Consider the following 72,089-nt stretch of genomic DNA (forward strand, 5'->3'; position numbering starts at 1 on the left):
ATGTCTAATGTATTTCATTTATTAGGCCTTTTAACACTTTTTCTGGATTCTACAACGTATACCATGCAATTTTAATCCAAAATCCCTGTGTTGGTTCACTTTACTTTAAAGATAAAAAGTAGATTTTTAGGGATGCATTGTTTTAGAGATGACAAATTCTATTTTGGTATATATCACTTTTCAAAATGTCCCAGGTCATTTAAAATTTCTGCTCAATATTTGGAGAGTAATCAGACCAGCCAACTATCAAAGGCAGGATTACCTGGCCAAATCCAGACTGCTGTGAACTATGTGAAACACATTAAACGTCCTGAAAATGGTCATTTACAAACTTATCATTTAGTAAGCAAAAGTTTTGAGAGAAGCTAAAGCCCCATGGAATAGTACAATTATGTCATAAATATTGGCACCTTAATAAAAATACTCCTGAAAGAGTCCCATAACTTTTAACCATGATCAGCATTCATTACTCGGCGAAAGATCCCTTTTAGAACAATAAAAGGTGACTTTTGAACTGCTGACTAAAATCTCCTAGTCAACTATAGCCCAAGAGACAACTAATTGCCATTATCAGAGCAAAGGGCGATGTAGCAATCACTCCATTCAGCTCCAGGGGGTTAGAAGACATTTCTGCACAAGCAGAATTTGGGAGGGGTGAGATGATTCAGGAGGGGCAGGGAATGGGTGGGGGGAGTGACCTGGAGAAAATAGGAAGTCATCGCTTCAATAGGAAACTTTGTTGTTCCTGCTCTGTCAGGCTGTAGAGTGGATCGGAGGAGCCACAGATGACAAGGTTGGCACCTGGGAGCCTACGGAGCGACAGCTTGGCTGAGCCATGGAGGACTTTAAGACATTGGCTTACACCATCTTCACAATATGGCTCACTGCGATCGTCGTGCTAATATTGTTGCCTTCGATGTTCGGATTTTCCTTGGGGATCTCAGAACTGTACATGAAGGTTCTAGTTAAAGTTCTAGAGGTAAGAGCGGCATGTTCTAATGGTGGGGGTTCCTGCTTATTAGTGGAGGTGACAATGATCCACACCCTACAACGATCAGCCAAAGTATTGAAGCATTGTGATTGAAATATGCACTAATCGATTGTGTCTCTACGCTCTTCACTTCATTTTACCTGTTATGTTGTTCTATAGACAATATATATATATATTATTCCATTATAATATATTCCATCTGTTTTAACATGGGCACTATCGCTGTTTTAATGGTGTTAATCATTAATAAAACGTAAGTTGCTGAGAGCGTCAGTGGTTGTCCTAATCTTAAAGTGGTTACACAGGCTTCTTAATTACTAACTAGTGGATGGGCTATAATCAATGTGATTTTTGATCAAGTGGTTGCTATATTGATTGCACAGCTTTGCACTGCAAATTCCTTTTATAGTTTCATAGTGTTTTTCAACTAAATGCAATTCGCCTCAAGTCACTGAGACTTGAAAGAGTTAAAGGAGGACCAGGGACTTTTTACATTGTCATTTGATTCACAAAACGTTGTGTTTGTTGAAATGAATCCATTAATATGTCTGTGTTTCTGTGTGTGTCTAATTGTGCGGACTTAAGGGCAGTAAATGTATTATATGTTCTATCTTATAGAATAAATCTACCACAATTATGTAGATGCTTTGTATTGTTATATTGTCCAGCATCAGTATATTATTATTTTTTAACTCTGTATCATACATGAAAGCAACTTTGCATTATTTGATATATTCAGGGGTGTTTCTAGGTTCATATGAGACCTGGGGTTGAACCTATGACCAGTAAGTTCAATGGTTTTATCACATAGTCCTTACGTACTTTTTCACAGCCCTGTATTTGCCCCCCTTTCCAATTTCTTGTATTTTTGTCAAGATTTAAATTAAGATCATCATTTAAGTTCATCCAACTAATTTTAATATAAGACAATGAGTAAACACAAAATGTAACTTTTAAATAATATTTTCATTTATTGAAAGTAAACAGTTAATCAAAAACCTATATCACCCGTGTGAACAAGTAATTGCCCCCTCAAACTAATAACTGGTTGTGCCACCCTTGGTGGCTATAACTGCAATCAAACTTTAGTGATTACTGGCAATGGGGTTTTTTTTGCATCGCTGTGGAGTAATTTTGGCCCACTCTTCTTGAATTTTAATTCAGCCACTTTGGAGGGTTTTCAAGCATTAATGGTCATGCCATATCATCTTAATCATATTCATGTCAGGACTTTGGCTAGGCTATACCGAAACCTTATTTTTTTTTTTCTCCATTTGAGCCATTTATAGGTGGAGTTGCTTGTGTGCTTCAGCGTAACCCAACTGCGCTTCAGCTTTGGTCACAATTTGGTGGTCGGACATTCTTCTTCAGGATTTTCTGGTACAGAGCAGAATTCACGGTTCCATCAACCTTAAATAAAGCAACCGAGACCTGTAGTTCTTTACGTGTTAATCACTTTTTAATTCTCTTGTTGCCTCCGGGATGAGTTGTCTATGCGCTCTTGGAGGAATTCTGGTAGGCCGGCCACTCTTGAGAAGGTTCACCTCTGTTCCCAGTTTTCTTCATTCATAGATAAACTTTAACGTTAATTCTTTGGAGTCCCTGAGCCTTAAAAGAGTAAGCCTTTCCAGACTGATAGATGCCAGTGACTTTGTCACCTTTAGATTACATCATCATGTGCTGCTTTTTGAGACCCTTTAGCCTACTTGATATTTAGGTTCAACAGTTGAGTTCAAGAGTTGGTAGCAATCATGCAATTTTGTGTTTACTCGGGTTATCGTTTGTCTAATATTAACATTAGTTGGCTCTGAAACACTTTGATTGTGATAAATATCCAAAAATAGAAGAAATCGGGAAGGGGGCAATTACTTTTTCACAGTACTGTACTGTACATTCACAATTATTACACATATAAACACACAAATTCCTCTCTTTACCTAATGGAATTGGTTTTCAAACTGGGCTTGTGATACATATTAGCTAGCGATCGGGTTCTGGTTGGAAAACAATCACATGCTACTGATCCTGGGACAAATTATTATTTGCAGATGACATCAAATCAACTAATCCTGTGGATTAGATCTAAATGTTTAGATCTAATTTTGGTCCCACTCCAGGTACCACTCTAGTATTATTAGTATTGTTAATTGTTTATATAGCACCAGAAAAGGACACAGAGGCTCATCTCACATTTGCCCAAAAACATCTTAATAACCCCCAAGACCTTTGGTATAATATTCTGTGGACTGATGAGTCAAAAATGTAACTTTTTGGAAAACATGGGTCCTGCTAAATCTGCTTAAAGCTAACACATCATACCAACAGTCAAACACAGTTCAGAACCTGTGTGACTTTCCATAATTGATGGAATCATGCGGTATACCAGAAAATTCTGAAGGAGAATGTCCGACCATCAATTTGTGACCGGAGCTGAAGCGCACCAGCAACTCCACCTGTAAATGGCTCAAAAGAGAAAAAATTGACATTTTGAAGTGGTATAGTCAAAGTCTTCCACAGCGATGTTAAAAACTCATTGCTGGTTTCTTCAGGTGTATTCAGTGATCCTAATCCTCACTGGTGTGCCTTTTATGCAAGAACATTTATTGTTGGAGTCCATACAAGAATATTTTTTTTTATTATAATAAACAGCTGCAGCATAAGTCTTTATTAGCACACATTTCAATACTTGTATGTAATAAATCTAAGAAATGTCATAAATACAAAAAGGCAGTAGTCTCAAAATCTGTGTTCAAACCTTCTGGTAGAGTCTTAATGTCAAAAATCGATTTTTCAAATGTACATAATTTTCTACGCCCATCACCTCTCTTACACCCTGGTAAGATTTTTATCAATACCCATAAAAGTAGAAAATCTAGCTTTGGGGCAAATTTGGAAGTGTCAGAATGCTTATCTGATTTATGTTCAATGAGATTTAAATGCTCTAAAATTCTTTCTCATAGAGGTCTATATATTAACTATAGCACCAACCAATATTTGATGAAATGTTTTATAATATAAGTTATGCCTCTAACTATACAGATGAATTCAGTTTGTTTTCTAATTTGGTTTTGACAGGCCTTACACCAACTGCATTTATGGAAACCCAGTGATTTCTGACTTAACCATGAGATAATGTTTTTTCGGAGTGGAATCCTTTAATGTGCTAGGAGCTAAAATACTTTAAATATCACCTTTGGTTTTTTGAGTAGTATCGTTCCTAGAATGAGGTCTTGTTCAAGTACTCTGCAATGTTTTTTTTAGTATGCTTTTGATGATACATGCATCTGAATTCAAATCTGTTACAAAAGAACATTTCACATTTTCATTCTCACATTTTATCACTTTTTAAAATCCTTGCTTGTATTTCTTGCTTATCCAGTTTTTCTTCTATTATGCTGTTTTTCTATAAATCTGTTTCTAAGCACCACCTTCTGTCATAGTCAGCTACAGTCTATACATTCCAAAAGGTATGTCATTAAGCCATTGATTGTGATGGCAACTATACCGGCTGATGTCATTTCTAGCATTAACAAAAACCTGTTTTTTATTTTTTTGGTCCAATTAAACTCTATTTTTCTACAAACCTGGAGATTACCATTGTTATTAGTCGAGATATTTTAGGGGACTTTCTCTGCACAATCTCCACAATATAGTAATTCTTTATGGCAAAGCCGTTGTATTGTTTACCCCAGACTGTATAAGGAGTCTACAGTAGTAAATAACAGAGATAGAACACATACAAATGACAAATATGTAGCTACTTGAAAACATTATGAAAAGGAATTTTTAAAAATCTATAAAAATGGTGGAAGTTCCCCTTTTAATATAGTGTATTCCAACTCCAACTCTATTTTGATGAAAAATGCATATGGGAGTCCTTTTTGCATGGACTCCAATATATTTTACTGCATGCAAATCGGTGTATACATTACTTACTTTCTAGGTCTTCTGTCTCGTTTAACCCCTGACTGCTTCTACTCCAAAGTAGCAACCATACAGAAGTCCATTTTCTCAACACCATGAAAGTCAATGAAAGTAGCAGTATCTAATTCTGTTTGTTAGGTGAACATGTTAGGATCTCATCACATCAAGTATAGTCAGTCTATGGGCGTGGTCTAACTGATGCGATGACAGTTCAGGATGTAGTGGAATAACTTGGTTTAATGGCATTTGGGTGTTCTATTGCAAACCTGCCAGTGATATCAGCTTCAATTTTCAGCATTAATATGCTGAGCGAGGAATGCAGGGCCGGTCCTACCATGGAGCAGAGTGGGGCAAAAGCCCCAGGCGGCACTTTTGAAGAGGTAGCACTTTGCCGCCCCAAGCGTTTTTGGGTTTTTTTTGCGGAGGAGAGAGAGGGGCGCCGAGTGGTTTTCGCTTATCAAGTTGTCTGTACCCGCTCGGCGCCCCTCTCCCCTCTCTCTCCTCTGCGAGCCCTCTAGCTCGGTCTCAGTGCCGGCTTGTAATGCTGAGCGCCGGAATATGACGTTGAGAGTGGCAGAGCAGGGAGACTCACCGCAGGACTGCTGAAAGGAAAGTGAAGTACAAAGGGTGGGGATAGGGTAGATAATAGGGAGGGAGAGGAAGGGCAGATAATGACCCCTGGTGTCGGCAGGGGGGGGTGGCATTTTAAACTTCGCCCCAGGCGGCATTATGTCTTGGGCCGGCCCTGTATGAATGCCACTAGAATTCTTCCTAGTGGGACATGTAGCATCTGGAGGTGTTATGATTTTATTTCATATAGCTAGAACTGGATAGCTCTATTTACAGTGTTTCAGTGGAAGTGCTTTTGTCAATCTAGTTAAAAGGAGACTATTTTGTGATTTGGAATATGAGTATCAATCTGTCATTTCAATGCTTAGAAAGAGAGAGAAAGCATTGCACTTATGTCTTGCTTACCCATTGTACAGCAATGTGGAATGTGATGACTATATAAATCAACAAATAATAATTACTAAAAAAGAATTTCATTGTGGCCACTGAATGTTGCCTTTTGGGGCAAATAACTATTTTCTAGCTGAATGGGTTAGGACACTTACTTACCAAGTATCTATTTTTAATCTGTTAATCACATTGTCTAGCCAAGTATCCATTTTTTGATCAGTAATAACTTTACAAAATGTCCCTCTAGTTCTTGCAAATGAAAATCTTCAGGCAGCTTTTTTTATCAAGCGTTGGATGCCATAAAACTCTTATGCAGCACTCTCTGTTATTATGTAGAGTGATGTTTAATCATTCAGGGTTTTCATATAGCTAAGTAAAATGAATTGCACCTATTAACAAATATATATCACTGGCCACTTTATTAGGTACACCTATTCAATTGCTTGTTAACGCAAATAGATAGGGTTTACAGAGAATGGTCCGAAAAAGAGAAAATATCCAGTGAGCAGCAGCTTTGTGGACGAAAATGCCTTGTTGATGTTAGAAGAAAATGGGCAGACTGATTTGAGATGACAACCAAGGTATGCAGAATACCATCTCTGAATGCACAACACGTCGAACCTTGAATCAGATGGGCTACAGCAGCAGAAGACCACACCGGGTACAACTCCTGTCCACTAAGAACCGGAAACTGAGGCTACAATTCACACAGGCTTGCCAAAACTGGACAATGGAAGACTGAAAGAACATTGCCTGGTCTGATGAGTCTCGATTCCAGCTGCGACATTCAAATGGCAGGGTCAGACTTTGGCGTAAACAACACGAAAGCATGGATCCATCCTGCCTTGTATCAACGTTTCAGGCTTGTGGTGGTATAATGGTGTGGGGGACATTTTCTTTGCACACCTTGGGCCCCTTAATACCAACTGAGCATCTGATAGCTACTTCCAGCAGGATAATGCACCATGTCACAAGGCTCACATTATCTCAAACTGGTTTCTTGAACATGACAATGAGTTCACTGTACTGCAATGGTCTCCACAGTTACCAGATCTCAATCCAATAGAGCACCTTTGGGATGTGGTGGAACGGGAGATTCACATCATGGATGTGCAGCCGACAAATTTGGAACAGCAACTGTGTGATGCCATCATGTCCATATGGACCAAAATCTCTAAGGAATGTTTCGAGCACATTGTAGAAAGTATGCCACAAAGAATGAAGGCAGTTCTGAAGGCAAAAGGGGGTCCAACCCGGTACTAGATAGTGAGTGTGTGTGTATATGTATATAAATATATATAACGGAGCTACTTGGATGAAATATGCAGTGTCCGTAATTCCTGCAACTGTAAAATAAAACAGCATTTCAAGTCATCCTATAGCTTTTGTTAAGATCCACTCGGTGTAATCAAAGAGAACTGTATTTTATATAATGCATTTTACTTTGGGTTCTGCTGGGATCTGAACTCAACTGCCAAGGGGAGGTTTTTTTGTCTGAGGTTGAAATGTTGGATTTATTTCAGCAAAAATTGGGTTAATTCTAGCTTCCCTGTATCCTTTTAGCATGTTTTTGTAGTCACATTGAGCTAATTCATTTTGTTGATGCTACTGAAATCCATCCGTAGACTTTTATTAATCAGGGTGTCCAAGTAGTTAATTAAGACCAAGCCATTCTACTGCTTACCACAACTAGTTGTAGTAATTGAGTTCAAATGAGCTGAAGCATTTAAATTTGCGTGCTAAAGGAGACTACACCCAAGAGTTTCTTCAAATAAGAAATATTGAGGAAGACCCGCACAATGAATACTTAGCGCTTTCTTTCCATTCACCCCCACATCATCCCTAAAAGCTACATGCCTTATGGCAAATCTTCCCCTTTTAAATTAAGTCAGCACAAAAGATAACATAAAAATTATACTCTTCTGATCCAGAAGAACAATAGATGTCTTTCAAATTACACTGCACAATGCATCCTGTCAAACTCTTTAAACATACCTTGTATGTCAAGCCCAAACCTAATATGACCTTTTAGTTTTCCACCAAACAACATTGTCTTTATTGTTTAGAATAGAAAGCAATGCTTGCAATGAAATACCAAATTGTCTTGCAGCGCATCGGTTAGACAACATTCACAATGCATTTCAGAATTTGGCAGGAATGATTGCACGGTACAGTGTACTAATGTGACTATATAGCTTCTTTTTACCATGGCAACACTGATCAGAAATAGCCATTAGAAATTAACTATATATTGAACAACTTCGAAATCTTTTTTTTTTTTAATTTAGAATTTAAATATTTGAGTGCTCCACGCTTTTATTTTTAGTCATATATTCAAAAATGTTTTGATACCTGTATGAAAAAATGTATTTTCTCCTTTTTAGTGCACTAAAAATACTTTTTCTGTACTTTTTTTTTTAATTTAACTTGTATGATAAAATTACATTTTTTTTTCAATTTTTGGCTTAAAATATGATGAAAATATTGCTACCTTCATCAGTTTTGAAAAATGTATATTCCAAACACATTCAACGGTCGACAAAAAAATTAAATTGCAGCCAACTTCATTGTTTACAAATTCCATATATAAAAATCAAATGTAATTTTATTAATATTTTCACATTTTTTAATGCTGCAAATAATTGAAACTTGCATTGGCATTGTGATTAAGTAACTATACAAAATTTCAAAACTCTTGGTGGCTAGGAAGTGAGTGAAAAATCGATTACAAAATGTTGACCAGACAAATGAAGTTAAACAAAAGTGTGTAATAATAATAAAAAAAAAACAAACCTCCAAATTTTATCTGAACTGCAATTTCGTCATTAAACTAAATTTGATGTCCAAAAACAAATGTGCCAAAAATGAAATTTTGATTTTAAACACCATGCACAAGTCTAGTGGCCATACATATAACAACTGAAAGGGGGGAGCGCATGCTAGAATCAATACAGCTTAGGCACCTTCCGGCCTTCCATGTTCAGGTGCCCTCTATATCTGAAGACCTCTAGTTTGCCCTCGATATGTCTTGCCCACCTCTAATATATAGTAATATTTAGTAAAAAAAAAAAAAAAGCTGGGAATCAACAGCAAATATGATCAAAATAATACGAAATAAGTTATTTACTTAGCTAGATCATATATTATGAGGGAAAAAAAACTTTGAAAAAAATCTCTCTCTGCAATCTAATCATTGCTTAATATAACATGTAATAATACATTTATATTGTTTTTCCACCTGAGTGAGTGTTTCAATAAAGTGAGTGAGACAAGGCTCAGTGTCATTTAGAATGGGGTGAAACAAAGAGTGAGTGGGAGGTTAGGGCTGTGGGAAAGGAGCTGATGGAAGATGATAATGGAATTGTGGAAATATATGTGTGTGTATCCATCTTTCTTTAATCTTTTTTTCTTCTTCTAGTGGGCAACTTTACGAATTCAGAAAGGGTTTGAAGATCTGAAAAAGCGTCGTGTTACTGCTTCCAATGGTAAGATGTAAACAAAATGAAAATAATAAATAGAAAATCCATTGAATAGCTACTGTTTTCTATTTCACACAACGGTCCCACATCAAAGTATTGTTTTCCTTTTTGCCTGAATAAATAAATAAATAATTGAGATAATTACAAATGGCAAGATGGCTGGTAAGAGTAAGCTGAAAACGTCTAGTCAGCCCGGAGATTTTTTTTTTACTGTGCATCTGTTCTTCTGCATATCGGGCCATATTCGAAGCTCTACATGTGGAGAAGACACTGTGGAAACAATCTGATTACTCCGACTGACTGTTCCACATTTATAACTTTTCATTAGAATTGCTGCTTGTTCATTTTACTGGCTGGGGGTTTTCTATACAAAGAGACAAAAAGGGTCAATGTTTTTTTCTTTCCTGGGAAGGAAGTAGCACCATATGTGAGATATTCTGATGTTTCCTAAGTAGCTTTAATTTGAAAAAAGTTGTTTCTTTACTGTTTGGTACCACAGAAGCCTTACGGTTCTTTCTTAGAGATATGGAAAGTCAGGTTTCCTTTACATCTCTAAGTGTCTTTCCACTTCATGGCCAGAATGCAATTAGTGGCACCTTAAAATGCATCTGCTGGCATATTTGTAGTTATCAAGGCTAAAGTCCTTCAAGTAGACAGGAGGAGACTGACAAGGGGGCAATGTCTATTTTAGACCACTTCCTGAAGTATGTTTGTTTTGTATGTTTCACTTGAAATGTCAAGATACAGCCACTGGAATTTCTAAAATGAGAATGACTTTAGGAATAATTTGATCTTTATTAGCAGCTTTGTTGATCTTCTGTGGTCTTTCAATTATATTTTTATTGGGGATTGTGTGTTGAACTGGTCCACATAATCTACCGAGTGCATTTTCACTTAAATACATTGATCTACTCAGGGCAGGCCTTAGGGGTGTGCGACCTGTGCGGCCGCACAGGGCACCATGGTAGCAGGGGCGCCTGCCCGGCACTTAAATTAAAACATCAGGTTTTTTTTTTAAACTTTATTTAACATCATTCATTTAAATAAAGTTTAAACCCCCCCCCCGATGCTTTAATCCAAGTCCTGGGCAGGGGCGCCGAGCGGTTGCTCGTGAAGTTCTCAGCAACCGCTCAATGCCCCTTACTCTCCGTGACTCCGTCGCGGTGCCGGCATCTCATGTTGAGCGCCGGACTATTCCGGCGCTCAACATGAAATGCCGGCGCTGCGGCAGAGCGAGAAGACGGATGCCCCCCGCTTCCACTACAGGACTCCTCGAGGTAAGTTAAGATAAGGAGAAGTAGGGAGAAGGGGGGGTAGTTTGAAGGGGCAGGGGGGGTAGTTTGAAGGGGCAGGGGGGGGCCCCAGAGGAGTAGTCTGCACAGGGCGCCAGAACACCTAAGGCCGGCTCTGGGTCTACTTAGTGGGCCTACAAGATTTGTGCCTGTTGAATGATTATTTGGGCAGGACCAAATGTTTTGCTTATTGCCCCCAAAAACCTAGAGCCACCCCGGATGATAATATATATTTGCCTTGTTAAGTGTGTGGGTCAAAGTTCAGAAATCCCATCAGGGCCCATGGGTTGAGACATTCCATGCAATATTTACATTGTAGGCAATGCTGATTAGATAATGTTTAGTCTGCATATACCATGAAGTGACTCAATAATTATAACCTTTAGGAGTAGGTTTCACCTGGAATGCCGAACGATTGTATAAATGTAAACTGAATTAAAGTTTTTTCAGTTTTTTTTTTGACACAGTAAAGCAATCAATGTTTTTAAGACTGAACATTGTCTGATATGCCAATAAAAAGTATTTTAAGGGACTAACCATGCCAGCTCCATCCAGACCATTTTCCTTCCGATAGTGTAAAATCCATTATCTGCTGCAAAGTATGGTCACAGTAATTATTGTGTGTTGGAACGTGTGACAGGGAGATAAAGATATTATAGAGGGAACAAAGGACAGGTTATGTAATGTTACCAGTCAAAGTGGGTAAACATTTACCTCTCTGCAAGACTTGCAAGAACTCGAGTGTCCAGCATTCACTTGCAGAATAAGGCTAAACTTGTATATTCAGAATATTCGTAACCTAAATGGTTGAGAGTACGCAATCCTGCACCTTTTTTCCATATATGTATTTTTTTATGCCTTACCTTAGAAAATTGTTAATCTTTTTAAGTCTTATGTCTTAAATCAGAAATACAAAAGTGAAAGATGTTACATATGAGATTATGTGTAAAAGTGCTATAGCTATATGGTGTATGTTAGATGTAGCTATCTGTCTTACTTGGCCCTTCTATAAACCTATACATATTTCTTGCCCATTTGTCAAAAGATATGATGAATTACACAAGCAGCTTCAACATTTTTAACCAATGTGTGTTTTATTTTATTTTTTTACTGTCCCACTGCCCTAAAGAGCTGCCTCAGTAACCTGCGTTTGCAAACAGCAGAAAGTGGTTGCCACCCTCTAGCCACATTACCTAACACAAATGTCCCAATATGGACACCTGAAATGTTGGGGTATGACTGTATTCTATGTGGATCGTTCATTTTCAATAGCCTCGTCGCAGACACCGTTGTATATGGCTTCCTGAAAATTTTGCCCTCCTCTGAAAGCCGGACCTTTTATGAACACTCACTTATTTAGGCAAAGAGATAATCATGTTATATTGCCAAAAATTGCACTTAATTACATAATGGTTACTTGTACTGCATAAGAAATGGAGAAAACCCTACTGCAAAGTCCTATTTATTTCCCCTCTTTCCATACACAGTTCTTTGTTTTGCTCCCACTGAGCCTGAAATGTTAATTTCTACCACTCGTAGTTATGTTGCAAGTGTATTACTTGGCACCCAGCATCCCATATTTATAGAAGATGATTTTATCTTTAGTGTATTGCACACACCATGTGGATATTGTTACAGGGGGATAGCATTAAAACAGCTAGTGGAGTTTGCTGTTATGTTGGAGTAAATGGACTTATCCAGGTCCAGCAGGGCGCAGCCCCTGTAACTGCTCTGTTCTGTACTGAAGCCTACACATACATTTGTGTGCATAATAGATGGGATGGTGGGTTAGCAATGAATGTAAGAACTCTGAGAGTAATAAAAAAAAAATGAATAGTACATGTACAGGCTCAAAATGCATTGTTTTCAATGGGTTTAGGGACCGCCCACTGTCCTTAAGGGGTTAAAATTTTGGCAGTGACCCAGGGCATTGGTTTAGACTTAAACTGATTGGCGTGCTGTGCAGCCTTTGGTACTTAAAGCAAAGTGCCAGAGCTTCTGGACTGGGAATCAAGTATGTTGGCGTCTGCCATCGTTTGCTATTCTTGAACCTTGTCCTTTAATTTGCATGCACTAAGGTTACCTTCCTCCCCTGTTACAAATTAGGGAGCATGACATAAGATGTTCGTTAGTTAAGTTGGCACTGCATAGTAAGCTAGTGTTCGCAAGCGAAAAGTAGGTGCCAGTACATAAAACAAAGTGTAAGAAATCACCATCATTATATAAAATCCACTGTATGCTCTTAAAGGGAAGGTCATACAGAGTTGTGGTTTTTTGCACATAAGTGAACAGAACATAAAAAGTAATGTATCACCAAGTTTTAAATTTACAGTGACAAAAGATGAGGAGGGCACAGCTCAAACCCAGTTCAAATGAGGTGAGGAGACACTGAAAGTGCGATCAGTGAACGTAGCATGATAACCTAGCAAAGAAAAGTGTTATGGAGACCAAGATTGTAAAGAGTTTGAAGAAAAAAACCAAAAAGTCTAGAAGATTTAACAAAGACTAACAACCCTTGGATTTACCGAGAGCAAATGGCTGGTCACTTTAGTAAGAGCTTTCTCAGTCAAGAATAGAATCTAGATTGAATAGAATCAAGTAGAGAGTTGGAATCAAAGAAGTTAGCTTGCTATATTCAAGCTGTTCAAGAAGCTTGGAGCCATGATAGAAGTTGGGAGATACCGAGCATTATGATGGCTTTAATGAAACACATTAGTAAAATGGTATAATCCTTCACAGCTCTCCTCTCTTTATCCAATCAGGATTTGAGAATAACTGCTGGGAAGCTTCCATACAACAAAAGCCAGAAATCATTCAGATCTGTAATCTTTTGGGCCTTCGTATTATATGGGGAAGTTGAAGAGTTAAAAATGACATCTGTCCCTTTAAATAGACCTCAGTGATAATTCTGAAAGTTCCATCTAGGCAGGTTTTTTTTTTCTTTTTAAACACCATCAATAACATGTAAAACAAGGGGATTTCTATAACCTTTCTCTGAAGGTATGATTGTTCTTTCAGTGAAAGCATTAGCTGAAAATCTTACCAGCACTTCACCGCTTTCAGTTTCCCAAAATAACACCCTTATATTCTTGCAGTAGGAGTTGTTTTGTTGTTTTGTTAAATTACATCAGTGGATGTTGAGCTAATAAGCTTAAATTACATTTACTGTAGTGGTTCCACCAAAGATCTTCTCTGACATATACTTGTTATTTGAAACTTTTGAAAGGGACACTCCAGCCAATGCCCATCATATGCAATTTAACACATATAATAGTTGACTAAACATTTATTAGTGTGGTGCCATCCTTGCAAATGCATGGACGGATCCTGCCATGTGTCATACTCACCGCCAGTCAGCTCCAGCAATCATATGTTGAAAGCTCTTCCACTGATTTTTAATGGGAGTGCTTTCCTGCCACTGATTAGCTACATCAAGCAGCCAATCAATGTTGTAAAACATCTGACATTGGAGGAGAATGGAGATCTTTAGCTCTGAAGCTGCAGCTTCTCCTTAAAGTAAGTGGTTTATTTTTTTTTATTAATGCACAATGTACTTTAATATGCATTGTTTTCTGTGGAGGCTGTCAGGGACATTATGTCATCTCTTTAAAGAAACTAAAGTGATTACATTTGTTTCCATTCTGTCAAGGTATAATCCAACGAGATGAATCACCAATGGAGACAGAGATTGTAGGCCTTAGGCAGAGTCGAAGCCAGTGCTTGCAACAAGGAGATTTTGAGATGTCCGACGTGTTCTATTTCTCCAAGAAAGGGTTTGAAGCTATTGTTGAAGATGAGGTCACTCAACGCTTTTCATCTGAAGAGTTGATATCATGGAATCTACTCACTAGGACTAACTACAACTTCCAGTACGTCAGCTGGAGGGTCACACTGATCTGGGCAGTGGGAATATTTGTGCGATACTGCATTCTTCTTCCCCTCCGGTAAGACTACTGAAGACTACTAAATTGCCATGGTTATACCAGCTGTGCCATTTATTCATACATTTGTTTTTTACATTTCTGTCTCACTTTCCACTGTCATACCTGCTTGTACTGAAGCGGTGAGCTGACCAAATTTCTTTGATTAACTCTTTTTCTGTAAATGAGAAGTTATGTGACCTGTTAAAACGTCTGTTTGTTTGTTTTTTTTGTTTTCGTTTAGTTTTTTACAAACAATACAGATTTTTGATTTTCTGTAATGTAAATATCAGTAAGTCTGCATTCGTAATAAGAAGATTTGAAGGTGCCGTATCAATCTACCCTTTTCTTTTTAGTAGCATTCCTCTTCAATTTAAACCTGTGTTCCGAGGAATAATAGCAAAACTGAAGTAACATCTGTTTGTGTGCAGTAAATTTATGTGTTAACAGGTTAACAAGTCATACACCTGCTTGATTATGTGTTGCAGTGTTACCTTGGCTACTATTGGCATCAGCTGGCTGGTGATAGGAGCTACTCTGGTTGGACAGCTGCCAAACAGCAGGTAAATTGATTCAGAAGAGACACCATGGAGTCACATGGCTATGGTAAACTTTGAAGCCAGGTGGACATATTTTAGGAGTCTGTATGATAGCCCCCATCCTCGCACATCATTTTTTGATTGGATTGTCAAGCACACTTATTTACCAATATTATTGATATACTGTTCATTCAGACTCATTCAGGTCAGACTGTTTATTCTGGCACTGTAAGGGTTAAGAGTAGTAATCTAATATGTCACTTTTGGAACAGATGGCAACACAACCCTGCTCGGTGGATATGTGTCTTGGCATTATGGCCCAGTTCTCTTTTTTTATTCTTTATTTTATAATTTAATAAAAATATTTTACAAATTATGAAATGGACAGTTTCCATACAATCGATGTTTACAAGTAAATCTTAATATCACATTATCATTAATCCTGTCCTATGGAAACTGTTTCCCCAGGATAGTCTTAAGAAACAATACGCATATAATTACCATATACATTCATACTACACTCAATTATGTTTTTGCTACTGTTTAATGAAGAATAGGTGGAGTCATAATTAGATGTATATATATTTTCCTATATATTTTGTCCAAGGGGTGGCCAAGTTCCTTTATCATCAAACCTGAGAAATTTCCAGGGTGGGCTTCAGGAAGGTGCTGTGCTCACTGCACGCAAGCACAGGACAAGCCCCAGACAGTGTTTAGCGGGTGAGGAGGGGGAAGAATCTAGGAGTGACCAAACACCTCTCCTCTATTCCGAAGAAGAAGAAGAAACTGATCATGTTCCTAGGAATGCTGATTGCCAGCTAGCACATAGACCAGTGGGCATACAGAAAAGTATCTACACCAGTTTTTCTAAGTCTGCCACTGATGACAGATGATGACTTCACTGTGTCCTAGTAGACACCTAAAATGATCAGAGGGAAATCTTCTTATTTCTGTGGGGTCAAGGTTTTCTGCCGTTTTGTACCAATTGCACATAGTTTGGTAGAGTGATGACTTACCTATGTCCTAGTAGAAGAGGGTTCTTCAAACTTGGCTACAATTAATCCACTATGTCCTAGTAGACAAGGGCTAAAATTTGGGGTCCGTACTGGATTGCAAGATATTTGACTCTGCCCTCACTGTACTGAGCAGTGCACTTTACAGGAGCGTTTGACACTGTAATTGTGTAACGTGTTTTAGACTCGTATTGCTGGACCACTTAAAGTTTAAAGTGGCTTAAAGTTACCCTGTATGCACACAAATAGAGAAAACTGTTTGAAGAACACTGCACTAGACTAGCCCGTACTCTAATGTAATAGTGGTGGTTGCCACCCTCCAACTCGATTCTTCAGTGTTTTCAAATGTATTGATTTTCTTTTAGGGCTTTTTTTTTTAACAATCTGTTTCTCTCACAGTGTGAAAAGCTGGCTTAGTGAAAAGGTTCACCTGGTTTGTTGCCGGATTTGTGCACGCGCTCTCTCCAGTGCTATCCGGTACCATAACAAGTGAGTGAGCACAGCCTCTTCCAGTTATTTATCACTTGGCTCCATTACTGAACACTTCAATTCTCTAAGCTGCCATACTAAATTTAGATTTAAATCCTTAATAAGCGGTGCTGGTTATAGTGGACTTGAGTGAAATGTACTTAGACCAAAGTCTGCTTACATACTGCAAGTATACTCCTAAAAGACCAGAATATTTAAGTCTCTGTCTAAGCCACCTAGCCACTTTCGCATGGTTCACATAAAGTATGCAAACAACTGTAATTTTGTTATTTGCATAAATTATACAAAATCTCTTTGCGCTCGATTATTGGGGAATCTTATACCACACCTCACACCACACCTGAAACCTAAACAAACATTGGCATGCAGAGGACTATAAATCTAGGGCAAGTACAGTTGCAGGATTCCTTTTGTTTGTACCATTTAACTATGGTTTTGTTTTAAAATAAATAAATAAATAAAAAAAATTACTTCTCAGGTGGCCCGAGGTTACCTTTTATTTACTTAAATGTCTTATTTAATGCTAACTGTTCTGAGAGCCAATAACATTATGTAAACTTACATAAGACATAACGCCATTGTCGTTTTGTGGAAGGGTTTTTTGTGTTTTTTTTTTACCATCTACTCCTTTCTTTTGCTTAGTTTATTTTATTATAATATTCTATTAGGTAACATACTTTTGAAGTTCCCTCAGGACAAATCAAAAGAGAAATGATGAAGAGATGCTGTTCTATAGAATCTATTTAACTAACAATGTCACTTTTACTACTGGGATGAGCCAGTGTGGGTTTGAGTCCTATGTGTATTTAGACCCAGCTTCTCAGCAGGGGAGAGGTGTGAGCAGGTTCCTGAAGTACATGTTCCTGAGGTAGGCCACCTCAGCTCATGCTCTTCAAAAGCTGACTTGCCCACCTTGCCCACATAGCTCTTTTGTGTAATATTTCTCTCCTTCCCCCCCCCCCCCACAGAGAAAACAGACCAAAAAAAGGAGGGATCTGTGTTGCGAACCATACCTCTCCTATAGATATCATCATTCTGGCCAATGATGGTTGCTATGCTATGGTAAGTAGAGCCCTCATGCTGTGTTGTTTGTATTGCCATATGTGATCTCTGCAGTTCATGTGGATTCATCCCACCTAAAATGATTAGAGGGAAGTCTTTGACTTCCGTTGGGTGAAGGTTCTCTGCAGTTTGCACGAACTGCTCATAGTGTGGTAGAGATTAACTTCCTGCAAATGGCCTGTACATACAATATATTGTTCTAACGGGAGAACTGTGCCTACATTTTGCTCTTCAGAATACAGAAATACGTGTGCTGAAAACATGCCGTTATTTTGTTTTCATTTCATAATTTGAGGTCTTTGAATGGCCTCTTAGGGTTGAGCTAACTGGGCACTGGAAGTGGCATGTGGGGAAACCGTTTATTATTGCTGATATCAGGGTGAGGTCTCCAATAAGAGTTGAGGAAAGATTTAATTTTGTTATTGCTAATGCATATATAGACCATATGACTCGTTATTATCTTGAATCATTATGAGGCACTTTTGTTATTCAAAGTTCAGTACATTTGTGTCACATTTACACTGAAATAAGAATATTGTTTCATTGAGAAACACTGCTCATTCACTCAGCTGGTGGCAGCCTACTGACTTGGCAGCGCTGGTTCATAATACCCGTGCATGCTGTCAGACGTTGGCACTGCACATTCCCACGCAGTCAATGCACGTGGGATTAGAAACTGGAACATTCGTTTAGATTCTGGAATATCATATCCATAATCCATCACACAATGCATTTTTATTTAGTATGATTGGGATATAACTTTAGATAGAATTGGATATTAGCTTGCAAAAAATGCCCCCCCCCCCCCCTTGGCTATAATTATTTAAGTACTCCAAGTATCAGAGTTTGGATAATGCACTTGTCTTGGATTAAACTGCATCATATTGTTGAAGGTGTTTGCTTATGCTGAATATTACAGGTCGGGCAGGTTCATGGAGGACTCATGGGAGTTATCCAACGAGCAATGGTCAGGGCTTGCCCACATGTGTGGTTTGAACGTTCTGAAATGAAAGACCGCCACCTAGTGGCAAAAAGGTAGATAAAACTTTTTTTTTTTTAAAAATTATGTTCTCTTTCAATTCAAATATTTATTTTACAGTAACACCTAAATGAAATTATAAATTTGGTGGAATAGTTCAGGCATTATTATTCCAAGATGTTCTTACTTGTATCATTAAATTATCCATTTGATCCAATTATCCATCTTATCCATTTCCTTTCCTTTGTAGTATGTACGTAAACTGTGCATGGAGTTTAACTAATGTGTTGTCTTGCCTTTTAAACAGGCTTCGAGAGCATGTATTTGACAAAACAAAGCTGCCCATTCTGATTTTCCCAGAAGGTAAGAATATTTGTTTGCGTGTAATTTATTTTTAAAGGGGGTGTGTAAGTAATGTAGCAAGGTGCATTATTTTCCATCTGGAAATCAATGGGAGTGCTTTGCACGCATGAACACAGAGGTATGAACAGACCCCTAACTACAGTGTTCGTAGAGCCAGCAAGGTGTGTATATTACACGCATGGTGATGTTTGACCAAAGACATTTCCTGCACGAAAAATAATTAGGGGAAGGGAAAGGAGCAAAGACATGGGGGGCATCACGAAAATGTAAAGGGAACCTGCAGTTACCATAAGTGTGCAATTTTCATGATCCAAGTCCTGGGTTTTTCAGTACCACAACAGATGTGGAGCACCTTTCCAAATTTTAATCATTTTATTAGTGCCATATACTTAGCAGAGTTAGTAAAAACAAACAAAAAAGTGGAGTCGCTTATGGGATCATTGCACTAATGCTGCTTAACGTTAATAATGTGCAAATAAAATGCTTCAGGTTACTATGATCTAAATGCCAGTTTCTTATTTACAGGAACTTGTATCAATAACACATCTGTGATGATGTTCAAAAAGGGCAGTTTTGAAATCGGAGGGACCATATATCCAGTGGCTATTAAGGTAAAATATATAAACAAAGCTTCGTTTTGTAGTTCATTTTGGAAAATAGTATTGAAACATTTTATGACTGATTCGTTAAATAGTATATGTAGACTGTTATTAGCCAAATATGTGATAGGACTCAAACAAGGAAGGTGAAAGTCTTATTATTGTTTAAAATTGCTCATTATTGCCTAATGTTCTTGATTGGCCACATCTTTGTTTACACCACATAGACCAGGGGTGTCCAAGTTTTTTCTGGAGTGGGCCACTTCATCAGAAATGTATGTGTGCATGGGCCGCACTCCTTTTTCACCGAGAGAAAATATGGCCTTTTAGCTTTATGATGCATATTAATACAGGGTTAATTTGGCGATAATGAAAAAAGCAGTGGACAAACAGTTTTTTTGAGCAACCTTTTTATGTCATTCTATCAATACTAAATTACTTAAACAGTAAAACAAAATCAGTCCACAAGCCATTTAAAACAAGTTTAGCCAAATAAAACTGCACAAGGCTGGAGCACACTGGAGGCAGGGCCGGATCAAGAGCATCATGGGCCTGGTGCTGAGGATCTTGGTGGCCATTTTATGGAAATAAATAAAATAGACAGAAACTCAGAAAATCAGTGCTCGGCAGACAATACAAGATAGAATCTTATGTGATGGGACGGGGAGTAATCAATAAACTAAAAAAGTCATCATACACGTGAGACATGAAGCCACAATTTAGTGCCACTAATCCTTTTTAATAAAACATGCAGATCAAAACAGAGTAAATAACACAAAACCTTTACTTTTCCTCTAACTGATTTCTGGGCCAAGAAAGCTTTGTCCTCTGAAGTGACTACAAATTCAGGAGGGCGTTTTCAATTTATTCCTACAGTAAGTAAAGTGTCAGGAACAAGATGACCAAATACACACCAGGACAGACTCTGCCACACAGACGCCCAAACACACACACACCAGGACAGGCTCTACCACGCCGACACCCAGACACACACACACACACACACACACACACACACACACACCAGGACAGACTCTGCCACACAGACGCCCAAACATACACACACCAGGACAGGCTCTACCACGCCGACACACACACACACACACACACACACACACACACACCAGGACAGACTCTGCCACACAGACACCCAGACACACAAACCAAGACAGGCTAAGACAGTAGGAATGCACCAATATATCGGTGGCCGAAGCGTATCGGCCAAAAATAGCATTATCGGCAAAATGCCGAAACAAAAAAAAAAATAAAACACCGAAAATAATCATCAGCAGCGGCCCTGCTGCTTCCCTCTGTGTTGCTCAGCAGCGTCTCTTGCTCCGTTGAGGGGACACAGGAACCCAGCAGAGTCGCGTGAATGCGCGTCACCTCACGTGACTTCGCTCCGTTCCTGTTCCCCTGGTCAGGTCAAGCAGGTCAAACAGAATGCGAGCAATGCAGAGGGAGACGGCGTCCCTGTGAGTGGCACTGGAAGGTCTGCAGTTCAGGTAAGGGTGGGGGAGGGTTTTGAATGAGTATAAGTGAATGAAGGAATGTTTGTAATGAATGAATATGCATGTGATAGCATGGATGTGTAAGAAGGGGGGTAGGGCACAGGGAGGCTGTAGGTTATGTGCATGTATTGGCTGCTTGTGCATGATAGGAGTGTCATTGCTATATTATATACCGTATTTGCTCGATTATAAGACAAGGCAAATGCTCTGAAAAATACCCCTAAGATCCAGATCCCCCGCAGCTGCAGGGGACCTGGATCCTCCTGTCTCCCCCCCCCCCCCCGCCCCACTTACTTTGTACTTCTGAGTCCCCGATGTGTAGCTGGGGCAGCGTGTAGATGTCTACGCGATTCGCGTAGACAACTTCCGCTGCAGCAGGAAGGAGGTGTGGCTAGCAGCGGGGGTTGTCTGCGTCCATCGCGCAGACCTTCCCCGGCTGTCGGAGATCAGAGTTCCCCGCACCGGTGCGCAGACAACCCCCGCTGCTAGCCATGCCTCCTTCCGGCTGCAGCGTAAGTGCGTGGGATCTACACGCTGCCCTGGCTACATGACAGGGAAGTCAGAAGCACCGGTAAGTTGGGGGGGGGCGGGGGAGTGTTAAATGGGGGAGCATAAGGCATTTCTGGAGGCAGAGTGCTCTGTGAAATGCCTTTTAACCACCTTAATGCCACTCTGCCGCCAGAAATGCCTTTTTAACCCTCTATACGCCACTCTGCCTCCTGAATGCCATAAACCTCCCTATATGCCACTCTTCCCCATAATATGCCTTTTAACCCTCTAAATGCCAGAGTGGCATATAGGGGTATAAGGCATTTCTGGAGGCAGAGTGGCACATAGGGGGTCAAAAGGCATATCATGGGGCACAGTGGCATATAGGGTTAAAAGGCATATCATGGGACACAGTGGCATATAGGGGGTTTAAAGGCATATCATGGGGCACAGTGGCATATAGGGGGTATAAGGCATTTCTGGGGCAGATGTGCATAACTGGGGGGCAGGTTGGAAAATAGAAGGAAATCAAACCCAAATATTTTTCTCAATCATAGCTTTTATTAAAAAAAAAATAGTTTAGATGAATTAACATTTACTGGTAAAACTTTTTTCCTATAGGGTCGTCTTATATTCAGGCTTTTTCTTTTTTTTTCCTAAATTAATATTCAGATTTGGGGGGTCGTTTTATAATCGAGCAAATACGATGTTATATATATATATATAACAGGTAGTAGAAGTATTATTAAACACTCATCTACAGACACCAGACAAGCCAGAAGGCTTGTTTTTCCCTCAGAAATCTCATGGTGTTTAGACAACCACAAAGGATTCTGGGTAGACGCATGCAAATAAGGTTAACAATTATCACCTTTGCCTCTATATCCACTTTATACATGGATCCCTTGAAAGTAATTGCCCGCTGTACAAGACAGCCTTTAGACAAAACTCGGGAAGAGGTACAATAGCCAGATCACCACTCATGGACAGCTGTTTCGTCCTTCATGGGACTTGTCAGCATGAGGTTGTGATACTGGCTTAAAAGTATGATTCCAGTATGTACTGGCTGATTTGGCATGATAGGAGTGTGATTGCTGTTAGTAATCATATATATTTAATATAGCAATGACACTCCTATCATGCACAAGCAGCCACAGTAGCAAAAGCTAGCAGAAATTACACTTCTATCATGTCCATTGGTAATACTTACATTTTTGGTTTTTATTTTTTCCTGCTCTCCTCTCCGTGGAACACCTTCTGTGGGCCCGCCCCCTCGAACGTCACATGTTCATAGCCGCACGATGGCTGCTTTGAACTTCGCAGGTGGGCGGCCGATTTGAATGCCCACGGACCGGCAGACCACTGCGTGAGTGAGCAGGACCAGCCAGTCCGGTCTTGTTCACTCACGCCGGCCGCACCTCGAAGTCCGGCGGGCCATATTTGGCCCGCAGGCTGCACGTTGGACGCCCCTGACAGACATTATTCTAATGTGATGTCCATGGAATATTTTACTGTTTTCTCTAATGTATGTTAAATAATAAATGTCTTAAGGTGAGGTGACTGAAAGGGGCAACTAGAATCTTCTCTTAGTGCTTTCAATCAAAGTTGATTAAATTACTCTGCTAACTCAGCAGTGGTATTTGGTTTTCATCATGCACTGTCACAGGTTTATATTAATAGGGTATCTCTCCCTTTAATATAGTATGATCCTCGATTTGGTGATGCTTTTTGGAACAGCAGTAAGAACTCTATGGTGAGCTATCTTCTCAGGATGATGACAAGCTGGGCTCTCAAGTGCAAGGTTTGGTACCTGCCTCCCATGACTAGACAGGTATTGTACATTCGATATTACTGCTCAATACTTCGTGGCCTTGGAGGTTATACATTTTGTATTTATCAATGTGTAGTTTTTTATTTAGATAGGTCAGTAGTCATATTCTCAAGTACATACCTTGGTTTTAATTATATATACCTCAAAGATGTGGTAAAGATAATAATCTATGTGCATCAACACTAGAAAGGTTGTGTATAAATAGATATCGGCAGTGGCGACTCTAGAAACAATATATAGGGGGGGCACACAAGATATCACAGTCAAACTGGGGGGGCATTCATAATTTCCAAAAAGTAATGTGCTATGGAATTATACTTTTGTTATTGGGCTAAAATAATACTTGATCATTCAACATGGGAAGCCTGAAGCCACAATTGAGTGCGACTAATCCTTGAAATAAACATTATAACACAATAAATAACTTTTCCAGTAAATGATTTCAGGGCCTTGAACGTTTTGTCCCCTGAAGTCACTACAACTTCAGGAGGGCGTTTTATCTCTGGATAAATATAAATTAAATAATTCCTACTGTAAGTTAAGTGCCAGGAACAGATGACCAAACACACACACCAACACAGGCTCTTTCACACCAACACCCAGACACACACACCAGGACAGGCTTTGCGACACCGACAACCAAACATACACACACACACCAACACAGGCTCTGCCACACAGACACCCAGACACACACACCAACACAGGCTCTGTCACACCAACACTCAGACACACACACCAGGACAGGCTCTGCCACACCGACAACCAAAAACACACACACACACACCAACACAGGCTCTGTCACACCAACACCCAGACACACACACCAGGACAGGCTCTGACACACTGACACCCAGACACACACACCAACACAGGCTCTGTCACACCAACACTCAGACACACACACCAACACAGGCTCTGTCACACCAACACCCAGACACACACACCAGGACAGGCTCTGACACACTGACACCCAGACACACACACCAACACAGGCTCTGTCACACCAACACTCAGACACACACACCAGGACAGGCTCTGCGACACCGATAACCAAACATACACACAAACACACCAGGACAGGCTCTGCCACACAGACACCCACACACATCAGGACAGGCTTTGCCACATCCAAACACACACACACACCAGGACAGGCTCTGCCACACAGACACCCACACACACCAGGACAGGCTCTGCCACACCCACATCCAAACACACACACACACACAGACAGGCTCTGACACACTGACACCCAAACACACACCCTAGGACAGGCTCTGCCACACTGACAACTGAACACACACCCGAGGACAGGCTCTGCCACACTGATAACCAAAAACACACAAACAGCAGGACACAATCCACGTCACAGACGTCTGCATCAGGATGGATTTTTCACACTGCATTGTCGTTTATACCCCCCTTAGTGTTTTTGCCCCTGCTGCCCATATATATTAATATTAGCCCCAGTTGCCGATAGCAGGTATAGATCAACACATTAACACACAAACCAAGCTTTGCATGGATAGATCAACTGAAATTCACCTGTGATCTCAGCACTGAAGATATATATCAAATAAACAGAATCAGACATACAAATCCTGTATTTGCAGGTATACAGTAGTATATGAAACGTAGCATTGCAGGTATAGATCAAATAAATACATGGAAACAGCATTGCAGGTATTAATCAACTGAATAAGACATACAAACACTGTATTTGCAGGTATACATAAATAATGTATGGAAATATATAGATATGGATCTACAGAATAACGCAAAAACCCAGCTTTACAAGTAAAGATCAATTGGAATTCACATAAAAACACGTCATTAAAAGGTATATTTAAAACCCCCTAAACTACATGCATAGATCACAGGTTGCGCACCCCAAAGCCGGCCCTGCCGTCCACACAGCAATCACACTCCTATCATACCCAGGCAACCAGTAAATGCTGGTACCTAGGCATGATGGGACTGTGCTTGCTGTGATTGCTGTTAGCAATCACACTCCTATCAAGCCAAGTCAGCCAGTACATGCTGGTACAGGATGGCTGTAAGTGATGTGCAGACCCCATACTGCTGGCAGCATCCATAGACAAGGGGGGCAGCTAGCTAGGTTTCAGCATGTACTGGCTGACTTGGCATGATAGGAGTGTGATTGCTAACAGCAATCACAGTCCCATCATGCCTAGGTTCCAGCACTTACACATCCATGCTATCACACACACACACTCATTCATTCATATACTCATTCATTCACAGATTCATTCCCTCAATCATACATTCTCATTTAAACTCCCTCCCCACCCCCTTACCTGCACTGCAGCTCCTTGATGCCGCTCACAGACTTCAGCAGAGGGCGCGGCCTCCCTCTGCGTTCTCTGGTAAAGCACAGAGGAAGCGGGACTGGAGCAGAGTCATGTGATGTTACGTGAACTCTGCTAGGTTCCGCTTCCTCTTTGCAGTACAGAAGACCCTCCCACAGGTAAGTAGCAGGGCTCGAGGTGCGGCCCACATAAGATCGGTTGCCTTGGCTGCCGATCTTACTCGGGCCGCACCTCTCTCTCCTCCGCGTTAAAAAAAATAAATTAAAAAAAAGAAAGAAAGACGGGATCCAAATTTAGCAGGGGGGCAACAGGGGGGGCAAGGATTAACCTGGGGGGGGCAATTGCCCCCCCTTGCCCCCCTGTAGCGACGCCACTGGATATCGGCATGGATAAAACACCACGCTTCACAATACTGATGGGTACAAAACTGGTCATTTAATTCTACTTACAAGGCCTTCTACCCAATCACACAGACCATTACCGTATATTCCGGCGTATAAGACGACTGGGCGTATAAGACGACCCCAAACTTTTCCAGTTAAAATATAGAGTTTGGGCTATACTCGCCGTATAAGACTACCCCTCTACCCAGTACACCCCAACCAGCCAATCACGGCAAGCGATGTACCTTACCGGTGATTGGCTGGTTGTTGTATACAAAGCCTGCTTGGATTGGGTGGGTCAGCTCTCCCTAACATATGCCTGTCCACACACACACAAGTATAGACATACACTGCCCTCACACACACACCCCTTCCTTTACACACATATACACGTACACACCAGCTTACAAACATACATATACACATACACTGCCCTTACATACACCTGTCCATACACATACACTGCTCATACACAGACATATACATACATACACTGCCCTTACACACACAAACACACACATATATAATCTATATCTACACATACTAACATGCGCCTCTCCATACATACACATTTATACACTGCCCTCACCACACACCCCTGCCTTTACACACACACACACACACACACACACCAGCTTACAAACACACAAATACCTACACTGCTCTTACACACACCTGACCATACACATACACTGACCATCTCATACCAACATATAGACACATACACTGCCCCTTTCTCCCCATCTCTTACCTTTCTCATCTTCTGTCTTCCATCCAGTTGTGGGAGCGTGAGGTCTGTCATTTCAGACCTCTGCTTTACTGCTCCCTCATCGCTACGTGCCGGCAATTGATGCCGATCGCCGGGACATGACGTCATCCCCGGGCTCGGCATCAATAGCCGGCGCGTAGTGATTAGGGAGCACGGAAGCAGAGGTCTGAAGTGTCAGACCTCGAGCTCCCTAATGCCGGGCTAGTTAGAGAGAGGTCGTGATCTCCCCAACCAGCCCTGCTCATCGGGCGCCCGCTGATCAGGGCTAGTTGGGGAGATCACGATCTTGCTGCTACCTCGGCGCGGCCCTGAAGACCGGCCCAGGGGAGGCAGCTTCTCCGCTCGCCCCTCCCCTAGAGATTCCGGTCCAGCTCGGTAAGTAAGTATACCCGGCGTATTAGATTTTCACGGGTTAAAAAGTCGTCTTATACGCCGGAAAATACGGTAACTTTTTTTTTTTTTATTTCCTTTTAACCCTGTCTTTATTGTTACAGTAACTAAAAGGTTACATCTTGCACATCAGTCTGCCTCAATGCCAGTATCCTCAATGATCAGTTTCAGTGTAGCACAAAGCCCAAAGGCTCAACTATTCCTTTAAACATTAAAGAATGTCACCCCGTTTCCAAGAAAATTAGTCAATGAAACTCTGGTATATATTGCACTTGCAATTTTAAACCAGATGGCATTGCAAGTTATATTAAAACAGATGCTGTTTTTCAGGAGGGAGAAGACGCTGTTCAGTTTGCCAACAGAGTCAAGTCTGCCATTGCCAAGCAGGGAGGACTAGTTGAACTTTCCTGGTAAGAGTTACACATAGTTTGTAAACCAGATGGCTTTAATTATTGATTTTTATTATTCTTTTTGTTTAAAAGTTCTGCAGGTCAGACCTATCCAGTTAATTTATTGAGATTTTTTTTACTGTTACACACTTGTGACTAAAATAAGAAAACCCATACACTACACATAGAATTTCCAGCATAATGCATAAATCTAGAGGGGAAAAAATATTTGATTTATTGAATTGTTTCTTATTTATGCCACCACTGTAGTTAATTTAAGAATTAAACAGAATTTGTTAATTTGCATATGGCTCCACAAAATAATGTTATAAATGATATATAGTGTAGGCAAATAAAAAAAAAAAACTGACACTATGTATTAAACTACAATTTTCTATAGCACAATAAACTCCTCTGATATTACATGCATCCTGCTCCAAATATATTTTTTTGTTTGTTTTCTGTATTACAGGGATGGAGGCCTTAAAAGAGACAGAGTCAAAGAATCATTCAAACAAGAACAGCAGAAAAATTACAGCAAGATAATTGTGGGTGATAATATCACGTTCCGTGGTACAGCCAATTGATTTGTTATTCAAGCTGTTCAAAATTGCTTGTTTTGTCATTTTTCCTGATATTTGCACAAACTGGAGGGCATATTTAGGTGACTTTCACTGTCATACTTTTTCCCCCACTTCACAAAGTGCTTTGGGTAAAAGTCTCAAGTCATCAGCTTTTTTATTTGATGACCAAGAAATCTATATCCTAAACCCCTGAATTCAATCAGCGTGGCTAAACCATGCAGGCTGCCATGATTCTGAGTCAAATCATGGATGTGTATTGTTGACCATCGTAACAGTTGGGTCTTCAGTGATAAAGACAGAAAAGGAATTTGGTTTAAAAAAATGAATAAATTAAATGGTTCCCTCTATGAGTGAATGGTTATGACTAGACTACAAGTGTTAGTATTCATGATGAGATAAATGGACCTGTGATGTGAAGTTGATCTGTGTTCTGTGATCTCATTAAATACAGTTCTACATATTTCACCATAAAAATGGGACTACATGAATGTATTTGCATCATTTCTATATTTTCTTTGCTGTAACAAAATAATAAAAACAACGTTTTTGTTTGTTAGATTTATAATTACTGTCATGACCACTGACACCACGGCAGAAGTTCTTCTGCCTAGAAACCTGCTACCAAAGGAGACCCTTGGCTATAGTAACCAGGACTGAGTGAGGAAGCCAGGTGTAGCGGATAATATAGGTGCAGAAGTCAGCGTAGAACAGGATCTGAAGACGAACTCAGCAATGCAGGGGTTAACACAATCAAGCTAGTCAGGATAGCCGGGTCGGTACACAAAGAGGGTAGTCATACAAGCTGGGAATCAATCTCAGAGCGGGTAGTCGGACAAGCCAAACTGGTAACCAGATAACACAGGCAAAGGTACAAAATCGCTAGGCAGAAGGGGGAGTCAGGCAAGCAAAGGGTCAAAGTATCAGGCAACAAAATATCAGGCACGTCACCGCAGCTTCCCGCCTCCCGTCCTGCCTAGCCGGCAATGAAATACTCCTTTCGTAGGAAATATAGTGACATTAAGATAAAATATAAGTTAGATTTTCAAACAGCGTTTTCAATTAGTGTACTCCATTAGAACATTTCATTATATTTCATAAGAACTTTTGCTAGATCAGCAAGGATTTAAGTAATATCCAATCTTCCAGTTTATGTGGAAAAATATAAATGAGAGGTAAAAGTGAAGGCAATTGGAAAATCAAATGACACAACTCAGTAAAACTAGCTATTACCAAATTTAAGCCTTAGTGTGGTGAGCATACCTGGGAACTCTCTCTCTCTCTCTCTCTCTCTCTCTCTCTCTCTCTCTCTCTGCCCAGGAAAGGGCAGTGCAATATGTAAAAAGACCATGCGGTGCCCCGACTTTTTTGTTTTGTTTTGTTCTATTGGTTTTGCTGAGTACCTTGATATCAAGGCATTTCAGCAACACCGGTTGAGGGAAGGAAGTGATTGTTGATAGCTTTCTATGCTCATTTAACCTCGTTACGTGCCAAGAATGGTTTTTAACTGCTTGTTTTTCCATTACGTGCCTGCACATCAATGGACGTTAAAGGGTCCATTGAAGAAACTGGGAAACAACTTCACTTTCCAGCCAGAGCAAAGAGCTCCCACTGACATCAGTCAGCGCACTGTCAACTATATACAAATATACTATTATTGTGTAGGTCCCCCTTTTGTCGCCACAACAGCCATGACCCATCGAGGCACGGACTCTGCAGTGGTATCTGGTACCAAGATGTTAGGAGCAGACCCTTTAAGTCCTGTAAGTTGCGAGGTGGTGTATCCAAGGATGTTTCCTGGTGCCATGTGGTCTGGTAAGTGACGCAGATGCACCTGGCCATCCACAAGATTCATCAGACCAGGCCACCGCATTCTTATGCTCATTGTAGGCACTTTTGGCAGAGGACAGGGGTCAGCATAGGTACCCTAACTGGTCATCTGTAGCCCCATATGCAACAAACTGCAATGCACTGTGTGCTCTGCTACTGTTCTATCAGTACCAGCATTAACTTTTTAAGCACTTTGAGCTACGTCTGTTGGATTTGACCACACAGGCCAGCCTTTGCCCTCCACGTGCATCAATGAGTCGCCCATGACCCTGTGGCTGGTACTCCGCTTTTCCTTCCTTGGACCGCTTTTAATTGACCACTGCAGTCTGGGTACCTTCCCACAAGAGCTGCAATTTTGAAGATGTTCTGCCCCAGTCACGCAGATCCTTACCCTTGTCCATTTTTTCCTGCTTCTGACACATCAACTTTGAGCATGAAATGTTCACTTACTGCCTAATATATCCTACCCACTGACAGGTGCCATGATAACAAGATTATCAGTGTTATTCACTTCACCTGTCAGTGGTCATAATGTTATGGCTGATCGGTGTATCTCATCCATGGCAAATAAATGGGAGCTAGGAAAGGGGTAAATGCTGTTACCTTCTGGACAGAATGCTCTGATATTGTTCCTGGAATCTGTTGGAGCCACTCTCTCACCTCAGGAGTAACAGGCCCGAGTGCTCCGATGACCACTGGGACCACTTTGGCCTTTGCTCTCCACATCTTCTCTAGTTCTTCTTACAGGCCCTTCTCCAGCTTCTCATACTCCTTCTTCCTGATGTTGCTGTCACTCGGTACCACTACATCTATCACTACCTCTGTTTTCTGGTCCTTGTCTGATACCATGATGTAGTTGGATTGATTGGCCAGTACCTGCTTGTCCACCTGGATCTGGAAGTCCCATACCCTGTGCAGATGTTCCTGTACACAATGCCAGCTACTTGGTTGTGCTGTGCTGTTCAGTGTATGCTGTTTGTGCAACCATCTCAAATAGTTGCAGAGAGAAAACCAGTATGTGACCCTTTTGGAATTACATGGATTTCTGCCTATATTGATCCTTACATTTGATCTGATCTTTAACTAAGTTACAACAATAGAGAAACATAGTCTGCTTTGGCTAATAACACAGAAGCAATTTTCCATGCCTTTATCAAATGCACCATGTAAACATTCACATTGCAGGGTGGAAACTGTATGTATGTATGTATGTATGTATGTATGTATGTATGTATGTGAACGCTTGGATTAAATGACTGGCTGACTCCTCTGGCAGCAATAAACTCAAGGAAAAGAAGAAATGTCGGTGCGCTACTCACAGGCTCAAATAATACAAATGTATAATATGAGGCCTACCAAACAGGTGTAAGCATGCTGCAAAAACAGTGTATTGGCTGTACAATGTATACAAAAAACAAAAACTGTCTGCGCTTCTTACCCTAATAAAGTTGGCAACAAATATATAAACATAATATAAATGAGAGGTTTTGGTTATATGAATTGGCCAAAGCATAATTAAGCTCACCCGCCACGTCAAGGCACACTCTCAATAGGGTGAGAACCTACACTCACCTCCTACATAGTGGGCACACAAAGCAGTTTATACTGCTACCAAAACCTTATTAATGTGTTGGGGGAGGTGCAATTAAACCTCCTCCCATTTAACCCCTGGACAGCAAGCTGCAACCAGACTGATGAGGAGCCAACAACCTCAAATATGTGCAAACAGGGAAAAGAAGAAATGTCGGTGCGCTAAGCTAGTCACAAGCTCAAATAATACAAATGTATAATACGAGGCCTACCAAACAGTGTGAGCATGCTGGAAATACAGTGTGTTGGCTGTACAATGTATACAAAAAACAAAAACTGTTTATTAGGATAAGAAGCGCAGACAGTTTTTGTTTTTTGTAAGCAATAAACTCAATCAAGCATTTTCTGTAGTTGTGGATCAAACCTGCACAACAGTCGAGGGATTTTGGACCATTCCTCTTCCTCAGACATGAAAAAAAGTGTTTTATTAAATTAAGCAGGCTGTGTCATTTGTTGTGACTTAGTTTAAGATCAGCCACCTCTTCCATCCTTATTAAGGAGTGATGGAATATGATGTTATATGTCTGAAAAGTCACGCAGGGGCATCTTCATGCATCTTGTGAAGGCACTACTGTCTCAGCACAGTCCTCTATGGTAAAAACAGGCTGGTTCTTCCTTGAAACCAGCCCATTGAACAGGAGGGCGGCTAGAGCAATCATTTCTCGGCCCATGTTTTTGGGGACAGAGAGCTGCCACACTCTGGACTTGCCTCCCGAGGCATAGTCAGCCAAGGCCAGAATATGCTAATAAGGATCAGATGTGAATATCAGGTTTCAAATGTGAAGTTTTTAGGAGTGTACCCATAAGGATGTACCACTTCTCACTTACAGATGCATCGTATTCAAACTCTGTCATTGGTATCTGAGTCACATGCAAAAAGGGCATATCTCCACTTACTAACTACTCACCCAAATTTACTAATTTCCCATTCCTAATAAATGAGAGTGGCTATAATACTTATCATAAAAACAAATACAATATGATTTTTTTTTTCTTTAAGCAATTACAATTATTTTTAAAAAAGCTTAAACTTAAATCAAAATGATAATTGTATGATTATTATTGAGTAAAAACATTGTTTTATTAAATGTTCTCCTTAGAGTTAAGTCATATAATGTTTCTGTGACAAATACCCATGACGCCAAAAAACTTTCTTCTTTTATTTGACCTCCCAGTAAAATGTGTCTGCACGTGACCAAAATGGATTTGTCATCTGTTTTTATTATTGTGGTTATCAAAAGAACATCATAAAGAAGATAGATTGTGACTTAAAAAGGAGGAATAGAGACTTCAAAGATAGCTTAGAGTCTCCATCCTATTATTAAATTCCCTGTTTTTTTTCTTCATGTTGGGTAAAAATCTATACAAATAGAATATAGACACTCTCAGTAAATAATAATGAAAAAGTAAATTAATTTCAACGGCAAGGCTATTGCATGTAAGACATCTTGACTGATATCTCAGAGCCAATCTGTAGGCTATTACAGTCTTTCAGAAGTAATAGATTTTGCTTTTAGACGTTGTGGTAGGCTAAAATACCTTCATCCCTATAATAATTTTGTCATCTAGACAGAACAAAGTAATTATATTTGAGTGGTCGTTGAGGCTATGCGCATCTAAACATGATACACATAAGTCAGAATCCATAGATCAGTTTATATCACACAAAGAAAATATAATGTCAACTCCTTTAAAAAGATAATACCAAGCATAAACATACAAATATGTATTTTTTTAAAGTAAAGTTATTGTTCTTGCAATAGCTTACTAATGCATTGTTAATGTGCAGCGTAAATAAAAGAAAATGTACCAAATTCCTTTACCGTGGGAATATTATCCCACACATAGTTTTTAATCTAGTCAATTCACCATGCTCTTGAGAGCATAATTCAATTGAAAGCCTAGGTTTCTTGATAGCTGTCAAAGAACAGATAATGTCTGTGACAAAATGGCAGCTCTAAATTTCTGGTCTGCAAAGCTTTACGAAATACGTCATTAGATGTCTTTCTGCCATTGATGAGATTAACTGGGTGCAATAAAACATAAGTGTGACACTTGAGCCAAGAGGCCTTTGAAGACTAATTTGTTTGCTTTTCATCCACTTTATGTGGTGGTTCCACAAATTACGTCCCAAATCCCTGACAACGTACACCTGAGCTCTTCAAATAAGCCCTGGGTAATATAAAACCGTGTTTTGTGCAATAGGAATTAGTTGAAAATGTTCATGTAGAATGAAACACTGACATGCTCTTGGCCACCAGGGTCACTAGAAAAATATTATAGCTGTCAAGTGCAACAGAACGTGTGAATGACATTGATCAACTTGTTAACTGTAAGCATGTAATCATGTCATAAATTGTCTAACCTCACCCCATACAAAATGAGTAAAACAATAAAACCAGTATCCTTTGTAGTAAGAATGACAATGTCAAATTTAATAAATACCCATATATTCTTGGATGATGTATATAGGTTTTTTACTTCCACCACTAGATCACAAAAGATGAGAGACCCTTCCTGTAAAAAAAAGTAATATCATTGGAAGGAGATAGGTACTGGGTCAAAAAGGAGGACATATATTACAATATAGAACAGTGAAAGAGCAGGTTAAAAGAGAAAAGGGTGTAAAAATGAGGAAAAAAGAAAACATGGGAAAAATGAGCTTTAAAATTAGATAGATAATTGGATAGATATAACGGAGAAAAAAATGGAGAGAGTGGAGTGGAGTGGGTTAAAAATAAGAAATTGTCAGGACTGCACGAGCACTGCCCACGCCTCCCCCCAACAAATTCATGCCTCCAGCAACTCAGAAAAAAGGGTGCACTGTTGGCACCATTGATGCCCTGTGTACCCCAATACACAGTAATGCACAGCTGGATGCATGACATGCCACAAGCCTCTTCACTTACTTTGAGGAAGCAGCAGCTCCTGTTCCTTCATGTGCATGCCTCTTAAAAGGATACCTCAACCATTCCACTGGGCTCAAGTAGAGTTAGCTTGCTCCAGAGTGTGTGTTTGCTATTCTGACTGATCTTCCAGATTTTGACTCTTATTTGACTCAGTCCCGACCTTTGCCTTAACTGACTATGAGTTTGGATCACCACATGTTACTACGCACTTGGCCTCCTTGCCTTTTGGGCTCCTCTGCCTAGTAACCCTGACAGAAACAGAGGAACACAGTAGGCCACTGCTACCTCCTGTGATGACAGGGCTCCAAGGTTGAATGGCTCAGACCATCAACTGCACTTTAATGCTTAGGATAGTTGTGTGGTCCCTTTAAATTTTCATAGCATTGTCCTGCAGAATCCCCCCAAATGCATTTGACCCCTTCCCCCTGCTATGTTCTTTGGCAATGATATATATACTGATATACCACTCTAGGACCTCCATTTGCATGTGCAAAAAGCTTTGCCACTGATGGGCATCAATGCAGTATGCATTTCAAGGGTGTCATCGTCACCCTAGCTTTCCATAATATAACACACAGGTGAGGATTGATTTAATACATGCACAATGACATTCCAACAGCACTTTTTTTTAAATCATACACATACACATCTTGCAGTGGGCCACAGCACGATACCCAACTTCACCAAGTACCTCTACATAAACATACCCCAGGAAATCATCAACATAAAAATGTATTGGAAACAAAAAGCCAATATGCTTATTAAAAAGAACTGTTTAGTGGAGGGAAAATTGTGTCCATTCTATGTGTCCATTGTAACTGTATGCATAGCCAAAATAATATGTTAAAGTAGTCAAGAAATCAGAATATAAACCACCAGCTATAAGTATCGTATTTGCTCGATTATTAGACGAGGTTTTTTTCAGAGCAAATACTCTTCTGAGCTAGTTAAATAGAAATAGGGATCAAATTCCAGTGATTGATTACTATCTTCCAAATGTGTTTAAATCACCTCTGGGATAGGCTTGCCATATGGGTCAAAAGTTACCAACCCTCCCCTGTAAGTAGAAAAATAGGGTTATGTAAGTATATGATATTCCAGTAACAAGTCAGAGGGAAATACATTTGAAGAACACCGGACTATAGACTTTTTCAAACTATATAAGTGGTATTATTTTGTATATCCACTAGGTGGTACTGTCTCCTTCCTTTTACACAGCTTACTTTTAAAATAATGTTTTAACAAGTGCTGTTCGTATTCAAAACATTAACTTCTAGCCTGTCAGAATAAATGGTAATGTCAACATTACCAACTCATCAGTATATTGAATTCACCAAAAATAATGAAAAATGTACTTTCTTATTACACTATTTGTATTTGTATTTTTTAATGCTTCTTGGAATAATGTTACAAATTATCTATATAAAGTTTAATTTTTTGCAAATTAACTGTATAATTTTTAATCTTTTTAATAGTCGACAAAACTCATTGACTTGAATCAATGTTTTTGTTTAGTTGCCAGACATTACGCACTCCATCATGCTGTGTTCACTTAAATCTTTGTTACCCAATTACGTTTTTAAGTTAATCACTACAAGAAGTTTTAAGTGGGATTTGAACCTGAATTACAGAGCTAGTGGATTTTAATTAGCTGTATTCTTTACACAAAAAGTGGATTACATCTTAATACAATTACTAAAGTGAACATTCTTCAGCCCAATTATTGATGGACAAATGGTATATCTTGGAACAGCATCAATAATTCTTTGTTGTATAATAAAGAATAATATGTATGATTATTTTCATTTAATTGTCAAAGGCATATAAAACATTTTTTAAAGTGTACTGTCCACATGAACTTAAAGTGAACTTAATTATGAATGTTAATAGTGACCCTCTGCTAACATGACATCATGACCCAGCAGTTGCTATGACTATAAGAGTGCTCGGCCATGATTTCATCACCTGACTTCCATAGTGTTTATGTCACAAAATATACTTTGCAGATCCCTTTCAGCTGGGCCACCAGTTGCTGGTGATCTTATGAATGGAGAGAGAGCTTCATGTGAATAGACCAAGTCAGGCAATTCCAAAGAGTTATATACCACAGAAAAAATTATACAATCTAAAAAGTATTAACATTTAACTTACACTTCTGTAGTAATAACAATGAAGAAATGAAATGGTCAATAAAGCTAACAAAAACAAAACTTTAATGAAGAAAAAAAAGGAATCAAATCTATATAAACTATCTTTGGATGGCACATACTATAGATGTGCTTGTAACTTGTAATGACTAAACCATTAGCAGTACACAGGGTTATCATCAATAGAGAAACATCCCATCACCCCACTGCTGGTAAATTATTATTATTGGACTGATATCCAGTTTTTAACAGCCTGGTTGTAAAATGCCAACTAGGTGACAACCATAATAGTGCAATAAAATTCAGAGGTAGACAGCATTCTGAGATTAAAAACCTATTGACTGATTTATTGCCTGCCTCAGTGAAAGAGCCAGTAACATCTTTTACATCAGTGCGATCTACATGTTTCATGGGGTGAACCATATATCTCTCAGGTCTGTATAATGGCTAGCTGGATTCTATCGAAGTAATGATGTCATATAATATAAGCCTTCAGATGGAATGGGTTGCCTTTGTAGGACTCATCTAAAACATTAATCTTCCTTTCAATAGTTGTGTCATTATTATTTTGTTTCAATATAATGTAGACAACAACATGATTTCAATTAAACGTATTAAAATAAATGTATATATGGTATAAAGCTACTTTATTTTTATTCCTTAGAGCAGCATAACCTTTCTGTATCTGAATTATTATTTCTCTTCTCAATAGTTAGGTTACTGGTTGCTGATCAGTTCAGGTGAGGATACGGGAAATAACTTAAGAGCAAGGAATTAGAATGGAAAGAGAAACAGTTATAGATTGGGCAATTGAGGACCTTGGTGAGCATCAGCTCAATTGGCAAGTTGTGGAGATCAGAGATTGCCTATGTAACTAGCCTCTTTACCTTACAGATGTCTGTGATTAGCTGACACAGGCCTTCAATGTGTGCCTTCCATCATACCCATACCTGGGAACTCTCAGGTTTTTACTCACAGATTCTCTGGGTCAGGGCACTAAATCTAGGGGTTGTGGGAGCGTTTCCTAGACATGCCCACTCTATGTATTTTCCATCGACCAACATACATTTTTATGTGGATAGCCCTGCCTACATATGGCACAAATCCCACCTATGAAGCCACTCCTCCCTCAAAGAAGGCGGGCAGTATGTGGTGGAGAACACACTCCTTAACATAGACTATAGATAGTCTTAGATGGCAAAAGGTTCCCTTTAACCCTTTCCGTACCAACATTTTATGTGGTTGGCAAAATGGACCTTGGAAGACAACCATTTATCCTCGTATGTGGGTACAAGTTAGGGTGTTGTTTTCTGTACTGCAGTGGAGGCTGCTGATCAGTTCCTGAGTCAACCAGCAGCCATCTTCTATTCCTTCCCAGTTGTTGCATATACAAATAACACCAGTGGGAGTGTTAAACTGTACATGTTAAAGAGGACATTGCATTTAAAGAAAGTTATGGCAAGCTTATGCAGCATTTTATCTTCTGAGCTAGGACAAATTGGGCATTTTAAGTCTTGGCAGTGCTGAAGATGTAGTCTATTTAAAATTTTCCAAGGAATTTTGTATAGTGCCTAATAGGAGTCTGATCTTTCAATAAGGAGCATTAACTCAAGGCTAATAAATTTGTACAATGATGGAAAAACCACAAGGGACGAAGTGTTATAAATTTCCTATGACACCATTGTGAAAATGGAAGGACATCAGGGTAATTCTAAGTCCTCTGAAATCTCAAATAGTGGTCCAGAATGAATTCAAGTCTAAGGATGACTATAACCTTTTAATATGATTTCTTTCTATTGAAATAACCTATTGATTTTTAATTTGTTTAAAAATAAATTACTATGTTAACACATGAAAACTGAGATCTGTTGCGAAATGTGGCAAAACTAGTTTAGAAATGAACTTCCTGATTTCTGATGTTTTTTCCTTCTTCCATACCCAAGGTCCACTGCCACCAAGTAGCAGCGAGAGTGACTTATATGAAAAATACTTACATAAACATTGAAGGTTAGGGAGGAATAACCATGCAGATCCCTAGAACAGGAAGTTAAGATGATTGTTCCCATTGTATGCATGGACTGATGGTATGGAATCTGCAAGAACTTTTGAAATATCATCCCTAACTTTCTTTTTGTGCTGCTGCTCACAGCTAGAGACCAATAAATGCATGTTAATGGTATCTCTTTCTTAATTGCATTCACTGCGATGGTTTCCCTTGGGTAGATTCTCGTTTGTATGTTTCCCTATTTACATACTCTAACGAGATGGGCCATAATTGGTCTTTATTGATTCTGTTTTCATTGAGCTACAATAGAGTAAGAACTTTGTACGCTGAGAGAGTTGATTGATCTGAAGAAAAGATTCAAGACTATTCAGTTGTAGAAATAATTAATTATCTTCTTATTTACTAATAATGCTCAGATTATTCTGGGCATGACACACTTTGGCTTCTATTTAATTGAGAAGAGGAAGATTATATTTTGATTAAGCAACTATGTAGTTGACTCCCAAGAGCTACATTCTGCACACATGGACTAGTAACAAACAAACTCAAAAGTCACTTTGGTATATATATCTACCACTATAAATCTGTCATGTTCTCAAATGTTACATTAACCAGTTTTTGCACATAATAAATCTATATATTGGCATTTACATGATGCAATAAGCAATAGATATGCATTATAAATCTACCATATGTGTGTACCACAGGAGCAGCCATTTTCACTTCCTTTTTTCAGAATGTGCATAATCATTAAAGGGATAGTTTACCGTCCCCAACAGTCCCACTAAAGAAGAATGCATATTAAAGTAGTCTGTGAGTACTTTAATATGCATTGTTCAAAAAGCAAAAAAAGCTCTTACCTGAAGTAGAATTTGCAGTGAATCAATGGCAGCAAAGTGCTCGATTGTTGTTTATTTATTGCCTAGTTTCTTCTTCTAAGCAACGCTCAGCCAAAATTCCTTTTGGACCCGGGTAGCAACACATTAGTGCCCAGCTAACCTTGCTATAATTTCCATAATGCTCCTCCAATATCATTATTGATTAGGTTTGTTCTGGCATTTTAAGGTAAAGAATCCAAAGTTGGGGCGCAATGATACGGAAGGGAAAAAAATTAAAATAGTGTAATATAGTTAAGTTAACTATATTACACTATTTTTATTTTTTCCCTTCCATGTCATTGCGCCCCAACTTTGGATCTATTCGTATTGTTGCACTCTGAGGAAGAGTGATATTTGGGCAGTCGCAGACACTGGGAAGTATTATAGCACTTCTGTACACTTCTGTGTTGGTGGGGAGCTGGGTGCTTTCTGACATTTTAAGGTAAAGCTCTGCTTGATCAGGTCTCCGGGGCAGTTTATTTTTACTCTGAGGAGTGGCATTTGGTTTCCTTTCTGCCCACCTCCCTCCCACTAAGGACTGCATGGGGCTATCCCCACCCTTACAAATTACTAGCCCCATTCCTTCACAAAAACACCAACCCAGGACAAGGAGAGCACCAAGAAGCTTACCCTGTGAAGTTGCCAGGAATTATTGTGAATTGTGTTGTAAAAGTTATAATCAAAAATCTTCATTTTGTGTACATTAAGTACTTGTGTGAAGACGTCGATTCTAGCACAGTATAAATGGAATGAAGAATAAAAGGTTTAATGCTTCAATGAAGAATACGTTACATAATAAGCACCATAAAATATACTTGTGCATTTGGATTTGTGCAAATTTTAATTTTAACAAATATTTGTTTCTGAATTAAAAAAAGCTCTTCAAATTTTGCCCAAGTCTACTGTAAACACAAAAGGAAGATATGCACGTGGTAACTATTTTTTCCTACGTTTCACAGTTTAGTTTCTAATTGTTTAGTTACGATAACATATGCAGAGCAGGATCTAGGGCTGCAAATAATGATTATTTTCATAAGACCCCATTAACCATAACTGCCCCTAAATTAACCATAAACACCCCATTAACCATAACACCCCATCAACCATAACTGTCCCTAAATTAACCCTAAACATCCCATCAACCATAACTGCCCCTAAAATAACCCTAAATACCCCATCAACCATAACTGCCCCCAAATTAACCCTAAACACCCCATCAACCATAACTGCCCCTAAATTAACCCTAAACATCCCATTAATCATAACTGCTCCTAAATTAACCATCCACTAACTTTCAGCAACCCAAATATTAATTTTATACTCACAGTTAGAGCCATGTGGACGCTATAGGAAATGGGCGGGGCCTATTGTCAGTGTGACTGCAGGAAGTTAGTGGGAGAAAGGGGCGGGGCCAATCATCAGAGCGGCTGCAGGGAGGGACTAGTAAGTACAAATAAACCAATCCCGTTCCCGGGATCAAAAAATACCCTTATTTTAACCCCACCCTAAAACATGACTTTTATTAATATGTTTATTAAAAGGTATAACCAAAAAAAAAGATTTTTAAAAACACCAGTGTCACCAGTCCTACTATAAAAGGTATACGTCACAGTAACATAAGCTGTGTAACACTAATATTAGGTCATACATACTGTTGATGGCTGCAGTCCTAACAACAGAAATAATTCAATTATGACCAGTGACAGAGGCTAATTAAAAACTCAGACAAGTAGCCCCCCTGACATGTTTCGCTCCTCAGAGCTTCATCAGAGGTCTGGGCTAATGGTTAGCCATTAGCCCTAATATTAGTGTTACACAGCTTATGTTACTGTGACGTATACCTTTCATGGTAGGACTGGTGACACTGGTGTTTTTAAAAATCTTTTTTTGGTTATACCTTTTAATAAACATATTAATAAAAGTCATGTTTTAGGGTGGGGTTATAATAAGGGTATTTTTTGATCCCGGGAACGGGATTGGTTTATTTGTAGTTGTAACTTACCCTTGTCCCCGCTGGGGCATTATTTTGGAATTGGACTAGTAAGTAGTAACTGCTGTGAGTGATTATGAAACGATAAAAATCGATTCAGCTAATCGATAATGAAATTCGTTGGCAACGATTTTTATTATCGATTATTATTGATTTTATCGATTAGTTGTTGCAGCCCTAGCAGCATCCATAATAAAATTAAGCCCACCAAAATGAACACAGGACATAGGACATAGGTCCTTAGGACATAGTGCTAAATTTTGTCTAAAACTAGGATGCAAATAAATTTGACTATTTTGGGAATTGGCTATGAAAATGGGACATTTTAGAGTTTGTATGTGCTTCACTTCTTAATTATCCCTGAAATATTAATTTACTAAGGGTTAATCTGCAGTGTAAATAATAAATTACAAATTAATAATTAATAAATTAAAAAGATCAATGGTTGCTGAAAATAATAGTTAACAATTAGGTCTCATCTTAAGTATAATCACATTTAATTACCTTAACATTACAAGGGTAGTCAGTATGTGTCTTAAGATGATGATTTTTGAGTAAGCAATTTAGAAGGATTTTATATTGTATTTACACAATTAGTCTGGACACAGCTTTCTTGTTATTTCTAAAAAAATATTGTGACTTATAGGGCTGTAGAGCACTGATACCACCCATATCCACTAAATATTCTTAGCTCCTAAAATAGAAGGATATTAATAAAACAGGACAATTTCAATTGATTGTAATACCCAATGTAGTTTTCACAACATAATTTACAGCACATATTTAAAGCACATCTAATGATGTTATTATTGAAATAATAAATCAGGTGGAGAGAGAAGGTGTAAATGTTGGCGATGTACATGACTTGTTTACACCTTTATCTTAAAATGTGGTGTTGACCAACTGGATAACACCAGGGTACTGAGACAAAGGGAAATAGCTAAATAAATAGCAGTAGAAAGTAGGAGAGTTTGCAGGTCAGAGTGGTTTCAAGGCAGTAAATGCTTTACAAACACTGTAAGCAGGGCAATCCAAGCTATTCCTGGAGCAGAAGCTCACTGGGGTCAACCCTTCGTAATACAAAGCGGAGTCGGTGAGATGAACTCCAGCAAACTCTCCTACCACATCCCACTTTAGTGAGCAAGCTCAAGAGAGACACTACTATAAAATACTACTGGCTACATGGTTCACTTGACAGGGACACATTGTAGCTTAGTAGTTTAACCTTCCATCAAATGCATGTGGACACACTAAAACTGTCAAAATAAATGATGCTTTATTAGCATCATCAAATGAATTATCACAATTAATTATTACCGTTAATTACCCATTTCGCCACCTCTGAAAGATAACTTTTTATATATAATTGCCTGTACTTCTGAATGGCTCAATGGCTTGAAAAGTTTCAACATTTTGGAACTGCTTCCAACTGCACACACGCATCTGCAAAAGACAAGTTGCCTTCCATATGTCTCTTGTATACTCAAAATTGTGTATAGTTGTCATGGGAGAAAAATCTAAACTTTCTTCTGTAAACCTGCATCTAAAGTGAACATAGTCAACCTGGTGTGATCCTGCTGACCTTAGTGAGGGGGTTGCAGGGTGTGCAGAGCTGTTGGGCTCCTTGAAGTCAGAGCCAAGTTGCAGCTGTGTCAACTATGTAGTTATGCCAATGTTGAGAGTATATTCTTCAAAAACAAAGGGGAATATGTATAAAAAGTGGCACTGTTAGCTTTTTATTTTTCCCTCTATGTTAGTATGTTAGGTAATTTCTGTCAGAATGGGTTTTATATATGAGAACAAAAAAGCAAACCATGACTTTCTTTGGCACAATATGGTGATTTAGAAATTGGCGAACAAATTATTTTAAATGCTCAACAATTGTGGGCCAAGTGTGTTATGTTTTGGTGGGAGTGAACAGCCCAGATTCATACAAAATAAATACATTTTATCATTGTTTTTAATGACCAAGAGGACTGGAAAAACATTTGTTTTCAAAAAATTGAGAATATATTTTTATTTTATATATATATAACCTATGTATGATATACAAAAAAGAAAATTATTAAAAACTTAATCACATGACTTATTTCTTTGCAAAATGAAATTTCTTTCAATACAGCTTCTTAGAAAATGATGAACGCCTTCCAATTTATGGATAAACAGATAAACATGTGCAATATGCTTGAGAAGTTCTTCTCATTGATATGTCAACAAGAATAGAGAGATGTGCCCTTCCAATCTTATCTCCCTGCATGTATTTGTAGATGATATCCTTGGAATTTATATTAAAATTGTAATAAACTTTATTCAGTCTTTCAATGGTTCATTAAGAAGACACTGCTTTCCAATTATGATTAATTTGATTAAATGTGCAGTATGTTATTTGTACAAATAATAAAAACAAGCTAGAAATGGCTGGATTAGGTGGCATGATGGATGATGAAAGAGTTTGATAAATGAAGAAAACAGCTGAACTAAATTGAATGTGTATTCATCCGTTTTCACTTCATAACTAATGATAAATTGAGCATGTCACATTTAACAATACATGTCTTGACTTAAGCACAAGCCAAGGCTTTGTGCTGTAAATACTGTGCCACTTACCTAGGGCATGATATGTCGGTTTAAAAAATGGCTACACTATTCATTGCATCCAGTCACATAACTTATTTTCATTGCTAGCAAAAATTGCATGCAAAGTTTTACAGAAATGTTATAAAGGTGGATCTGTACCTTTTCTAATATCCTACATTTTGTAGTTCTATACACTAAATAAACCCAAGGGAGCGGTCATCTGAACTTCCCGTTGGATGGAGTTTTATTAATTACCAACGCCCATTATTTCCCTGTATTTGTTATTTCTTTCTTGGGTGCCAGGTGGTTTTGTAGCAATTATAAAGGCGAGGAAAGTAAAAAGAAGAGTGAAACAGATCAATATGCCAGTTTTTGCCACATGTCTCACAGATGAGAAACAGCCCTTGACAAAATCACCCCTGAACTATATAATGACATAGAATAACTTTTTGTTGCATGTATAGCAACAGTCCAAGTAAATTTCAAAACATATTATAGTAGGGTTAAATGATGGTTTAGGCACCACTTTGTGATTTCAGTAAGGAGAATGTCCCCTGAAAATAAGCATATCTGCTCACACTACATTTATTGCATGCGAATTCCCATTGGCTGGTGAAGGATCATGTGATTGGTGTTTTGTTTTGTCACTTGAACACCCCAAAATTACAGATATTCTAAACCTGCTGTCATAGCCATGAAACCATCATAAAACTGGTTGTGTAACAATATTCCAGAATATGACTTTAAACCTACAGCGTTTATATGGATGGTAAGGCCATTTGTAGAGATGCACCTTTAATGTGAAATGTGAGTCATGTTCATTAAATGCGGAATAGCTGACAGCTTTATATTAGCAGTCATATAATGATTACAGCTTCCTGTAATAATGGGGCTGATGACTGCACAATAAGATTTGAGTGTTCATTGAAAGTTAATTCACAGCCTTTTAACTAATATGTTACATTTTAATCCCTTTTAACACACACTAAAAATAGACTTGGCAAAAAAAGTGCCGCAGCATTAAGGAAAAGTTGATTTTTGCCTGCCTTATTGATCGTCAAGTTGCCTGTTTTAGTTTTTTTCCTACCCTATATACTATAGGGAATTTGATAATTGTTTATTCTGTATCAGTCACATAATTCATCAGTAATCCATCTGTCACAACTTTTTATTTTAACAAATGCATATGGTATCTGTGCCCATTTTTAAATTAACACTTTTGCCCCTTGCAAATGCATGGAGGAATACAGGCAGTGCTGGCCCACGTTAGAGTTCCAGGAGAAGTAACTAGACTGCCATACATGCTTACCCATGAGGCATTTACCATTGGGCAATATTTTTTTTTAAATAAAGCATTAAGTAAGTGAGTAATACATACGTAATGTGTTATCTTGCACCCTCTTTGTGATTTCATTTTGCGTCCCTTAATGTTTCACAACCTCTGCTGTGGTGACCTGGAAACCTCATGGAGATTTTAACATTGCAGCGATTACTTAACACACAGCAAAGCAAGTGGCATAATCACACATACATATATATATGGCCATATTTTAAGACAATATGTGGCTTCATGTATGGGGCATCTGATGTCATTGGAGGATAGTATAACCCCATTTGGTCCAAAGACTTGCTTGGAAGAGGCAATGCTATAGAGCTATGAAGGAAGAAGCCACTTCATGTTGTTCACACAGAGGGTCTGAGGAACAAAGGGCACCCATACCTCTTCAGGTAGTATATAAACAAGGTTTGGTAGGGTACATGTCCTTAACTCCCAAACTGGTACACCTTCATTGATTAGGAGGAGATAAAGGCAGGAAGATGTTAGGCTATAGGCAGTCCCTATTGCACCAACCTTATATCTTGTAATGTAGTGAAGCTAAGAACCAAGTTATTATGTCATCAATTTGTTGCAAGATGACCACATGGGAGCCGCAACAGCACAGACCTTGATCGATTTCCCAGCTCCTTGGGTGGTCAGGACCGATCAGAGGATCTCTCAAACCAACCACTGAGTCCCACTGCCTGCAAATGCAAGACATTGGAGCTGCCTGGTGTACTATTATCCAAAAATCATGACTATCAAGCAGAAAATTAGACAAATGTGAGATATGCATGTCCATAACACACTAGAAAGGATCCTTTTTTGCACATGTTGATGTCCCAGTCTCAACCTGGAAAAATTGGTGATGCACAGCTTATGTCATTTCCATCAGATCAGCTCAATGATTTAGAGAAGCAGACATATTTTAGGAATTGTTATAAAAGGGTTTATCATGGGATATACAAATTAGTATGGCCAAACAGGCAGGATGTGGACAAGTTAGTTGCTACAATTTAGAAAAACGGCCAGTTCCTAACAATCTAGAGACCACTGCTGCCTCCATAATTTTACCTCACAATTTATACATTTTACCATGTAATGCATATATTACCAGCTGCATTCCCCTTGCAAAAAATATAATGTTAACTATAAATTGCCATTTCCCTCATTCTCTTAATAAGTATTTTTATACATCAAATACATGCCAAAGTGCTATTTTCATTGCAGCACATCATTGGGGAAAAAAACCCTATAAAATTTCATGAAGAATAAAAGTTTCTCCCAATTATTATTGGCACTTCCAAAAAAAATGTTTATTACCACCTCCGGAAAGACATAAGTGGCATGAAGATATATTCAAAGGTATAATAAAACGTTATTCTAAAATTTCCTTACTGCAATGAACTGTTGTTGGCATAACATAGGTATATTACTGGAGGGGTAGTAATCTTAATTTATGAGGAACTATTAACAAGGCCTCATTTACTGTAATCCATTATTAGTAGCTTGTTTAGGCGGTTCTTAATACATGTAACCACATTGTCCTCAGAGTAGGTTTTTGCTTGAACAAAAGAACAGGAGGGTTTCTGGAAACAGTTTTAAGAAATTCATGAAGGCCTCTCCTTGAAATCTTCTGTAGAATCTTTTTATTCATCCTGATCATTGGACTGTGCACGTCAAAGCTCCTAAGGGAGAAACAAGATGTTGGTATTTTCTTTCTTTTTCTCACCCCTGCAAAAATTCCCATCAATTTATTTTAAATCTAATCCAGGTAACCCATCATTTTTTTCACTCCACGATGCTGGTGCAACAGAGTTGAAAGTGCTTTTTAATGTGAGAGGTATATTTCCCCTCATAAGACCAGGGTCAAACCTGGAGTAACATTTTATAGGATTGCTTAAACTTTAGCACTGTAACTGTTGACTTTCCAGGCCTAATAAGAGACACGGAAATTGTATGCTACATCGTGTGTAATTTGTATTGTCAAAATCTCTTTTTAATATAAAAAAGAAAAAGGAGCAGACAGACATTATGATACAAGTGTGAAAACAGGAATTTAACTTGGACAACAAATCAGATTAATTTTTTTACCTCTTAGTATACATTTTAAGGGTATCTGTATGTGTGCATATATGTGACACCCTTCTATATTTCTCTTATACATCTATAGGTAGAGGTTTACATATATCTCTTTCTTTTTTTCTCTTGCTTCTTGCAGCTATCAGACAACGTATAAGGGCCCTGTCCACCTTCCCTAGATTAGCATTGCAGGGAGGCCACATGGTACATGCAATGGAGGTTTGTGCTGCCATTGATTCCCTGTAAGGTTAGTTAAATCTATCTATAAATACCAATGAGGCTACAAAAAGTGGCTTGACCTTGCATTGGGAAACAATGTGACCTGACCACCACCACTTAATGGGTCACACTTATCAAGGTAATATTTGAGCAGTTCCACAGCAAAATTGTAAGTTTCGAGTAATACTCTATGATTCCACTTTTCCAAATATTTTATCTAGTTTTGATAAATGTAGCCCGATCCAGCATGATGAGAACAAGCAGCGGCCAGGTTATAAAATAATTTCAATATAAATCAGGGCAGGGCTGGTAACCTTCAGCTCAGGTGGTGGTAGGGGGTTTCCTAGACAGATAACACAGTTATAAAACAGCCTAAAGCATGTTTGAAAGTAATACCCCAGTGAACACCATCCAGTCTTGTCCACAAGAGTCTAACAAAAAGGAACGCAAAAAAACACAAAAAGAAACATACAAAAGATTCAGTATATGAGATTATTACTTTATCTTATCCCCCTGGTGGCTGCATATAGAATTACAGGTAAAATGCACAATAAAGCTTCAAGCAGTAGACCAAAACCATTAAATCAGAGCCGCCCGTAGCACAATTTCCCCTCTGCATTCTGACTTATGTTATAATTTGTGAATGATAAAACAATACACCTTCAGTGACAGCGGTGTAAACATAGTTCAGCTTCGAAAATCTAATATAATGCACACTTTTGTGGGTATGATAAACAACATTCCATTTAGTACGTAGACATTCTCTCAGATCTCAGATCTCTTGTGTGAGCAAATTTGTTGTATAAGTAAGCATCCTATGTCTAAAAAAGATTCATTTGGGAATATATATAGAATAAACAGGGCTTTGGGCCTTAAAGTAGCCAAACAAGGTTTATTGGTTAATGGTCTGAATTGCACATGGAATTGTTTGGGTAAGAAAAAAACAACATTTAATTCAAATTTAGCAGAAAATCTATAGTTTCATTATTGATCTGGAATTGCAGGCTTATGAATAAATAAAAATCTGGAGTGTGATTACTTCAATATCATTGCACTCATATAGACATTTAATCCTTAGCTTAGGTGTGCAGTAAATTCTGAAATGGGGCTTATTCTGAATAAATGAATGGCTGAGGCCAAGGGAATTGTGGGAGAACTTTCAGTTTCATATCCATGCTTTACTAGTACCCTCTATTGAAGATTAATGCAGCTAAATTAAATCTAGAACTAATGAGTTTATTTACTCAATTAGGGAAAACAAAATACCGGTAGTTACATATAACACTCTATGTAAACATGTGCTTCATCTTATCTTGTACAACATTCATCTTAGGGAAGAAACTGCACAAAAACACAAATATGATCCAGTTTTTGTGTATAAGCTGCATTAAGACATTCTTACCCTAACTCCTGGTGGCTATATGTGGAATCACAAGTAAAACATCAGGTGGTGCTTCAAGGAAGACAACACCTTTAAGAGAGTGAAGTTTATAAAATTAAAAAAGTAAACTATTCACAGTTCCAATAACCTACAAATTGCTTGTGAGTTGCACATGCAAGGTGGTACTTGGTGGGATACAAGATTATATGTCAGCTCCCCCTGCAAAAATGATTTTAAAAAACAAAAAGGGACCGAGTTGACAATGAAATTAAAGAAATTTCTAATTTCTAAAAAGGCAAACATTTTTATTTATAGCTGATGTGTCTAACCTAGTTTGAATTTCAAACAGCCCACGTAATCTACTAGGTCACCTTGACATTTTTTCCTGGACTTCTAGGTTTATGTTTGTATTCTGCTAACACACTTATATCAAACAAACTGTGAAACAGCGCTTTACATGTGACACTGTGTAGCAAATAAAAGTTTCTAGAAAAACTCCCACTTGTCTCATGGTAATTATTCAGATAAATTAATTCCACTCTGCTTTGCAAATTATGCTTTATTAGATTTAGACTTAACTCACTGGTGCCCATGCCCCTCCCATCAGCCAACTCCATGTCTATCCCGCTGTCCCACCCAGGGCCGGCCTTAGGTGTTCAGGCGCCCTGTGCGGACTACTTCTCTGGTGCCCCCCTCGACAAAAAAGAAAGGGAAAAAATCTTGTAACAAGCAAATAGTTTTAAATAGAGATTATTTATGTGCAAGTGCAAACAAGTACAATAATATATAACTGGAAACACTGGTAACAATAATGTACCTTAAATACATTAAATATAGGGGGGAACAATATTTGTAACAAAAACAATTTTCCTTTAAATATTGAAAAAATTGGACCCTAGGCAATTATTTCCTTTGCACTCCCTCCACACACCCTAGCATGCAATCAGTCCCTCCGCCCCCACACCAAAAAATAAATATTTACCACACTGACTGCAGATTAGGGGAAGACTGTGAGTCAGTGGAGTCTTCCCTCCTTCTGACTCTACCATGACTTTAAAAGGTCCTCTCCCCCATAATCATCCCCAGAGTTCATTTGTCCCCTCATTTACTATGCCACACCTCTCTTTTCTTTCCTCCCTGTAGTTCAGGTATAGATCAAATAAACAACACATGTAAACAACACTTGTGTGTATAGCATTGCAGGTATAGTCCAACAGGTTAACACACAAACCCAGCTTTGCAGGTATAGATCAACTGGGGTTCACATGTAAACTCAGCAAGGAAGGTATAGATCAAACCCAGGTATACATAAATAATGTATGGAAACATAGCATATCAGATATAGATCAACAGAATAACACACAAATCCGGCTTTGCAGGTATAGATCAACTGGAAATCACATATAAACCCAACATTAAAGGTATAGATAAAGTAACCCTAAATTACAGGCATAGATGACAGGTTGCACACCCCAAAGACCAGACCTGGTGTCCACATAGAATTTGACCAGCACCCAGATTACACACACAAATTACAGCCCAGCATGAGCCATTTTTGTCCCCAAACAGCCCAGCGTAAGACATCTTTGTCCCCAAACAGCCCAGCATAAGACATCTTTGTCCTCAAACAGCCCAGCATAAGACATCTTTGTCCCATAAACACCCTGCCTGTACCATCTTTGTCCCATAACACCCTGGTCATGTCATCTTGGTCTCCAAAGCTCAAACACGCTGCTTGTACCATCTTTGCCTTTCCCCAAATCACTTATACATCTATGATACACATAAAACATTTATACAGTCACTCACTCATTCACTCTGTCATTTACACAATTCCTTTTCTCACTCATTCACACAAATCATTTACTCATATTCATTAGTGCATTCTCACCATTCATCCACACATTAATTCATTAATTCTCCCTCATTCACGCAATTCATCCACACATTAATTCATTCATTATCTCCCACATTCACACAATTCATACAGACATTAATTAATTTATTATCTTACTCATTCTCACTCTTTCTTTCAAGATTCTTACTACCGCCTTTCTCACCATCTCTTCCCCTTCTCACTACCTACCCCCTCCTCCCTTTTTCACAATCTCCTCCCCCTTCTCATTATCTACCCACTTCCCCCCCTACTCACTTTCCAACCCGTCTACTACCCTTCTCACTATCTACCACCTCTCCTCCCTCTACTCACTATCTACCCCATCTCCTCCCCCCCTTCTTACTAACCCTAGGCTCACACCTGACTCTCCAACACCATATGTTGACACACGATAACATCATATGCTAATATCAAATTCTAACACACTAACACACTTACACACTCTATCACCATACTGTAACACACACACATTATATGCTTGCAAACATTAACACCTTTGACTAACACACACACACACAGTAACATACACATACACGAAATACTCATGCACATGCATAACATACTAACATATGTACACACAGTAAGATACTAACATAGTAACACATACTAACACAAACATGAACTAACCTACTCACACACACTGACATACCTATGCACATTCTATCATAACCACAAACATTAACTTCCTGACACAGACTAACATCCTTAATTACACATATACTAACATAAACACATATGGCAACATATTTACACACATTAATACTTATTTACACTTTCACACGCACAACCTACCTTTCTTGACTCAGGAGGGGGTAGGCTGGTGTTTGCTCTTCTGCATGTATGTTTAAATGCATGTGACCATTAATGTATGCGTAATCATGAATGTCTATTTGTATGTGCGTATGAGTCATGAATATCTATGTATAAGTGCATGTGAGCATGAATGTTATGCTGTACCACCATCAATGTCTGGCACAATATATAGTGATGGCCGTTAGGTCATAGTAAATATATTTACTTTTACATTTTTCTGCACATTTTTTTTTAAGTTGCTGCCAATATGACTTAATATTAATTATATTTATATTAAAAATGGTTTACACTGCTTAACAGTTACCTTTTTATTACTACAAATATTGAAAAATAGATATGAGGGGCTTAACAAAGAAGAGGTGAGGACATGATAAGGTGTGGCTAAGGGAGGGGCATCACCACAGGGGGCCCTGAATGGTCTCAAACCTCCTGCAGCTTTAGGTCTGGCTGCCTTGGTTTCAATGCAGGGTCACATGATGTAACGCCATTGCTTGGGCAGGTTAGAGGGAGATCCATTATTTCCCCCTCACTGGCCCTGCTCCTGCAGACCCTACCCCGACCCTCTCGTGCCCCCTACCCCATGGTGTATGCATTTAACATACCACCTTTGTCTTTCACAATAATTCTAGCATTAGTCACTGTGAATGGGACATTCAATGTGTAAGCTGATCAGTAATAGATTTAGTAAAATGTTAAACAAATACTAAAAAAAAGCCTGAAAGTTATTGTATTTCTAGATGAATATCACGTGATCAATAAATATTTAACTAATTGATTCACCGAACAACCCGCAGCACAACCCAAATCTCTTATGCTGATTCTTTAAACAGTGAGTTGTTAGAGAGTTGTGATGGGGCGAAGAAATTTATTACACATAACTGTGCTGAACTTGGTGAGGTTCTATTGTGAAAAAAGCCAAGTTGGCGCTTTATAATGTACAATGAAGGTGGTGAGGTTTGAATTACTGCAGCTAACTTTTTAGCAGATCAATCCTATTAAAATTCATAAAAGAGATAGCTATGAAATAATACCGTATTTGTTTCTTAAATTATAATAAATGCTTCTTTTATTGGGATGGTTTCTTACTATATTCTTCTGTAAATATAGCAATTGTTAAAGCCACCGAGTGCTGTGACTGTGGAATAACTTTCCCACTTTAGCTCCCCATTCGATTCAAGGATTTTTCTGATTAAGTATTCAGACTTATGAATAAATAAAAAGCAGCAGCACTATTATTGGGATATCATTACTATCTTAGCAGCACATTTAATCCTCAGCTTGGCTGCACCATGCAACCTTTCCCTTATATCTTCCACCCTCTTCACCCTCCCTCTATCGGCAGAGGCAGAAGAATAAGCCAATGTCATTGCAAGCTTCACAAGTTAACATTAAAATGAATACTTTTTAATTTCTTCGGATGAGATGGGCTAGGAGCTCTGGGACAATGCTGATGGATGATGTTTTAATGCAGCCGAAATGTTATTTTTACTGAACCAGGGAAAACTATAAATTGTGCTTCATTGCCACTGATGGTTCTATGCATAAAACTAGTGGCGCTCACAGCCTATGAATAATCACCATCGTGTGGCAGATGTTGCTTTGCGGGAAAGCAATTCTTATGCCGAAAGAATTGTGGAAAGATTAATTGTCTACAGCTGTTTCATGGCTCACAGCAATCTTGATACATTTATGATAAGTTTAAGAGCTCATGAGAGGCATCTCCTATTCCCTATAGCAAAGAGGAGGGGGCTCTAGTGGGCTGCTTTATTTGACACCTGGATTCATAGGATGTGTCACCTCCATTACATCCTCCGTAGAAAGATAGTTTTGGCAGCTAAAGGCTATTGTGAATAAGACATGGTGCAGGAATTATAGGTAGGTATTCAGAGAAAAAGAAGGCCGAGAGGAATTATTCAAATTTGTGCAAATGGATTGCATCCATTTTTTTTCTGTGTCTGCCAAGCAGAAATTGAGCATGACCCCAAATGACCTCACTCTATTAAGTGCTGCAAATTGCAGTAAATGCACAGTTCTGAGTGCCCTAATGAGACAAAGCTCTAGCAATGCCTCGTTAATAAGGGGATTTTGACCTTGCTGGTCAGCCCTTCATTCGATATTGAAAAGAAATAGGCAAAAAGAAGAGTTGACCTGATGTAAATTCTCAACAATACCTTTCATATGGTTTGCATTGACTCTGAGCTGCATGATTCCTAGGCCTTTTCATCTGATACAAGACACACACAGAAGTATTTACCTACAAAATTAGCTTCCAACTGTGTGAGGTTGCTGTAGATGATCAAGATTAGGACTCATGTTGGGAAGTAGTAAATCAAATTTTCACACACAGGTGGAGAGCAGCAAAAGACTTTAGACCTCCCCGAATCTTTCCTTTTTTGAATCACTGAGCGTATAGTTTGGATACAGAGTTATGACCACCCAGAAACACAACATATTACAAAGAAATGTGATTGTGTGCAACTGTCTCTCTGTGACTTTCTAGACGTAACCACCAAAATGTTTTGGTATGTCCCCTTTAGCATATGAAGACATTTTAGACAATGCTATGCTTCCAACTTTGAGGGAACAGTTTGGAGAAGGCTCTTTCCTATTCCAGCATGACTGTGCCCCAGTGCACAAAGCAAGGTCCATAAAGACATGGTTGGATGATTTTGGTGTGGAAGAACTTGACCGGCCTGCACAGAGCCCTGACCTCAACCCCATCAAACACCTTTAGGATAGACTGGAATATCCAGGATATCTTATTAACCAAAGAGGGGTCAATAATTGCTGTACCTTCCCCCGCCCCATGTACAGTGGGACAAGGGTAATTAAACAAACTCGGATGTGTGTTTGGTTGTTTTTTTCTTTTGTATTGGGCTTCTTTTTAGTCTCTTATTTTTTTGGATGGCCCCTTGCCATTGGCCTGAAAATTAAGGTGATTTTTTTTTGTCTCCCACAGGTTTTTATTCCTTGAGGACCAAGGGGTTAAACAGTGAGCAGGACATAGGGATAAGGGTGATGTATGGACAATATACCCCACCAGGTTTATTTACTTACACTTCCACCACAAGCGTAGAAACTGTTGCGCCCCCCCCCTTTGGTTAATAGGGGGCACTGGTGATGTTGTTTTTTAAAAAAGATTTTACATTGTGTATTGCTGCGTGGGGGTAATTTTGTGAGGTTATGTAAGTTCATTAAACTTGTATGCCATCTCTTAACTTAAAATTTTAAATCAAAATTACAGAAAGTTGCATGTTGTTTTTGAGTGTTAATCCATAACTTGACTGACCACTCAACTCTTTATTGAGAAGACCCCATTGGTTAATCTTTTTATAATAATCAAGTGTCAATTAATATATAAAAAGCATATTGATGCTTGACCAGATAAAGTATAATGTTTTCACAATGCAAAGCATAGAATAAGTTAGAACAGTGGTAGCTCAAAAAGATATAAAACAATTAAAATGAGCTACATGGGACTGTGAAGGAGTTATCTTTAATAGGGATTTTTTGTTTTCTTACCTCTGGATTCCTAATCAAAAAGCTGTGCTTGGTTGCTGTAGCAATATAATAAATATCTCCTCCTAGAACAGGGGTGTCCAAGTTTTTTCTGCAGTGGGCCACTTCATCAGAATTGTATACGTGCGAGGGCCGCACACATTTTTCACCGTGAGAAAAAATATGCAGATTAAAATAAAGTAAATGACACAAAACCTTTACTTTTCCTCTCACTGATTTCTGGGCCTAGAAAGTTTTGTGACTACAAATTCAGGATAATTAAAAATGAAATAGTTCTATTTATTCTAGGGATGCACCAAAATGAAAATTCTGGACCAAAACATTCACAGTTCACTTAGCCAAAACCAAAAATGACCCCCCACCTTTATAAATAATAATAAAAACTCACATTTTTAATAAAAGTAGGAAACACCACAATTGGACAAAAAAATTTCCAATATAACTTGGCATGATAGGAGTGTGATTGCTAACAGCAATCACACTCCTATCATACCCAGGCAACCAGTAAATTCTGGTACCTAGGCATGATGGGACTGTGCTTGCTATGATTGCTGTTAGCAATCACACTCCTATCATGCCAAGTCAGCCAGTACATGCTGGTACAGGGTGGCTGTGAGTGATGTGTAGACCCCATACTGCTGGCAGCATCAATACACAAGGGGGCAGCTAGCTAGGTTTCAGCATGTACTGGCTGACTTGGCATGATAGGAGTGTGATTGCTAACAGCAATCAAAGTCCCATCATGCCTAGGTTCCAGCACTTACATATCCAACCAGTAAATGCTGGAACCTAGGCATGATGGGACTGTGATTGCTGTTACATACTCATTCAAACACCCTCCCCACCCTCTTACCTGCACTGCAGCTCCTCGATGCCGCTCACAGACTTCAGCAGAGGGCGCGGCCGCCTGGTACTGCACAGAGGAAGCAGGACTGGAGCAGAGTCATGTGATGTCACGTGAACTCTGCTAGGTTCCGCTTCCTATATGCAGTACAGAAGACCCTCCCACAGGTAAGTAGCAGGGCTCGAGGTGCGGCCCGCGTAAGATCGGTTGCCCTGGCTGCCGATCTTACGCGGGCCGCACCTCGAGGTCTCGCGGGCCGCATTTGGCCCACGGGCCGCATGTTGGACGCTCCTGTCCTAGAACATCCACCAAACTCAGCGAATCAGATCTACCATTGGACAGTGATCAAAATTGTGAACTTGATCATCCTTAGTTATCTGCTCTAGAGTTTACATGTTGCCCAGCTTACAACACCACCAGTACCAGTTTATAGTCAAGTATTTCATCAGCCAGACAATGTAGTTGAAGTGTCTCTATGAGGACACCAGTGCCTGTGGCAGTGGTGACTGGAAATCATTGTTGCCTATGGTGCGTTTACTGAAATGTGCACCATTAAACCTGTTTCTGCCTGCCCCTGACAAATATGCTGTTTTTATTAACATCTTTTTTAACTGCCAGAGACAAATTGTCTGTGCGTCCTAACAGGCAAGGGCATACATATGATGGCTAGCCATGCCTCGGGACACAGCTAATCCCAACTATCTGACACATCTCAGCTTAAGTCTCCCATATTAAGCAGAAAGGAAAGATCTCTACGGAAACCTGCTTTGGAAATATTACCTATTCCCAAAAGAGTGCAATGTTCTCTAATGTATTGCACTTGATCACTTTTAATGTATGCCACCTGAGAATTCTATGTGTAACCACTATGTGTCACTACCACTCTATGTGTCAGAGGCGTGAAAAAACAAAGTCATGTGTCACCTTTAAATCTGTACAACTGTTATATATGTATCCACATGAGAGTTATGTTACCTTCTCTAGGTAAAAAAAAAGAAACATTAAAAAGCCCACAGAAGGTGTTATCATTTTTCTGTTGTGCTACCTGTTGATAGCAGAGAAAGATGAATCACCTGATTATGTCTCTGGCAGCTTGCTTTAAATGAAAACAGAGGTCTAGTTCAGAAATGCAGCTCTTCCTGATCATTCTTATAATAACCTGTAATATTGTGGCAAGATAGTTTTGTCGCAAACCACATCTGATTGATGGTCTCGGTTATAAGACATTACACAAGTAGAGTGAATTGACATCTAAACATACAAATTATTTAAAGGAAAGCAAGTATGGGATGCTGTAATCCATTGGCCTCCAGGGAAGAGCAAACAGGCATGTTTTAGTTAAGATGATCCCATTTCCAAGTGCAATTTATAGTCTATTGAGCTGTGGCAGTGTCTTTTCAGATGTTAGGAAATTGTCATCTATTGCAAATGAGAAGCTGTTTTGACACTAGTCATGGTGGAAGTGTCTGGAAGGAATGATATCAATGATTGGGCTGTTAAGGTTAAATGAAGCTTTGTAGCAGACAGTCTGCATTTATTTCCTTTTCTTTGCATGCTTCCCTTATGTGCAATTACTCTGTTTAAGATGAGCAGCAATGTATTCAGGGCTTCTATTGTACTGACAGCTCAGTTTGAGTTTTTTGTGGGAAAGATGTTCCATGCTCATTACTTAGCCACTTAGAAAACTGAATAGATTGTGCTCATCTCCATCACTCGAGTCCTCAACATGCAAAATGATCTTCTCGCCTAACTTTGAACTGGATTAATGCATTTCATTGCTATCCATTTCTGCTAACTCTTTAGTGACCTATGAATGACAATCACAATCCTTCACTTTTGTGCCTAGCTGAATGAATTGATCTCCTCACTGTTAAAAAAGACTGCCCACGGACAGATAGATGAATATTATTTGTCAGATGTCTGTCTTAATCAGGAATTTCCTTACACACCATGACCAACATGATACTAGAATTGATCCTCGCTCTGTGTAACCAAATAAATGATCATTCCATCATCTCCACTGTGAAGTATAGATATTTTTGCAGCCACTACCTCTCTACCTATTACTTCCCTTTAACAAGGTTAAAATAGCCTGGCAGGTATAGGTCCTGCTACGCCTGCCTCAAAGAGCACATTCATACACCACAGTGCAACACAAAAGTGGAAATTCATGCAACATTTAGGACACTCTTTTCCTCTAGTGTATCTATGTACAATCCTGCCCTACATGTATCATAGTTAGTTTTCTAATCTTTACAAACCTTAAGGTGAAGTTCAGTGCTGTTGTACAGGCAACTAAGGTAACTTGCAAATTCATATGAATCTACAAAAATGAGGCCAGACTCCCATGAAAATGAAGCAAAAAGCTTTGCTTTTTTGTCTCAAATTTGCGAACCCTTCCATTTACACTTCCTCACACTCATGTTTCTTGGCAGCTAACCACTTCTGCTTCCACTTCTGCTTTAGTGTCTTCTTGTTCTTCATCTTCTATCTTCTCTTTTTCATTTTCTCTCTTTTATCTATTATCTTCTATCTTCGTCTGCATTTCCATGGACATAACCTTGTGTCATGAACGGGGTCTATACAGACAACTGTAATGAACCAGAGCGCCCAATTATGTAATTCAGGAGTTATTGCGCAATAGTGGAGTTGGACAGCACTCTCCTGAGTGTTGGGCACCTAGGGTTGTGCGGCCACATACCAGGGCCCTGACATAGCAGCGGATGTTGTCCAGTTCAAAAACAAAACTTGGTAATATCCTGCAGGCACCCTGGAGCAGGCATGAGACATAGCTCAAAGATTGTGAGGAGAACCGGTGTGCCCCAAAAACAGTAAATAAGTAAATCTCTTAAAAATACTTCCCTTTTGTTTTCTCACAGATGCCGCCTTAAAAACACCTCTCTCCACGTGTTGTAAAGTATAGGTTCAGGTGGTTTTCCCACTCCCTGGCTGGAAGAAGTTTCTGTACTGTATCACTGCTTTCGGGGCATCGGACCTGAACATCCACGACATTTGGAGGAGAGATCCTGGACACCGTGCGGTTTCCCCTACCCCCCTCCCTGAGCGCACCTTGCACATAATTTTACGTGCATTGGATCCTGTGAGTGCAACCATTTACTACCTTATTCACAAGCTTTTGTAAACAGTATCATACTATTGGTTGTGCCTTCTCTCTCTCTTCAGTGATGTTTAATCCTGCTATGAGAGGGGAATGAGAAACACACGCAAATCTTCAGCACTATTGTGAGTGCAACTAACGCAATATAATTAACACCGTATCATCTGAACAGTGTACGCTATTGTTGTTGTTTTGTTTGTTTTTCTTACAAAAATTGAATCTAATGAGACATAGCTCAACAGAGAAATGAGCAGGATGCTGCAGGCTGGGAGTAGGGAAGCTAAGCAGAGTAACAGCAGAAACATAGCAAGCAAGGGGGACAGAGTGAGGAACAGGGAGACCGAGCAAGAAACATAGCCAGAAAAGACATACATGGTACAGGACACAATAAAGGACAGGAAACAAGGTAAGGAACACAGGGGGTGGAGTGAGGACACTTCTCCTTTAAGCAAGGGTAGGATAGCTTAAACTGGGACATGGGGAGAGGAGAGAGGAACCGAGATCCTCAGATGATTCAGGCAAAGGTACATGAAAGACTGACACACACAAATACAGGGCTAGCCTAGGACTATAAGATAACAATTGGAGATTTAGTCGCATCTTATGGCCATAGTATGCTTAGCCCACCACTATGCCAAAGTACTCTAATATTCGGTGGGTCCTAGTTCTACACCCTGCCTACTGATTACTAATAGGCTGAAACGAAACATTTAATCTAAACCCAGAACAGAGATAAAGACATACCTAGAGACTTATAAAGGAAACAGAAGCTGAAGCTAAGAGCAGGACCGAAATACAAGAATCAGAAGCCAACGGCAGAGCACAAGGAAATCCAGGAATGGATTACAGCGAAACAGGGGAACTGTAGCGAGACAGGGGAACTGTAGCAAGGCAGGGGAACTATAGTGAGGCAGGGGAACTGTAGCGAAAAAGGAAAAAACAGAGATATGCAGCTCCGCGGCCTGGATGGGGCCTGACACCTTATCTGAACTAAAAAACCTCAAAATGACAGCACTTCTGGAAAGGACATCACCGGAAGCGCCATCATTTTGGCGGAAATGCTTGGTAAAGAAGGTAAGAAAACATTTAGAGAGCGTGAGAGAGAGTGAACGAGAATGAGAGTGTAAGAGAGTGGATGTGAGTGAATGTGGGTACCCGGCAACAAATTTTGTTCCCAAATTAAAAATGCCTAGTACAGTACATGTCTAGTACAGAATGCCTCTATGTTAGGACAAGCCAGGGAAGGTGTAAAAGTAAGTACCTAATTGTTGCATTACATTTATTTATAGAGCACCAAAAGATTCTATAGCACCATAACAATAGGGACAGTCAAAATTAACAATAACATTAAAACGATAATATACAAAATTGACAATAACTATTGCTACAGAAGGAAAAGGGGGACCTGTTTTAGACACTGTTAAAATTCAGATGTAAAAATAGCACACTTGTTCATTTTCTGAAACCATGCAATAACCAACAATTTCGTCCCTTTGCATTATTGTATCTGACTAAAATATAACAAAGCCAAAAACCATAACAAAACATGTTTGTTGGCCAGTACAATTAAAAATAAGCTACTTCAAAAAGAGGTTAAAAAGAAGAAAGTCTATTGATAAAATATGAGAATAATCACATCTAAGATGCTGCATAAATGACGTGGTTGCATCACAGAGCTGTATGTGGAATGGCATACTAACCAAATGTTTTTTTCTCAAATCAAAGTAGGTATTTTGTCCTCTATATTCTCCTTTGATAATGATTAATAATTAGTAAACACTATATAAATATCTTTTTAAACGGTATTTAATATTTTTTTCTGTAAATCAAGTGTATTGCCTGCTCTCTGTTCTTAGAAAGGATATGGCGTTGGATTCGGTCATTCTAAAGGACACAACTAATGGACTCATCAATAATTTGATGGCAATGCCCCTAATAGAATCAGTGAGTTTTAATTCTTATTTATAAGCAGCCAGTAAATGGAGACCGGTACGGAAACTGAGGCGCTCTTAATATTTACTGTTACATTATTAAAGAAATCCTCACACTGCAGAAAAAGTATCCTTATTGTTACAGTAATATTTAATGTGAGATATATAGTATGTCAAGGTTATTTCAGACATTTTAAGCTTTAATTCATTAGCCATGTTGGGGCCAAAAGTGGCTTGTGTGATTTATTCAATTATTGAATTTTGAGATTCTTTGGGATATACAGTATATCTTAATAAATACTTTTCCATTTAACTATGCATAAGTGAATAGGTCTCAACCAAATGAGAAAAAAAATGCTGAAAAATATACCAACATGTAAAATGGTGCACATATATGATTACTAAAAATGTAGTGGTTAGCCCTTACAAGAAAATCAGCCATGCATTCATAAAAAAAAGGAAATGCGTGACTATAAAAAGACCCAATCAGGACTGCAGGAATAAATTTAGTTGTTTGGTTCACAGAAAGCTACTAAGGAAAAAATGTGAATGATTGCAAGAAGCTAGGCAATACAATTGTCAAGAAAACTCTATTTTAATTGGTTGTGAAAATAGGGGTTGCTTGTTCCCACCAGAATTTGCGCCAGTTGTTCTGTAAGCTCCTACACTGCTCGTAGACCAGTATGTTATAGTATTTATACTTAAAGGTTCATAGAATGTAAATACACTATATGGACAAAAGTATTGGGACACCTGACTATTACATCAACAGGGACAGATGACATTGCATTTTAAATACACAGACATTAATATGAAGGTGGTCCCTCCTTTGCAGTTATAACAGCTTCCAGTCTTCTTGCCGCAAGATTTTGAAGTGTTTCAGTGGGAATTTTTGCCCATTCGTTCAGTAGAGCATTTGGGAGGTCAGGCACTGATGTTGGATGAGAAGGCCTGGCTCGCAATCTGCATTCCAGTTCATCCCAAAAGTGTTTGATGGGGTTGAGTCAAGGCTCTGTGGGGGCCAGTCAAACTCCAACCATGTCTTTATGGACTTTGCATTGGGCAAAGTCATGCTGAAACAGAAAGGGGCCTTCCCCAAACTGCTCCCACAAAGTTGGAAGCATAGCATTGTGCAAAATGTCTTGGTAAACATTAAGATTCAATGACCCCTATGAACCAAGGCATATAATTTACCCTAGGGGACATGGAATCTAACTATACCTGCCTCAGCCCCATTGCATGCCCAGTGGAAGTTTAGGGTAAAGGATAATAATATAGTGAGGTATGGAACCCACTCATGCTACTTTATTGCCCTCAGATATTAGCTTTGGCAAGACATTTGCCCGGCTGTGCCTGCCACCAGGGCTGGTATAAGGAATTTTGTCACCCTAGGGAAAAACTTTGCCCCAGTATACTGTTCTTGGGGCGGAGTCATATGAACACACATAGTACACATGACCCCCTCAAGTGTTGACGGCATCTACATTGCAGTTGCCCCAGAACTGAGATTGCATCCACAAAACTGCCCTGCACCCAAAGGACCGGCCCAGCACCCATTGCTTCTCCTATCTGATCTCTTTTATATCTCATTTTCTTTAATCTCGGGATGAGCAATTTCCCTGTTACACCCCCCACACATGATCCGTTGATGTGCTGAGCACTGCCACATGAAGTAAAATGCTGACATTAGCAGAATTGCAAAGGATCGATAAGGGCCAGTTGAAGGGAGATCCACAATCTCCCCATCCAGGGTTTAACAGATAGGAAAACGTTTTAAAAGTATATATTTTTTTTTAAGTTTGATCTTTCCACCTGACTTGTTTGTATGTTCATGTAATACTTAATATAGTATGAATTCTGCCACATTAAACCAGTAAAACATTTTAAAAACACTACAGTTTCCTCTTAACCCACCCCAAAGCCTTGGGGCAGAAGAGATCCCCTACGGGGAGTGGATTCGGAGCCGGCTTCTGATGTGTCACTAAAATTTAAAAGTTAGTGGTTCAGGAGTCTTTGAAGACTATTTGGCCACTATTTTATGCTTGACTCTAGGAAATCAAGGCTAATATTGACACAACACTGGCCAAACTTGATCTGTCACCACAGATAAGGTCACTGAATTGGAACACCGACAAAGTGACCTTGAAGACACAGTGGCACAACTGCAGATGGAGATGGCGAGTTTCTTTTGTAGGCTACTGGAGGCCCAGACCAAATATTCATGACTTCAATGACATGTGGACCCTACATTACACACACGATGATCGCATACTCAACCCGTGTTGCAACAAAACAATGGTGTTTCTCTTTTTACATATAATTTAAGACTGATTGATCTGTGTAGAACACTGAACCCCACAACTTAAGACTGGCTTCCAGGCATTGGTGACACTAAAATTCATACCATTCATGTTTCAGACCACGCCCCTGTGTCAGTGAGGGTGAGACTGCAGACCTCCATTAAAAAGATGAGATGTTGGCCTTTCCTACCATATTTGATGCATGAACCCTGAAAATAGTGTGGGTAGCTTTTTGGATGGCAATGCACAATATTTACAGGACCCCCTCCTCTTTTGGGAGACAGTGAAGGCTGTCATAAGGAGACAGATCATTTCCTTCATGGCAAACTCAATAAGGACTGGTTGTGAAAATTGAAATCCTTACATATGTGGTCTCAAAGATGTTACATACTATTATTATTTATTATTAAACAAAACAGAACAATCTAGAAATCACTGTAAACAACTCTTAGAGGCTCATTTACTGAGAGGGCCCCAAAAAAATTAGATAACACAAATAATACATTTTATCGCTGGGGTAATGGAGCGGGCAAATTGTTGGCTGTCTTGGCTAAGAATAGACAGGAAAAATGGCATATGAGTCATCGGCATTCCCCTGAGGGTACTACTATCTCAGATCCACAGGGGAAGATCTTTCAGAATTATTTTCAGGTATTGTATAAGGCTAACTCAGATGATAGATTGGAAGGTAAATGTGACAGAATGACCTGTCATACAAGGCCCAAAGGTAGTCAGAGATGGCTCCAGCCTCCATTGTTTAATTGATCCCATCAATAGGATTGCTGACTGGGGATTAAAGGTTGGGTTGAATTCATGTATCTGTTAATTTATGGTAATTAAATTCTGTGGTTATATGAGTCTATGTTTTACTACAATAAACTGTTCATTCCTGCTGTACTCAATTCAAGGTAGTTGTGTCTACTTATTGGGTACACATAGCAGGGTTCCAAGGTGCGCATGCTGGCTGGTGCTGGAAGTGATTCCGGAGACAAGAGGAGAATACATGTGGGTGATCTATGTGAGTTACTACAGCTCTCTTGGTGAACCCGTTACATTGATGGCAAGTGGCGGGATTGCGTCCTAGTCTGAGGGACACTTCCTTTGCACCGGGATCTATCTCCAGGAAAGAGAATGGAAGTCCGCTACGCAGAGCTGATCCAGAGGAATTGTACCCGCCTGAAGCTCTGGAGGGATGTTCTCCACCTGGAAATTAAGTTCAAGGGGAAAAGCCTCCCAACCTTTGAGGAAAGGTTTTGGCTCCAGCGGAAGTTGCAGATGCTGTTCTTGGGGAAGCAGCCCGAAGAGGAATGGGTGGCTGAGCTGGAGGTGCTGGTCCAGACAGAGCTGAGGTTGGACGATGGATATCGGGCTCTGCGGTGGTACGCAGCACAGCTGTGCCTGGGGCTGGAAGATAAAGGTCTCACAGAGGGCAATGGCTTCGGCGGCCCTGGATTATTATTGGAAATTATAGAAAAAAATCCAGATTTCGGTAGTGCATTGGAGTGTCGGGGGGAAGACGTCCAGGAGCGAAGGGCGGAGGATATCCCATACGTGCCTGAGCTGTGGGCTGACCTGGATTATTTGGTCACACAAGAATGGGAACTGGAACAGGCATATCAATAGTTGTTCGACCATGTGCAACAGTATGCCCCAGTGACCATGGATTTCATGGATTTTACTGAGTGGTCACCTGAGGATGTTGACCCAGGAGGGGTGGATGGGACTGCGGTCTCTGCCCCTGAGTCACAGGGTTACTGAACAGCTAACCCAGATCCGATAGCGGAACTATGTGACTGTACACCACAACCAGATCCAGAGACTGTGGATTTAATTGATTTTACATCTGAGGATGTTGGTCCGGGAGGGCTTGCAATTGGCTTCCCTTCCCAGCAAAAGGAAGAAAGTTTTGTGGGTGTAGTAGCTGACACTGCGGTCTCCACAAGCACCCACCCAGCAGAAAAGCTGCCATCGGGGCAGAGTGCCGCTGGCATCTGCCTGATCCTTTCCCTGTTTCCCGAGCCTGACCACAGCAACCTTGTAGGGTCCAGTCAGGCAGCCCCAGAGACTGTGGTAGTTGATGGGACTGCGGTCTCCACACCTGGGTCCCCAGAATGTTTGGCAGTTGGCCCAGATCCACACTCCCCAGCAGAAGCGCTGGCAACAGGGCAGAGTGCTGCTGTTCTCTGCCCACCCCTCCCCCTTGTTCCTGAGTCTGACCATGACGCTCCCGCAGTGCCCGCTCAGACCACCGCAGCCGAAATACTGGCAACAGGAGAGAGGCAGCCCCTCTCTACCAGCACTGGAGGTGCCTGCAAACCCTATAAAAGAGCTTTCTCCTGGTCAGAGTGCAGCTGGCCTCTGCTCTCCCACATCAGACGTCCCTCCACTAGAGGATGGTACAAAACCAGCACTGGGGGACATGTATCCCATACAGGTGGATGAGACTGTGGTTGCCCAACCCTTGATTGAAGGGGCCCCCGCCACCCTGTCATCTCCCCAGCGGCTGAGAAGACTCCAGAGAGAAGGTGCAGTTGGCAAGTCTCTCCAGCGGCAGTTATATTTTTTGGGAGAGGCAGAGGGCAGGCGGGTGAGTACTGCTCTTTTGTTACATTGTTTTGGGGAGTACCAATTTGTGGCTGGCAGTGGTGGTCCAGATATACAGACTTCAGAGTCAGTGGGGTCTTATCAGACGTCAGTCTCCCCAGAAAAAGGAGATGGAGTGTGTGACGGAACTGTTCATCACTGGGGCCCCTGGAGAGGACTGAAAGCAAGCCTGCTAGCTACAGATTATGGACCCTGTCTCCCTGCCCTGGGACTGTTGTCCTCGTCTGGGACCCGAACTCCCCAGTCTCTAAGTGCACCCCAGGACTGGTTAGTGGGACAGGTGCCTTTTGCCAGCCCCCTGCATCCACAACTCCAGGAGCAAGCTGTGCTGTCCGACTGAACTGGATGCAGACCTGGTTTGGGTCTGGCCCCAGTTCAGTCTTCTTTTTAAAAGGGGAGATATGTGACAGAATGACCTGTCATACAAGGCTCCAAGGTAGTCAGAGATGGCTCCAGCCTGACTGCCAAACAGGCAGGAACTCCATTGTTTAATTAATCCCATCAATAGGATTGCTGACTGGGGATTAAAGGTTGGGTTGAATTCATGTATCTGTTAATTTATGTTAATTAAGTTCTGTGGTTATATGAGTCTATGTTTTACTACAATAAACTGTTCATTCCTGCTGTACTCAATTCAAGGTAGTTGTGTCTACTTATTGGGTACACATAGCAGGGTTCCAAGGTGTGCATGCTGGCTGGTGCTGGAAGTGATTCCGGGGACAAGAGGAGGATACATGTGGGTGATCTCTGTGAGTTACTACAGCTCTCTTGGTGAACCCATTACAGTATAGCTTTGTTACAATTGGCCAGATCACTTAAGCTTAGTAATGCTCAAAGGGATCTTTTGATCCCCAATAGAGCATACTTTCAGAAAATACTTTCAAACAACTCGGGAATGGGAAGACACTTGGCCCAGATATTTTATTTCTGAGGAATTTTATAAAATATTCCACCCACATATGATTGCCATTTTGAGGGAATTATTTAATGGAATCTTTCTGGGAGAGATCCTGTCAAACACATTGACATGGGTGAGAATAGTGCTTATTCTGAAACAAAGTAAAGATCCCACTACTCTAGCCCCTTACAGTCCAATTATGTTGTTAACTCAAGATATTAACATATTAACTTAACTTGTAGTGGACAGACTTCAATTTATCCTGCCCCAAAGGGGCTTTGTTAAGGGGAGACACTTTGTTGTAGGTTAATTGACAACAAAAGCTTCTAACATGCTTGTGAATTCCGTGCCCTCATCATCCTCAATTTTCTGCCCGTAAACAGTGAATGGATAAAAAAAATGAAAAAATCCTGCTGAGATCAAACAGCACTAGTCTAGACACAGAGGGATGCTGAAGGGGACATACTGAGACTTTTTTGTATCTATCCGATCCCAAATGCTATGCTTTCAACTTTGTGGCAACAGTTTGGAGAAGTCTCTTTTCTATTCCAGCATGACTGTGCCTCAGTGCACAAAGCACAGTCCATAAAGACATGGTTGGATGAGTTTGGTGTGGAAGAACTTGACTGGCCTCCGCAGTGTCCTGACCCTAGTTCCATCAAACACCTTTGGGATAAACTGGAACGCAGATTGCGCCCAGGCATTCTTGTCCAACATCAGTGCCTGACCTCACATATGCTGTACTGGATGAAAGGGCAAAAATTCCCCACAGAAGCACTCCAAAATCTTGGGTTATACCCAGTGAACTAGATAGGGAGAGGGGAATGTATACAGACCTGGTCATAAGGCAGGCCACATGTTGGCAGCTTTCTCTTATAGCTGCACTACACATCCCATTTGCCCACATCCTGGACCCTGTGTGTACTAATCCTCTCCTGATGGCAGCAATAAAAGCTTGGAAGGTGGTTAGGCTTTGTCTGCACCTTCAATGGCAATATATGCAATTTATGCTTCAGGATGTGAAACACTGGGAATTTTACTGGAATCTCTCAATATAAGGGGGAATAAATGAAGCTTTACACCTTATCCTGTCTGTGAATTGTTATGATCTGAGATAGGGTGGGGGTTTATCAGGAAGAGGACATACCCGCAATATTAGATACCATATCTATGTATGTTTGAGATATTCGCTTGTGATATGTGCTATGATGATGGTGTGAAACTCTGCCTCAATAAAAAATCTTACAAAAAAAACTGAGATTTGATGCTATTCAGTATTATCAATTGTCCCCATCTGTGACAGCATCCCCCTAAAAATCTAACATTTAAAGGGAAAGTCATATTGGAGATAAGGTTTTTCTCCTTGAGCATAAAATACACAGCGGTAGGTAATATAGGATAGCATAGGCAAAAAAATGTGTGATGATTCCTATTAGTTACGGAATATGTATTGAACATAGGTTTATTATTCCTATACTGCACATTGTGGGATATATACATCAGTTAAATTGTACCAAGCCAAATGCAGTCAAATCAGCTAAGGCATTGTGGAAGCACTGACCAGTTTGGCTTCACAAGTAAGAAATTCTATGGTGCATAATTGGTGTATTTTATATGATTACAATCCTTCTTCATCACAATTCAGATAAATCTCATTACAAGTGGCTGCAAATCTTTAGCACAGATTCTGCTGAAATTTTGACAAAAGGATTTTAATATTTTACTTTAATAGGCAGATTAATGAAACCATATCCTATACAGGATTACTTCACAATGGATGCACATAACAACCCTTACAAAGGAAGAAGAAAAGAAAAAAGATTAAAAGATAATAGTCATATGTCAAAGGTAGTCCAGTGGTTCCTGGATTTTATGGACCCTAAGTGAAAAGAATCAGGGGTCCAAATCTCTGCTGTGAAGTGGAAAGAAAAACAAGATTTTAGTAAAACAACAGGGAGATTAAGACTGTTAGCCATTGCTCTAAAAAGTGTCACCCATAGGCAGGCCCGGACTGGGACAAAAAATAGGCCCGGGCATTTAAGCCTGAGCAGCCCATATTTATTTATTTATTTATTGTTAAAGCCCACCCTTCATGTACCATCTTTGCATTTAATCATTCACACAAATCATTAACACATTCATTAATGCAGTCTCACAAATCATTCAAGCAATTCATCCACACATGAATTCATTAATTGTCATACGCATTCACACAATTCATCAACACATTTATTCATTCATTCTCATACGCATTCACACTACCCCCTCTCATCATCTTATCTGCCCCTTCTCACTATGTTCCCCCTTTTCACTATGTAACCCCCTTCCCCACTTCTCAATATGTACCGCCTCTATCTATCCCCTCTCCCCCTTTCTCACTACCTAACCCCCCTCTGCCCCTTCTCACTGCAGCCCCTTCCCTCACCCTATTTACCTTGTTGCCAGAGCAAGCAGCAACTGCGACCGCGCCTGTGGCAGGGCAGGATTGACTTAGGAGCTGATGGAGCTGCAGCTCCAGGCTCCTACCTTAAAATAGGCCCAGTCAGGACCGGACTGACTGGGCCTATATGGCCGCATTAAGGCAGAGCCCCTTAAGCCCGCCGCAACTGCAACCGGGTCCGCCACTCTAAGGCAGAGCCGGCCTTAGGTGTTCTGGCGCCCTGTGCGGACTACTCCTCTGGTGCCCCCCCATCCCAAAAAAAGAAAGGAATAAAAACTTGTAACAAAACTCCCCTTTCTCACTATCTATCCCCCTGTATCACTATCTACCACCTCTGCCTCTTCTCACTGTTATCATTATATACTGAGGCAGACATTGACGGTGGTACAGCATAATACTTATCACTATATACTGAGGCAGAAATTGACGGTGGTACAGCATAACACCTACCACTATATACTGAGGCAGACAATGACGGTGGTACAGCATAACACCTATCACTATATACTGAGGCACACATTGACAGTGGTACAGCGTAATCCCTATCACTATACATTGAGCCAGACATTGACAATAGTGCAGCATAACCCCAATCACTATATACTACGCCAAACATTGTTGTGGTGTAGGCCTACCACTTCATTGTCTGGCTTAGTAGTAGGGATGCACCGAAACGAATTCTGGACTGAAACCGAAAATGCAGCATTTACCTGTCCGAAACCGAATATGACCTCCCCACACCATAAAAAAAACCCTTTTATTTAAAGTAAGTAACACACCAAAATAGGACAAAACAATTAAAAAACAATATTATATGTATATATATATGATTGTTAACAGCAATCACATTCCTATCATGCCCAGGCATACCCAGATTCCAGGATGTACTCGCAGACTTGGCATGATAGGAGTATGATTGCCCTATCTACCCCTTCTCACTCCCTTCTGCCCCATCTACCCCTTCTCACTCCCTTCTCCCCTATCTACCCCCTTTCCCCCGTCTCACGCCCTTCTCCCTATCTACCCCCTCCTAACTATCTACCCTCTCCCTCTTTGAAGTTCACTTACCTTTCAGGAGTCCTGCGGTGAGGGTGCAAGGCCTCTGCCTCCCAGCTCTGCCACTGTATGGAACAGTATAGAGTGATGGGAGTTATGATGTACTTTTAGAGCATAATTAGATCATGAAAAAGACATTGGAAATGGTACAGCATAACACCCATCACTCTCACACACTTACCAATCCACACGTATATACCAATCCACACGTATATACCAATCCACACGTATATACCAATCCACACGTATATACCAATCCACACATATATACCAATCCACACATATATACTAATCCACTCTCACTGAATATTTTCCTACCTTTCCTCTTTTCTCCTTACAGCTCCTTTTCCTCCTCTTCGCTCCTCTTCTTCAGTTCTTCTGTCTTCTTCCGGGTCAGAGGGCACGGACAGCGGTGGGCGCGGCTTCAGTGTTGTGCGCCGGGATCTAACAACAAACCCCGGCGCACAGCAGCTGTTGCCGCGCGGATCACAAGGGAGCGGTATCGGAGGTCTTTAGCAGACCTCCGGCTCCCTTGAGTGATTTTAAGCCGAGTTGAACCCGGCTTAAAATCACTCAAGGGAACCGGAGGTCTGTTAAAGACCTCCGATACCGCTCCCTTGCGAGCCTGCTCCTCCAGCGGCGGACATTACTGTCCGTCTCTGGAGGGGTGCCGGGTGCCGCAAGTTGGCACCCCCTGATGAGTGGCACCCGGTGCGGACCGCCCCCTAGAGTGTGACGCCCTGTGCGGTCGCACACCCCAAAGGCCGGTCCTGCTCTAAGGGGCCGGGAAGCCCCCACCAGGGCCGGCCTTAGGGGTTTGCGGCCGCACAGGGTTTAAATTAAAACATCGGGGTTTTTTTTCAACTTTATTTAACATCCTCCATGTTAAATAAAGTTAAAAAAAATCTTTATTTAACATGGAGGATGTTAAATAAAGTTAAAAAAACCCCGATGTTTTAATTTAAACCCTGTGCGGCCGCGTTAATGCGGCCGTAGGTAGGGTAGGGGCCTGGAGCTGCAGCTCCATCAGCCCCTAAGTCAATGCGGCCCGGCCCACCGGGCAAACGCCCGGTGTGCCCGATGGCCAGTCCGGGCCTGCCCATAGGGAACCCTCGGGATGCCTCCAGGTACATACTCCAATCCTACAGCTCTCACCCACACTCATACATACGCCCTATCGATTTAGCTGCACCAAGGGCCTTATATTCCTTTATTCAACAGAAGTCTAGTTATAATTTTGGGTTACCTTATGGATTAGATTTATTGACATCCCAACTTCGCCTCTGCTATCAATATCCCCTCAACCATAAAAAAAACCCAACCACATATAAAAAAAGCATTCATTGTTCTTTTATAAAAATGGCAGATGAGCTTTCCATGAAAGTTGCATTGCCAACTATTATACATGGGAGAAAATATATAGTTACTTTTGTAACTATATATTTTCTAAAAAAGTA

At 39.9% G+C, this 72,089-nt stretch overlaps 1 protein-coding gene across 1 annotated transcript; it reads left to right on the forward strand.

Moving 5' to 3' along the window:
• The first annotated feature begins 835 nt into the window (after positions 1 to 835).
• On the forward strand, positions 836 to 28,292 carry LOC149284336 (glycerol-3-phosphate acyltransferase 3). The gene is made up of 12 exons (XM_089496910.1): positions 836 to 979; positions 9,294 to 9,360; positions 14,296 to 14,590; positions 15,055 to 15,129; positions 16,518 to 16,607; positions 17,576 to 17,669; positions 18,589 to 18,704; positions 18,956 to 19,011; positions 19,537 to 19,622; positions 23,313 to 23,441; positions 27,647 to 27,726; positions 28,178 to 28,292. Exons 1-12 carry the CDS (start codon positions 836 to 838, stop codon positions 28,290 to 28,292), a joined length of 1,347 nt encoding a protein of 448 aa, XP_089353036.1.
• Positions 28,293 to 72,089: the final 43,797 nt, after the last annotated feature.

The sequence above is a fragment of the Sceloporus occidentalis genome, unplaced genomic scaffold (genome assembly GCF_023333645.1).
Source record: "Sceloporus occidentalis isolate IW3139 unplaced genomic scaffold, rSceOcc1.0.p SCAF_95, whole genome shotgun sequence".
NCBI lineage: Eukaryota > Metazoa > Chordata > Lepidosauria > Squamata > Phrynosomatidae > Sceloporus > Sceloporus occidentalis.

Coding starts and splice junctions, on each gene's coding strand:
- LOC149284336 (XM_089496910.1), top strand. CDS start 836: ATGGAGGACTTTAAGACATTGGCTTACACCATCTTCACAATATGGCTC. Junction 980..9,293: donor TTCTAGTTAAAGTTCTAGAG/GTAAGAGCGGCA, acceptor TTCTTCTTCTAG/TGGGCAACTTTACGAATTCA. Junction 15,130..16,517: donor GGACAGCTGCCAAACAGCAG/GTAAATTGATTC, acceptor TTTCTCTCACAG/TGTGAAAAGCTGGCTTAGTG.